The following is a 72,089-nucleotide window of genomic DNA, read 5'->3' on the forward strand; positions in this document are numbered from 1 at the left end:
ATGGTTTGGGTTATGGATGGAGAGAGAGAGTACGGTTTGGGTTATGGATGGAGAGAGAGAGAGAGTACGGTTTGGGTTATGGATGGAGAGAGAGAGAGAGTATGGTTTGGGTTATGGATGGAGAGAGAGAGAGTACGGTTTGGGTTATGGCCTAAGAGAGAGTATGGTTTGGGTTATGGATGGAGAGAGAGAGAGTATGGTTTGGGTTATGGATGGAGAGAGAGAGTACGGTTTGGGTTATGGATGGAGAGAGAGAGTACAGTTTGGGTTATGGATGGAGAGAGAGAGAGAGTACGGTTTGGGTTATGGATGAAGAGAGAGAGAGTATGGTTTGGGTTATGGATGGAGAGAGAGAGTACGGTTTGGGCTATGGATGGAGAGAGAGAGAGAGTATGGTTTGGGTTATGGATGGAGAGAGAGAGTACGGTTTGGTTATGGATGGAGAGAGAGAGAGTGCGGTTTGGGTTATGGATGGAGAGAGAGAGAGAGTATGGTTTGGGTTATGGATGGAGAGAGAGAGTACAGTTTGGGTTATGGATGGAGAGAGAGAGAGAGTATGGTTTGGGTTATGGATGGAGAGAGAGAGAGTATGGTTTGGGTTATGGATGGAGGAGAGAGTACGGTTTGGGTTATGGATGGAGAGAGAGAGTACGGTTTGGGTTATGGATGGAGAGAGAGAGAGAGTACGGTTTGGGTTATGGATGAAGAGAGAGAGAGTATGGTTTGGGTTATGGATGGAGAGAGAGAGTACGGTTTGGGCTATGGATGGAGAGAGAGAGAGAGTATGGTTTGGGTTATGGATGGAGAGAGAGAGTACGGTTTGGTTATGGATGGAGAGAGAGAGTGCGGTTTGGGTTATGGATGGAGAGAGAGAGAGAGTATGGTTTGGGTTATGGATGGAGAGAGAGAGTACAGTTTGGGTTATGGATGGAGAGAGAGAGAGAGTATGGTTTGGGTTATGGATGGAGAGAGAGAGAATACGGTTTGGGTTATGGATGGAGAGAGAGAGAGTATGGTTTGGGTTATGGATGGAGAGAGAGAGTACGGTTTGGGTTATGGATGGAGAGAGAGAGAGAGAGAGAGAGTACGGTTTGGGTTATGGACTGAGAGAGAGAGAGTATGGTTTGGGTTATGGATGGAGAAAAAGAGAGAGTATGGTTTGGGTTATGGATGGAGAGAGAGAGAGTACGGTTTGGGTTATGGATGGAGAGAGAGAGAGTACGGTTTGGGTTATGGATGGAGAGAGAGAGAGTACGGTTTGGGTTATGGATGGAGAGAGAGAGTGCGGTTTGGGTTATGGATGGAGAGAGAGAGAGTGTATGGTTTGGGTTATGGATGGAGAGAGAGAGTACAGTTTGGGTTATGGATGGAGAGAGAGAGAGAGTATGGTTTGGGTTATGGATGGAGAGAGAGAGAATACGGTTTGGGTTATGGATGGAGAGAGAGAGTATGGTTTGGGTTATGGATGGAGAGAGAGAGTACGGTTTGGGTTATGGATGGAGAGAGAGAGAGAGAGAGAGTACGGTTTGGGTTATGGACTGGAGAGAGAGAGTATGGTTTGGGTTATGGATGGAGAAAAAGAGAGAGTATGGTTTGGGTTATGGATGGAGAGAGAGAGAGTACGGTTTGGGTTATGGATGGAGAGAGAGAGTGCGGTTTGGGTTATGGACGGAGAGAGAGAGAGTGTATGGTTTGGGTTATGGATGGAGAGAGAGAGTTCGGTTTGGGTTATGGATAGAGAGAGAGTACGGTTTGGGTTATGGATGGAGAGAGAGAGAGAGTATGGTTTTGGTTATGGATGGAGAGAGAGAGAGAGAGAGTACAGTTTGGGTTAATGATGGAGAGAGAGAGAGAGTATGGTTTGGGTTATGGATGGAGAGAGAGAGTATGGTTTGGGTTATGGATGGAGAGAGAGAGTATGGTTTGGGTTATGGATGGAGAGAGAGAGTGAAAAACAATGAAAATGAAAACTTCTAGATCTGAATGGGCACCTTCACATGTTTAGTTACAACAGAATTTAGGAACTCAAAGAACTCTGACTGACAAAGACAGATATTGTAAACTTACCAAAAACAACCCCCTGTGAGTTCAGAGACACACACAAAAAGTTATGTGCTAGTACTATACAAATACACACACAATCACTCACTTCACACTGTATGCTCTCTCAAATACAGACTGACAGACAGACAAACAGACAGACAGACAGACAGACAGACAGACAGACAGACAGACAGACAGACAGACAGACAGACAGACAGACAGACAGACAGACAGACAGACAGACAGACAGACAGACAAACAGACAGACAGACAGAGAGAGATAGTCTGTAAACCCAATAGCCTCTTTAGCCCCAGGGGCTTAGAGTGCACAGGCAGTGCAGGAAGAGATAGACTGCATTATCCACATCAAAGCCCTGAGTTATCAGCCATAATCAATTCTTCCCCATTATCCCCCCACCCTCACATCCCTCACTGCCTCCCCCAACCAATCTCACACACAGTTGTCCACGCATCAGTCATTTGCAGAGCTACAGTAGGCCAGTAGGAAAGGATGGAGAGAGGGGAAGGGAAGTTCGTAGCAATGGAGAGAAAGAGAGAGAAATGAGGGAGGGAGAGGAGAAGGGAATGGAAGTTGGTAGCAATGGAGAGAAAGAGAGAGAAAGGAGGGAGAGAGGGGAATGGAAGTTGGTAGCAATGGAGAGAAAGAGAGAGAAAGGAGGGAGAGGGGGGAATGGAAGTTGGTAGCAATGGAGAGAAAGAGAGAGAAAGGAGGGAGAGAGGGGAAGGGAAGTTGGTAGCAATGGAGAGACAGAGAGAGAAAGGAGGGAGAGAGGGGAATGGAAGTTGGTAGCAATGGAGAGAAAGAGAGAGAAAGGAGGGAGAGGGGAGAATGGAAGTTGGTAGCAATGGAGAGAAAGAGAGAGAAAGGAGGGAGAGAGGGGAATGGAAGTTGGTAGCGATGGAGAGAAAGAGAGAGAAAGGAGGGAGAGAGGGGAAGGGAAGTTGGTAGCGATGGAGAGACAGAGAGAGAAAGGAGGGAGAGGGGAAGGGAAGTTGGTAGCGATGGAGAGAAAGAGAGAGAAAGGAGGGAGAGAGGGGAAGGGAAGTTGGTAGCGATGGAGAGACAGAGAGAGAAAGGAGGGAGAGGGGAAGGGAAGTTGGTAGCGATGGAGAGAAAGAGAGAGAAAGGAGGGAGAGGGGGGAAGGGAAGTTGGTAGCGATGGAGAGAAAGAGAGAAAGGAGGGGAGGGGAAGGGAAGTTGGTAGCAATGGAGAGAAAGAGAGAGAAAGGAGGGAGAGAGGGGAAGGGAAGTTGGTAGTGATGGAGAGAAAGAGAGAAAGGAGGGAGAGAGGGGAGGGGAAGTTGGTAGAATTGGAGAGAAAGAGAGAGAAAGGAGGGAGAGAGGGGAAGGGAAGTTGGTAGTGATGGAGAGAAAGAGAGAAAGGAGGGGAAGTTGGTAGCGATGGAGAGACAGAGAGAGAAAGGAGGGAGAGAGGGGAAGGGAAGTTGGTAGCAATGGAGAGACAGAGAGAGAAAGGAGGGAGAGAGGGGAAGGGAAGTTGGTAGTGATGGAGAGACAGAGAGAGAAAGGAGGGAGAGGGGAAGGGAAGTTGGTAGTGATGTAGAGACAGAGAGAGAAAGGAGGGAGAGAGGGGAAGGGAAGTTGGTAGTGATGGAGAGACAGAGAGAGAAAGGAGGGAGAGGGGGAGTTGGTAGTGATGGAGAGACAGAGAGAGAAAGGAGGGAGAGAGGGGAAGTTGGTAGCGATGGAGAGAAAGAGAGAAAGGAGGGAGAGAGGGGAGGGGAAGTTGGTAGCGATGGAGAGAAAGAGAGAAAGGAGGGAGAGAGGGGAAGGGAAGTTGGTAGTGATGGAGAGACAGAGAGAAAGGAGGGAGAGAGGGGAAGGGGAGTTGGTAGCGATGGAGAGACAGAGAGAGAAAGGAGGGAGAGGGGAAGGGAAGTTGGTAGCGATGGAGAGAAAGAGAGAGAAAGGAGGGAGAGAGGGGAAGGGGAGTTGGTAGCGATGGAGAGACAGAGAGAGAAAGGAGGGAGAGGGGAAGGGAAGTTGGTAGCGATGGAGAGAAAGAGAGAAAGGAGGGAGAGAGGGGAAGCTTCCCTCGCAATCTCATTCTCCTGAAGGGAGCAGTGGAGGACATACCAGAGACCAGCAGCACTCATCAGTAATTCATGAAGCATGCATAGAAGGGGATATGGATCAATTTAGTAAAGAAATGTGGGTCAAAATAATTAGAGAACATCAGAAGTGAATTTGATGAAGCGTCTCTCACAGTTTTATCTGACAATAGCCTAACTGTCACACCCTGACCATAGTTTGCTTTGTATGTTTCTATGTTTTGTTTGGTCAGGGTGTGATCTGAGTGGGCATTCTATGTTGTGTGTCTAGTTTGTCTGTTTCTGTGTTTGGCCTGATATGGTTCTCAATCAGAGGCAGGTGTTAGTCATTGTCTCTGATTGGGAACCATATTTAGGTAGCCTGTTTGGTGTTGGGGTTTGTGGGTGATTGTTCCTGTCTCTGTGTTTGCACCAGATAGGGCTGTTTTGGTTTTTCACATTTCTTGGTTTTGTTAGTCTATTCATGTATAGTTTCTTTATTAAAGAACCATGAATAATAACCACGCTGCGTTTTGGTCCACCTCTCCTTCGACACAAGAAAACCGTTACACTAACACAATAATTGTGAAACTAGCACTACAATTAATACTTATTTGACTGTTAATACTACTGATCGCATTGCAATGACTAACCACTAAACTACTAGGACCACTACTAGTGTACTACCATTACCAAGAATAGATAGATTTACTGATCATCACAAGGTATGTATGTATTGTCAGTCAGACCAGTGAATGGGACAGTCAAATGGTTGACATTCTGCCCGAACCAAGCCCTACAGAGATATCATGACATCATTCACTGAGGGCAGAGGAAGGCTGCTTCCTATCACTCCCTGTCACTGAGTCACAACTGGAGGCTGCTGGCCCCCGCAGAGAGGTACTGATGGATGAAGACAGAAATACAGAATTCAGAAAAAAAGAAACAGCAGAAAGGTGGACTGAGATTGAGAGAGAGAAAGAGTGAGGGAAAGTGAAGTGTGATGGAAAAGATGGGATTGTAAGTGACTATTTGAAAGAGATGGAGAGAATCAGAAAGAGAGAAATATGAATAAAGAGAAGGGAGGGGAGTTTAGAGCTAGAGATGGAGACAGTCCGTAATTACATCATATGGAGGAAAGATGAGCCTAGTCATCTCTTCCATGGGAGAACAGAGTGTGTGAAGGGGCGAGGACACTGCCTGCCAGAGGGAAACAGAGTGGAGGGGCGAGGGCTCTGCCTGCCAGAGGGAAACAGATTGGAGGGGCGAGGGCTCTTCCTGCCAGAGGGAAACAGAGTGGAGGGGCGAGGGCTCTTCCTGACAGAGGGAAACAGAGTGGAGGGGCGAGGGCTCTTCCTGCCAGAGGGTAACAGAGTGGAGGGGCGAGGACACTGCCTGCCAGAGGGAAACAGAGTGGAGGGGCGAGGGCTCTGCCTGCCAGAGGGAAACAGAGTGGAGGGGCGAGGGCTCTTCCTGCCAGAGGGTAACAGAGTGGAGGGGCGAGGGCTCTTCCTGCCAGAGGGAAACAGAGTGGAGGGGCGAGGGCTCTGCCTGCCAGAGGGAAACAGAGTGGAGGGGCGAGGGCTCTTCCTGCCAGAGGGTAACAGAGTGGAGGGGTGAGGGCTCTTCCTGCCAGAGGGAAACAGAGTGGAGGGGCGAGGGCTCTTCCTGCCAGAGGGTAACAGAGTGGAGGGGCGAGGGCTCTTCCTGCCAGAGGGAAACAGAGTGGAGGGGCGAGGGCTCTGCCTGCCAGAGGGAAACAGAGTGGAGGGGCGAGGGCTCTTCCTGCCAGAGGGAAACAGAGTGGAGGGGTGAGGGCTCTTCCTGCCAGAGGGAAACAGAATGGCGGGCGAGGGCTCTGCCTGACAGAGGGAAAAAGGGCAGGATGAGGGCAGGATGAATATGAAGCGAGGGCCAGCCAACGAGAGCATCCAGGTTGCAGTGGTGGGAAGTATATGGGGCTTTGGTGACAAAACGGATGGCACTGTGATAGACTGCATCCAATTTGCTGAGTAGAGTGTTGGAGGCTATTTTGTAAATGACATCGCCGAAGTCAAGGATCGGTAGAACAGTCAGTTTTACGAGGGTATGTTTGGCAGCATGAGTGAAGGATGATTTGCTGCGAAATAGGACGCCGATTCTAGATTTAACTTTGGATTGGAGATACTTAACGTGAGTCTGGAAGGAGAGTTTACAGTTTAACCAGACACCTAGTTATTTGTAGTTGTCCACAAATTCTAGTAGTGATGCTGGACGGGCGGGCAGGTGCGGGCAGCAATCGGTTGAAGAGCATGCATTTAGTTTTACTTGTATTTAAGAGCAGTTGGAGGCCACGGAAGGAGAGTTGTATGGCATTGAAGTTCGTTTGGAGGTTAGTTATCACAGTGTCCAAAGAAGGGGCAAAAGCATACAGAATGGTGTCATCTGCGTAGAGGTGGATCAGAATCACCAGCAGCAAGAGCGACATCATGGATGTATAGAGAGAAAAGATTCGGCCCGAGAATTGAACCCTGTGGCACCCCCTTAGAGACTGCCATAGGTCCAGACAACAGGCACTCCGATTTGACACACTAAACTCTGTCTGAGAAGTAGTTGGTGAACCAGCAAGGCAGTCATTTGAGAAACCAAGGCTCTTGAGTCTGCCGATAAGAATGTGGTGATTGACAGAGTCGAAAGCCTTGGCCAGGTCCATGAATACAGCTGCACAGTATTGTCTCTAATCGATGGTGGTTATGATATCTTTTAGGACCTTGAGCGTGGCTGAGGTGCACCCATGACCAGCTCGGAAACCAGATTGCATAGCGGAGAAGGTACGGTGTGATTCAAAATTGTCGGTGATCAGTTTGTTAACTTGGCTTTCAAAGACCTTAGAAAGGCAGGGTAGGATAGATATAGGTCTGTAGCAGTTTGGGTCTAGAGTGTCTCCCCCTTTTAAGAGGGGGGTGACCGCGGCAGAGTTCCAATCATTGGGGATCTCAGACGATACAAAAGAGAGGTTGAACAGGCTTGTATTAGGGGTTGCAACAATTTCAGCGGATAATTTTAGAAAGAGAGGGTCCAGATTGTCTAGCCTGAATGATTTGTAGGGGTCCAGATTTTGCAGCTCTTTCAAAACATCAGCAATTTGGATTTGGAGGAGAAATAGGAAAGGCTTGGGCAAGTTGCTGTGGGGGGGGCAGGAATGTTGACCGGGGTAGGGGTGGAAAGCATGGCCAGCTGTAGAAAAATGCTTATTAAAATTCTCAGTTAGAGTGGATTTATCAGTGGTCAAATCAAATCAAATCAAATCAAATGTATTTATATAGCCCTTCATACATCAGTTGATATCTCAAAGTGCTGTACAGAAACCCAGCCTAAAACCCACAACAGCAAGCAATGCAGGTGTAGACGCACGGTGGTTAGGAATAACTCCCTAGAAAGGCCAAAACCTAGGAAGAAACCTAGAGAGGAACCAGGCTATGTGGGGTGGCCAGTCCTCTTCTGGCTGTGCCGGGTGGAGATTATAACAGAACATGGCCAAGATGTTCAAATGTTCATAAATGACCAGCATGGTCAAATAATAATAATCACAGGCAGAACAGTTGAAACTGGAGCAGCAGCACGGCCAGGTGGACTGGGGAGAGCAAGGAGTCATCATGCCAGGTAGTCCTGAGGCATGGTCCTAGGGCTCAGGTCCTCCGAGAGAGAGAAAGAAAGAGAGAAAGAGAGAATTAGAGAGAGCATACTTAAATTCACACAGGACACCGGAAAGGACAGGAGAAGTACTCCAGATATAACAAACTGACCCTAGCCCCCCGACACAAACTACTACAGCATAAATACTGGAGGCTGAGACAGGAGGGGTCAGGAGACACTGTGGCCCCATCCGATGATACCCCCTGACAGGGCCAAACAGGAAGGCTATAACCCCACCCACTTTGCCAAAGCACAGCACCCACACCACTAGAGGGATATCTTCAACCACCAACTTACCATCCTGAGACAAGGCAGAGTATAGCCCACAAAGATCTCCGCCACGGCACAACCCAAGGGGGAAGCCAACCCAGACAGGAAGATCACATCAGTGACTCAAACCACTCAAGTGACGCACCCCTCCTAGGGAGGCATGAAAGAGCACCAGCAAGCCAATGGCTCAGCCCCTGTAATAGGGTTAGAGGCAGAGAATCCCAGTGGAAAGAGGGGAACCGGACAGGCAGAGACAGCAAGGGCGGTTCAATGCTCCAGAGCCTTTCCGTTCACCTTCACACTCCTGAGCCAGACTACACTCAATCATATGACCCAGTGAAGAGATGAGTCTTCAGTAAAGACTTAAAGGTTGAGACCGAGTTTGCGTCTCTCACATGGGTAGGCAGACCATTCCATTGAGCTCTATAGGAGAAAGCCCTGCCTCCAGCTGTTTGCTTAGAAATTCTAGGGACAATTAAGAGGCCTGCATCTTGTGACCGTAGCGTACGTGTAGGTATGTACGGCAGGACCAAATCAGAGAGATAGGTAGGAGCATGCCCATGTAATGCTTTGTAGGTTAGCAGTAGAACCTTGAAATTAGCCCTTGCCTTGACAGGAAGCCAGTGTAGGGAGGCAAGCACTGGAATAATATGATCACATTTTTTGGTTCTAGTCAGGATTCTAGCAGCCATATTTAGCACTAACTGAAGTTTATTTAGTGCTTTATCCGGGTAGCCGGAAAGTAGAGCATTGCAGTAGTCTAATCTAGAAGTAACAAAAGCATGGATTCATTTTTCTGCCAAATTTTTGGACAGAAAGTTTCAGATTTTTGCAATGTTAACTAGATGGAGAAAAAAAACTGTCCTTGAAACAGTCTTGATATGTTTGTCAAAAGAGAGATCAGGGTCCAGAGTAACGCCGAGGTCCTTCACAGTTTTATTTGAGACGACTGTACAACCATTAAGATTAATTGTCAGATTCAACAGAAGATCTCTTTGTTTCTTGGGACCTAGAACAAGCATCTCTGTTTTGTCCGAGTTTAAAAGTAGAAAGTTGGCAGCCATCCACTTCCTTATGTCTGAAACACAGGCTTCTAGCGAGGGCAATTTTGGGGCTTCACCATGTTTCATTAAAATGTACAGCTGTGTATCATCCGGGGTGGCAGGGTAGCCTAGTGGTTAGAGCGTTGGACTAGTAACCGGGAGGTTGCAAGTTCAAATCCCAGAGCTGACAAATCTGTCATTCTGCCCCTGAACAGGCAGTTAACCCACTGTTCCTAGGCCATCATTGAAAATAAGATTTTTTCTTAACTGACTTGCCTCGTTAAATAAAGGATAAAAAAAAAATTGCAGTGAGAGTTAACATTTTGTTTTCGAATGACATCCCCAAGAGGTAAAATATATAGTGAAAACAATAGTGCTCCTAAAACGGAACCTTGAGGAACACCGAAATTTACAGTTGATTTGTCAGAGGACAAACCATTCACAGAGACAAAATGATATCTTTCCGACAGATAAGATCTAAACCAAGCCAGAACTTGTCCATGTAGACCAATTTGGGTTTCCAATCTCTCCAAAAGAATGTGGTGATCGATGTTATCAAAAGCAGCACTAAGGTCTAGGAGCAAGAGGACAGATGCAGAGCCTCGGTCTGATGCCATTAAAAGGTCATTTACCACCTTCACAAGTGCAGTCTCAGTGCTATGATGGGGTCTAAAACCTGACTGAAGCATTTTGTATACATTGTTTGTCTTCAGGAAGGCAGTGAGTTCCTGCGCAACATTAACATTTTTAAGAGGAATGGATGATTCGATATAGGCCGATAGTTTTTATATTTTCTGGGTCCAGGTTTGACTTTTTCAAGAGAGGCTTTATTACTGCCAGTTTGGTACACATCCGGTGGATAGAGAGCCGTTTATTATGTTCAACATAGGAGGGCCAAGCACAGAAAGCAGCTCTTTCAGTAGTTTAGTTGGAATAGGGTCCAGTATGCATTACATTTACATTTAAGTCATTTAGCAGACGCTCTTATCCAGAGCGACTTACAAATTGGTGCATTCACCTTATGACCTCCAGTGGAACAGTAGTGCATCTAAATCTTTTCAGGGGGAGGGGGGGTGAGAGGGATTACTTTATCCTATCCTAGTTATTCCTTAAAGAGGTGGGGTTTCAGGTGTCTCCGGAAGGTGGTGATTGACTCCGCTGTCCTGGCGTCGTGAGGGAGTTTGTTCCACCATTGGGGGGCCAGAGCAGCGAACAGTTTTGACTGGGCTGAGCGGGAACTGTACTTCCTCAGTGGTAGGGAGGCGAGCAGGCCAGAGGTGGATGAACGCAGTGCCCTTGTTTGGGTGTAGGGCCTGATCAGAGCCTGGAGGTATTGAGGTGCCGTTCCCCTCACAGCTCCGTAGGCAAGCACCATGGTCTTGTAGCGGATGCGAGCTTCAACTGGAAGCCAGTGGAGGGAGCGGAGGAGCGGGGTGACGTGAGAGAACTTGGGAAGGTTGAACACCAGACGGGCTGCGGCGTTCTGGATGAGTTGTAGGGGTTTAATGGCACAGGCAGGGAGCCCAGCCAACAGCGAGTTGCAGTAATCCAGACGGGAGATGACAAGTGCCTGGATTAGGACCTGCGCCGCTTCCTGTGTGAGGCAGGGTCGTACTCTGCGGATGTTGTAGAGCATGAACCTACAGGAACGGGCCACCGCCTTGATGTTAGTTGAGAACGACAGGGTGTTGTCCAGGATCACGCCAAGGTTCTTAGCGCTCTGGGAGGAGGACACAATGGAGTTGTCAACCGTGATGGCGAGATCATGGAACGGGCAGTCCTTCCCCGGGAGGAAGAGCAGCTCCGTCTTGCCGAGGTTCAGCTTGAGGTGGTGATCCGTCATCCACACGGATATGTCTGCCAGACATGCAGAGATGCGATTCGCCACCTGGTCATCAGAAGGGGGAAAGGAGAAGATTAATTGTGTGTCGTCTGCATAGCAATGATAGGAGAGACCATGTGAGGTTATGACAGAGCCAAGTGACTTGGTGTATAGCGAGAATAGGAGAGGGCCTAGAACAGAGCCCTGGGGACACCAGTGGTGAGAGCACGTGGTGTGGAGACGGATTCTCGCCACGCCACCTGGTAGGAGCGACCTGTCAGGTAGGACGCAATCCAGCGTGGGCCGCGCCGGAGATGCCCAACTCGGAGAGGGTGGAGAGGAGGATCTGATGGTTCACAGTATCGAAGGCAGCCGATAGGTCTAGAAGGATGAGAGCAGAGGAGAGAGTTAGCTTTAGCAGTGCGGAGCGCCTCCGTGATACAGAGAAGAGCAGTCTCAGTTGAATGACTAGTCTTGAAACCTGACTGATTTGGATCAAGAAGGTCATTCTGAGAGAGATAGCGGGAGAGCTGGCCAAGGACGGCACGTTCAAGAGTTTTGGAGAGAAAAGAAAGAAGGGATACTGGTCTGTAGTTGTTGACATCGGAGGGATCGAGTGTAGGTTTTTTCAGAAGGGGTGCAACTCTCGCTCTCTTGAAGACGGAAGGGACGTAGCCAGCGGTCAGGGATGAGTTGATGAGCGAGGTGAGGTAAGGGAGAAGGTCTCCGGAAATGGTCTGGAGAAGAGAGGAGGGGATAGGGTCAAGCGGGCAGGTTGTTGGGCGGCCGGCCGTCACAAGACGCGAGATTTCATCTGGAGAGAGAGGGGAGAAAGAGGTCAGAGCACAGGGTAGGGCAGTGTGAGCAGAACCAGCGGTGTCGTTTGACTTAGCAAACGAGGATCGGATGTCGTCGACCTTCTTTTCAAAATGGTTGACGAAGTCATCTGCAGAGAGGGAGGAGGGGGGGGGGAGGAGGATTCAGGAGGGAGGAGAAGGTTGCAAAGAGCTTCCTAGGGTTAGAGGCAGATGCTTGGAATTTAGAGTGGTAGAAAGTGGCTTTAGCAGCAGAGAGAGAAGAGGAAAATGTAGAGAGGAGGGAGTGAAAGGATGTCAGGTCCGCAGGGAGGCGAGTTTTCCTCCATTTCCGCTCGGCTGCCCGGAGCCCTGTTCTGTGAGCTCGCAATGAGTCGTCGAGCCACGGAGCGGGAGGGGAGGACCGAGCCGGCCTGGAGGATAGGGGACATAGAGAGTCAAAGGATGCAGAAAGGGAGGAGAGGAGGGTTGAGGAGGCAGAATCAGGAGATAGGTTGGAGAAGGTTTGAGCAGAGGGAAGAGATGATAGGATGGAAGAGGAGAGAGTAGCGGGGAGAGAGAGCGAAGGTTGGGACGGCGCGATACCATCCGAGTAGGGGCAGTGTGGGAAGTGTTGGATGAGAGCGAGAGGGAAAAGGATACAAGGTAGTGGTCGGAGACTTGGAGGGGAGTTGCAACGAGGTTAGTGGAAGAACAGCATCTAGTAAAGATGAGGTCGAGCGTATTTCCTGCCTTGTGAGTAGGGGGGAAGGTGAGAGGGTGAGGTCAAAAGAGGAGAGGAGTGGAAAGAAGGAGGCAGAGAGGAATGAGTCAAAGGTAGGCGTGGGGAGGTTAAAGTCGCACAGAACTGTGAGAGGTGAGCCGTCCTCAGGAAAGGAGCTTATCAAGGCATCAAGCTCATTGATGAACTCTCCGAGGGAACCTGGAGGGCGATAAATGATAAGGATGTTAAGCTTGAAAGGGCTGGTAACTGTGACAGCATGGAATTCAAAGGAGGCGATAGACAGATGGGTAAGGGGAGAAAGAGAGAATGACCACTTGGGAGAGATGAGGATCCCGGTGCCACCACCCCGCTGACCAGAAGCTCTCGGGTGTGCGAGAACACGTGGGCAGACGAAGAGAGAGCAGTAGGAGTAGCAGTGTTGTCTGTGGTGATCCATGTTTCCGTCAGTGCCAAGAAGTCGAGGGACTGGAGGGAGACATAGGCGGAGATGAACTCTGCCTTGTTGGCCGCAGATCGGCAGTTCCAGAGGCTACCGGAGACCTGGAACTCCACGTGGGTCGTGCGCGCTGGGACCACCAGATTAGGGTGGCCGCGGCCACGCGGTGTGGAGCGTTTGTATGGTCTGTGCAGAGAGGAGAGAACAGGGATAGACAGACACATAGTTGACAGGCTACACAAGAGGCTACGCTAATGCAAAGGAGATTGGAATGACAAGTGGACTACACGTCACGAGTGTTCAGAAAGTTAAGCTTACGTAGCAAGAATCTTATTGACTAAAATGATTAAAATGATACAGTACTGCTGAAGTAGGCTAGCTGGCAGAGGCTGCGTTGTTGACTATGTAGGCTAGCTGGCATTGGCTGCGTTGTTGACACTACACTAATCAAGTCGTTCCGTTGAGTGTAATAGTTTCTACTGTGCTGCTATTCGGGGCTAGCTGGCTAGCTAGCAGTGTTGATTACGTTACGTTGCGTTAAAAGAACGACAATAGCTGGCTAGCTAACCTAGGAAATCGCTCTAGACTACACAATTATCTTTGATACAAAGACGGCTATGTAGCTAGCTATGTAGCTAGCTACGATCAAACAAATCAAGCCGTTGTACTGTAATGAAATGAAAAATGTGATACTACCTGTGGAGCGAAGCGAAATGCGACCGGAATGTTGAGTGCAGAAGTTCTGTTCGGTAGACGTTGGCTAGCTGTTGGCTAGCTAGCAGAGTCTCCTATGTTAAGGACGACATAAAACTACACACTCTAAACTACACAATTATCTTGGGTACGAAGACAGCAAAGACAACTATGTAGCTAGCTAACACTACACTAATCAAGTCGTTCAGTTGAGTGTAATAGTTGTGCTGCTAATCGGTAGACGGTGGACTAGCTAACGGTGGACGTTAGCTAGCTGGCTAGCTGCAGGGCAGTGTAGACTGCGTTAGGACGACGAAATACGATAATTACGCAATTATCTATGATACAAAGACGGCTATGTAGCTAGCTAAGAAGAAATTGCTAAGATTAGACAAATCAAACCGTTGTACTATAATGAAATGTAATGAAATGTAATACTACCTGCGGACCGAGTGCAGATGCGACCGCTCGCTCCAACCCGCAACTCATGAATGCAGCTTGAAGGTTTATTTTCATCATTGTGTCAAGAGATATAGTACTAAAACACTTGAGTGTCTCTCTTGATCCTATGTCCTGGCAGAGTTGTGCAGCCTCAGGACAACTGAGCTTTAAAGGAATACGCAGATTTAAAGAGGAGTCCGTAATTTGCTTTCTAATAATCATGATCTTTTCCTCAAAGAAGTTCATGAATTTATTACTGCTGAAGTGAAAGTTTCTTATGATACATGTTTTAGTTTTTAGGGGTGTAACTGCATCTAGGGTATTGAGCAAGGTTAAATTGAGTTCCTCAGTTAGGTGGTTAACTGATTTTGTCCTCTGACGTCCTTGGGTAGACAGATGGAGTCTGGAAGGACATCAAGGAATCTTTGTGTTGTCTGTGAATTTATAGCACGACTTTTGATGCTCCTTGGTTGGGGTCTGAGCAGATTATTTGTTGCAATTGCAAACGTAATAAAATGGTGGTCCGATAGTCCAGGATTATGAGGAAAAACATTAAGATCCACAAAATTTATTCCATGGGACAAAACTAGGTCCAGAGTATGACTGTGACACTGAGTCGATGATGGCTCCGAAAGCCTTTTGGAGTGGGTCTGTGGACTTTTCCATGTGAATATTAAAGTCACCAGAAATGTGAATATTATCTGCTATGACTACAAGGTCCGATAGGAATTCAGGAACTCAATGAGGAACGCTGCATATGGCCCAGGAGGCCTGTAAACAGTAGCTATAAAAAGTGATTGAGTAGGCTGCATAGATTTCATGACTAGAAGCTCAAAAGACGAAAATGTCTTATTTTTTTTGTAAGTTGAAATTTGCTATCGTAAATGTTAGCAACACCTCCACCTTTGCGGGATGCACGGGGGATATGGTCACTAGTGTAGCCAGGAGGCGAGGCCTCATTTAACACAGGAAATTCATCAGGCTTAAGCCATGTTTCAGTCAGGCCAATCACATCAAGATTATGATCAGTGATTAGTTCATTGACTATAATTGCCTTTGAAGTAAGGGATCTAACATTAAGTAGCCCTATTTTGAGATGTGAGGTATCACAATCTCTTTCAATAATGACAGGAATGGAGGAGGTCTTTATCCTAGTGAGATTGCTAAGGCGAACACCACCATGTTTAGTTTTGCCCAACCTAGGTTGAGGCACAGACACGGTCTTAATGGGGATAGCTGAGCTGACTACACTGACTGTGCTAGTGGCAGACTCCACTATGCTGGCAGGCTGGCTAACAGCCTGCTGCCTGGCCTGCACCCTATTTCATTGTGGAGCTAGAGGAGTTAGAGCCCTGTCTATGTTGGTAGATAATATGAGAGCACCCCTCAGCAGGTCAGGCTTGGTCCTGTTTGTGGGTGAGTCCCAAAAAGAGGGCCAATTATCTACAAATTGTATCTTTTTGGAGGGGCAGAAAACAGTTTTCAACCAGCGACTGAGTTGTGAGACTCTGCTGGAGAGCTCATCACTCCCCCTAACTGGGAGGGGGCCAGAGACAATTAATTGATGCCGACACATCTTTCTAGCTGATTTACACGCTGAAGCTATGTTGCGCTTGGTGATCTCTGACTGTTTCATCCTAACATCGTTGGTGCCGACGTGGATAACAATATCTCTATACTCTCTACACTCGCCAGTTTTAGCCTTAGCGAGCACCATCTTCAGATTAGCCTTAACGTCGGTAGCCCTGCCCCCTGGTAAACAGTGTATGATCGCTGGATGATTCGTTTTAAGTCGAATTCTGCGGGTAATGGAGTCGCCAATGACTAGAGTTTTCAATTTGTCAGAGCTAATGGTGGGAAGCTTCGGCGTCTCAGACCCCGTAACGGGAGGAGTAGAGACAAGAGAAGGCTCGGCCTCTGACTCCGACTCGTTGCTTAATGGGGAAAACCGGTTGAAAGTTTCTGTCGGCTGAATGAGCGACACCGGTTGAGCATTTCTACAGCATTTCCTTCCAGAAACCGTGAGAAAGTTGTCTGTCTGTGGGGACCGTGTGAGGGGATTTATACTAACATTATTATCTGCACTTACTGGTGGCACAGACGCTGTTTCATCCTTTCCTACACTGAAATTACCCTTGCCTAACGATTGCGTCTGAAGCTGGGTTTGTAGCAGAAGGCATCATGTTAATGTTACTACTTTGCTTCGGCTGTTGGAGGTCCTGACGAACCATGTCCAGATAAAGCGTCCGGAGTGAAAAAGTTGAGGGAGTGGTGACAGTGTTTCCTATCCTCAGTGCAGTGGGCATCTGGGAGAAGGTGCTCTTATTCTCCATGGACTTTACAGTGTCACAGAACTTTTTGGAGTTTGTGCTACAGGATGCAAATTTCTGTTTGAAAAATCTAGACTTAGCTTTCCTAACTGCCTGTGTATATTGGTTCCTAACTTCCCTGAAAAGTTGCATATCGTGGGGGCTATTCGATGCTAATGCAGTACGCCACAGGATGTTTTTGTGCTGGTCAAGGGCAGTCAGGTCTGGAGAGAACCAAGGGCTATATCTGTTCCTGGTTCTACATTTTTTGAATGGGGCATGCTTATTTAAGATGGTGAGGAAAGCACTTTTAAAGAATAACCAGGCATCCTCTACTGAAGGAATGAGGTCAATATCCTTCCAGGATACCCCAGCCAGGTCGATTAGAAATGCCTGCTCGTTGAAGTGTTTTAGGGAGCGCTTGACAGTGATGAGGGGTGGTCGTTTGACCGCAGACCCATTACGGACGCAGGCAATGAGGTAGTGATCACTGAGATCCTGGTTGAAGACAGCAGAGGTGTATTTGGAGGGCAGGTTGGTTAGGATGATATCTATGAGGGTGCCCGTGTTTACGGATTTGGGGTTGTACCTGGTAGGTTCATTGATAATTTGTGTGAGATTGAGTCCACATTAATTGGACATTACTTGGAAAGGCACACAACTGTCTATAAAAGGTCCCACAGTTGACAGTGCATGTCACTGAAACAAGCCATGAGGTCGAAGGAATTGTCCGTAGAGCTTCGAGACAGGATTGTGTTGAGCCACAGTTCTGGGGAAGGGTACCAAAAGAGTTTGGAACCACCAAGACTCTTCCTAGAGCTGGCCGCTCGGCCGAAATGAGCAGTCAGGGAAGAAGGGCCTTGGTCAGGGAGGTGACCAATAACCCGATGGTCACTCGTACAGAGCTCTAGAGTTCCTCTGTGGAAATGTGAGAACTTTCCAGAAGGACAACCATCTCTGCAGCACTCCACCAATCAGTCCTCTATGCTAGAGTGGCCACTCCTCAGTAAAAGGCACATGACAGCCCGCTTGGAGTTTGCCAAAAGGCACCTAGACTCCCAGACCATGAGAAACAAGATTCTCCGGTCTGATGAAACCAAGATTGAACTATTTGGCCTGAATGCCAAGCGTCACATCTGGAGCAAACCTGGCACTATCCCTACAGTGAAGCATGGTGGTGGCAGCAGCATGCTGTGGGTATGGTTTTCAGCAGCAGGGACTGGGAGACTAGTCAGTGTATTGGCGTGGCTCTGAGTGATGGTTTTCTTTGCAGTTGTGCTGGACAAGAGTGCATAGATGAACGGGAGCAAAGTACAGAGAGCTTCTTAATGAAAACCTGCTCCAGAGCAGGTTTTAGCTGTGCAGCAACGCTCCCCATCCAACCTGACAGAGCTTGAGGGGATCTGCAGAGAAGAATGGGAGAAACTCCCCAAATACTGGTGTGCCAAGCTTATAGCACCATACCCAAGAAGACTCAAGGCTGTAATCGCTGCTAATGGTGCTTCAACAAAGTACTGAATAAAGGGTCTGAATGCTTATGTAAATGGAGTCCAGGTGAGTGATGAAGCGCACGTGGCCGTAACGATGGTGACAGGGGTGCGCCATCACGAGCAGCTTGGTGACCTAGAGGCCGGAGAGGGAGCACACGTGACATACTGTAGGTGACCCCTTCACCTTGACAGGATCAATTTCATTGAGATACACAATGAGGTGTGCAGCGTTGCAGAATCCAATTAATGGCCTACGTCCTACCACATAATCTTCATTTTGATTGTGCATCAAATAGTTACTGTAATACAGTATATAGTGCTGTACCTGAACCCGCAGTTGTTTCACCAAGCCGTTGTGTCTCTCAAAAGGCACCAGTTAAAAGTGTTTCATACAGTAAATACCTGGTGCCTCTTCAAAAGGCGGCCGATTGTTGGTAGGCTGACACTGGCAAAGGTGTCATTGTTCTCCTCAATAGCCTGCTTCATTTCAGACAGCCGTATGTCATCCCTGGCCCTCACCATTTCCACAACCACTGGTTGGTCAGCACATGGCCACCACCATTGGGTCTTCTGTCAATTCTGAAGGTAGAACAGAGTATGCTGTCAATAGATCAAGAATACTGCAACATGTTTTGTGAATTTACATGCATTACAATATGTCATTTAATGTTAATGTAATGGTAAAGCATAGTCCATATCCTGCAGATTTACTGGTTTTCTTGGGGAAATGTTCTCATGGAAAAAATAAAAATAATAGAATTGACTGATCTTCTCAGATTAGGGGTGAACTAATCTGCCAGCCTCTGCCATGGTAAAGCCGGGACATCTGCCTCCCTCTGCTCTCTGATGCCCACCTCTTTTACAGGCTAGTTCCTACCTCTTTAATGGGGCCTGTCATGCCAAATAGTGTCCACCTCTACATTACAATGGGGTTCGATGACCTAAGGATTAGAATTTTGGAGATTACAGCCTAAATTACGTTATTTTCATCATCGTTCTTGCAAAGATGGCTGATTTCCGCAAAAATTTCGCTGTTTTATTTCAGTAATAAAATTAAAACATTACTTCAAACTACTTTTGGGTACCTTGTTAACATTACAAATCAAATCAAATTTTATTTGTCACATACACATGGTTAGCAGTTGTTAATGCGAGTGTAGCGAAAAGCTTGTGCTTCTAGTTCCGACAATGCAGTAATAACCAACGAGTAATCTAACCTAACAATTCCAAAACTACTACCTTATACACACAAGTGTAAAGGGATAAAAATATGTACATAAAGATATATGAATGAGTGATCCCCAAACGGCATAGGCAAGATGCAGTAGATGGTATCGAGTACAGTATATACATATGAGATGAGTAATGTAGGGTATGTAAACAAAGTGGCATAGTTTAAAGTGGCTAGTGATACATGTATTACATAAAGATGCAGTTGATGATATAGAGTACAGTATATATATATATATACATATGAGATGAGTAATGTAGGGTATGTAAACATTATATTAAGTAGCATTGTTTAAAGTGGCTAGTGATATATTTTTCCATCAATTTCCATTATTAAAGTGGCTGGAGTTGAGTCAGTGTGTTGGCAGCAGCCACTCAATGTTAGTGGTGGCTGTTTTTCAGTCTCTCGGTCCCTGCTTTAATGCACCTGTACTGACCTCGCCTTCTGGATGATAGCGGGGTGAACAGGCAGTGGCTCGGGTGGTTGTTGTCCTTGATGATCTTTATGGCCTTCCTGTGACATCGGGTGGTGTAGGTGTCCTGGAGGGCAGGTAGTTTGCCCCCGGTGATACGTTGTGCAGACCTCACTACCCTCTGGAGAGCCTTACGGTTTGGGCGGAGCAGTTGCCGTACCAGGCGGTGATACAGCCCAACAGGATGCTCTCGATTGTGCATCTGTAGAAGTTTGTGAGTGCTTGGGCCAGATGAGCAGGGACCCTGGGCATCTTTCTTTTGGTGTTTTTCAGAGTCAGTAGAAAGGCCTCTTTAGTGTCCTAAGTTTTCATAACCGGGACCTTAATTGCCTACCGTCTGTAAGCTGTTAGTGTCTTAACGACTGTTCTACAGGTGCCTGTTCATTAAGTGTTTATGGTTCATTGAACAAGCATGGGAAACAGTGTTTAAACCCTTTACAATGAAGATATGTTCATTTATTTGGATTTTTACAAATTATCTTTGAAAGACAGGGTCCTGAAAAAGGGATGTTTCTTTTTTTTGCTGAGTTTAAATCAGTGGAGGCTGCTTAGGCAAGGACGGCTCATAATACTGGCTGGAATGGAGTCAATTGAATGTATCAACTATGTTTGATACCATTCCATTTACTAAGTTTCAGACATTATGACAGCCCACCATGTCCACCTCTCTGACGGGCCCCTTGTCCACCTCTCTGACGGGCCCCTTGTCCACCTCTCTCGACGGGCCCCTTGTCCACCTCTCTGACGGTCCCCTTGTCCACCTCTCTGACGGGCCCCTTGTCCACGTCTCTGACGGGCCCCGTATCCACTTCTCTGACGGGCCCCTTGTCCACCTCTCTGACGGGCCCCTTGTCCACCTCTCTGACGGGCCCCATGTCCACATCTCTGACGGGCCCCATGTCCACCTCTCTGACGGGCCCCATGTCCACCTCTCTGACGGGCCCCTTGTCCACAAGCTCTTTGATTTCCTCCTCTCCCTTGCTGTCTATCCTGCTTCATGTTGAAAGAAATTGCAAGTGTTCACACACACCCTTTTATAAGGTGACCAACTGTGGTTACCACTATGTGAAATCAATTAGCAACAACGACTAGTCATTATGTATGGTTATCAGGTATCATACATGTCATTTAGATGTTTATACATTACAAACACACATTTTACTTCTGTAGTTCTCAAAATCCATATATAGTAGACAAACCCGTGTAAAATCTATATGTTTTCCAAATGGTTCAGTGATTACCCATCGAGCGTAGTTGGATTAAGTGATGGTCAAGTGTATTTAAACAAATGAGAAGAGAATCATATGAAAATGATTGTGAGCATTGCATTGTGAAAGGAAAATACTTTATTTAGGAAGGTATTTGTAGATGAAAGACTGATTAGGTTTGGAGAAAAAGTTACTGAATGATTTGTGTGTTGTACTTAGTCAATTGAAAATGTGCTTGAAGTTTTGAAAAAACAGCTTTATTGATGATCTGTTTTGAGTTTTGTACTAAGAGTTGTGAAATTTTAACACATACTTGTGAAAATAGTACCAAAACGATAAAAAACTGTAATACTACTGATAGCTGCAATGACTAACCAGTAAACTATTAGGTCCACTACTAGCGTACTACCATTACCAAGAATACAGTTGAAGTTGGACGTTTACATACACTTAGGTTGGAGTCATTAAAACTAGTTTTTCAACAACTCCACTAATTTCTGGTTAACAAACTATAGTTTTAGCAAGTCGGTTAGGACATCTACTTTGTGCATGACACAAGTTATTTTTCCAACAATTGTTTACAGACAGATTATTTCACTGTATCACAATTCCAGGTGGTAAGAAGTTTACATACACTAAGTTGACTGTGCCTTTAAACAGCTTCGAAAATTCCAGAAAATGATGTCATGGCTTTAGAAGCTTCTGAAAGGCTAATTTACATAATTTCAGTCAATTGGAGGTGTACCTGTGGATATAGTTCAAGGCCTACCTTCAAACTCAGTGCCTCTTTGCTTGACATAATGGGAAAATCAAAAGAAATCATGTGCGAGCATGGAGGCCTACAAACCTGACTCAGTTACACCAGCTCTGTCAAGAGGAATGGGCCAAAATTCACCCATCTTATTGTGGGATCCTTGTGGAAGGCTACCAGAAACGTTTGACCCAAGTTAAACAATTTAAAGGCAATTCTACCAAATACTAATTGAGTGTATGTAAACTTCTGACCCACTGGGAATGTGATGAAAGAAATGAAAGCTGAAATAACTAATTCTCTCTACTATTATTCTGACATTTCACATTCTTAAAATAAAGTGGTGATCCAAACTGACCTAAGACAAGGAATTTTACTTGGATTAAATGTCAGGAATTGTGAAAAACCGAGTTTAAATGTATTTGGCTAAGGTGTATGTAAACTTCCGACCTCAACTGTAGATAGAGTTACTGATCATCCATCGTCAGTCAGTCAGACCAGTGAATGGGACAGTGAAATGGTTGAAATTCTGCCTGAGCCAAGACCTACAGAGATACATTATATATACAAAAGTATGTGGACACCCCTTCAAATAAGCGGATTCTGCTTTTCCAGCCACACCGTTGCCGACAGGTGTATAAAACTGAGCACACAGCCTTGCAATCTCCATAGACAATCACTGGCAGTAGAATGGCCTAACTGAAGAGATCAGTGACTTTCAACGTGGCACCGTCATAGGATGCCACCTTTCCAACAAGTCAGTTTGTCAAATTTCTGCCCTGCTAGAGCTGCCCTGGTCAACTGTAAGTGCTGTTAGTGCTATTATTGTGAAGTGGAAATGTCTAGGAGCAACATCGGCTCAGCTGCGAAGAGGTAGGCCACTTAAGCTCACAGAATGGGAACACCGAGTGCTGAAGTGCAAAACGATTTCGTCAGGAGCTTCATGAAATGGGTTTCCATGGCCGAGCAGCTGCACACAAGCCTAAGATCACCATGCACAATGTCAAGCGTCAGCTGGAGTGGTGTGAAGCTTGCTGCTATTGGTCTCTTGAGCAGTGGAAACGCGTTCTCTGGAGTGATTAATCACACTTCCCCCTCTAGCAGTCCAACGGACTAATCTGGGTTTGACGGATGCCTGGAGAACACTACTTGCCTGAATGCATAGTGCCAACCGTAAAGTTTGGTGGAGGAGGAATAATTTCTGGGGCTGTTTTTTCATGGTTCAGACTAGGCCCCTTAGTTCCAATGAAGGGAAATCTTCATGCTACAGGATAGAGTGACATTCTAGACAATTCTGTGTTTCCAACTTTGTGGCAACAGTTTGAGGAAGGCCCTTTCCTGTTTCAGCATGACAATGCCCCCATGCACAAAGCGAGGTCCATACAGAAATGGTTTGTCAAGACCAGTGTGGAAGAACTTAACTGGCCTGGACAGAGCCCTGACCTCAACCCCATCGAACACCTTTGGGATGAATTGGAACGCCGACTGCGAGTCAGGCCTAATCGCCCAACATCATTGCCCAACCTCACTAATGCTTTTGTGGCTGAATGGAAGCGAGTTACTGCAGCAATGTTCCAACATTTAGTGGAAAGCCTTCCCAGAAGAGTGGAGGCTGTTATAGCATCAAAGGGGGGGCCAACTCCATATTAATGCTAAAAATGTTGAAATGAGATGTTCGACGAAGGCTCTTTCCTATCACTCACTCCCTGTCACTCTGAGGCACAACTGTAGGCTGCTGGCCCTCTCTGCTGGCGAGAGAAGGTAACTGCTCTCTGCAGATGGTGCCCTACTGGAGTAGGATATAGTTGCCCCTAGGCCTTATTATTGTGGTTTCACATGTCGGAAGAAAATACAAACAAAAACTGAAGACAAGTGCACCAGTGTTACATTCCAAAAAGCAGAGGGTTAATGCCTAAATGGAAAAGACCAGGATAATTTTACATGGGCGAGCACAGCCAAGAGATAACTTCAGGCAAGAGATAACTTCAGGGTCATTCTTGAATTATGGTGGCATTTGGGCAAGGCATTTAGGGAAAAAATTCTTTATTTTTCTAAAAATAATTATATTGAAATGTGTTTTGGTACATTCTAAATCAACAAATATGGTAGCTCAATGACATTAAATATTTGTTTACGATTCAGATAGCACTGTGCCACCAGTAGGAGTAGTAACACCAATGATGGTAACACCAATGAGACATTCTAGGTTAATTAGGATTTTCTGAAATGGAGGCCACAAATGCTCATATCTAAGGTCATCAATCCTTTATATATAATGTGATAAGATGAATCATTTTGCTCACAATGTTACATCCCTTCATTTAAATCGACTAACACCAAGTGATACTGGATTTAGACACACCAAATAAACAATGGAATCCTCAAATTTATGACATACTAAAAGGGTGTGATTAGCCAATAATTGTATTTAATATAAACCCCTCCCCTGATAACAGTTTGCCACCGGAGAGTTTGCTCAAGGTTCTTGTATATCAGTGATTTTCAAGGCGGTAACACCAATGACATAAAACTGAGGGACACACATTATACTAGTAAAAAAGAAATGATTTTAATAGCCTTCTTTGTTTTTATTGATCTATACAATAAATTAAATACTTTTGTTCACTGTCTAGAATTCAAAATACTAGATCGATCTCTAAATCCCCAAAACATGTCACTACACATAACCCTGGGAACAAGCCAGTTGTCTAGCCCCCAGTAGTTTGTACAATGCACACTAATAGATTTGTTGCATTATAAAGGACTTACATAAACTCAGCAAGAAAAGAAACGTCCTCTCACTGTCAAATGCTTTTATTTTCAGCAAACTTAACGTGTAAATATTTGTATGAATATAACAAGATTCAACAACTGAGACATAAACTGAACAAGTTCCACAGACATGTGACAAACGGAAATGGAATAATGTGTTCCTGAACAAAATGGGGGTCAAAATCAAAAGTAAAAGTCAGTATCTGGTGTGGCCACCAGCTGCATTAAGTACTGCAGTGCATCTCCTCATTGTGGACTGCACCAGATTTGCCCATTCTAGCTGTGAGATGTTACCCCACTCTTCCACCAAGGCACCTGCAAGTTCATAGACATTTCTGGGGGGAATGGCCCTAGCCCGCACTCTCCGATCCAACAGGTCCCAGATGCGCTCAATGGGATTGAGATCCGGGCTCTTCGCTGGCCATGGCAGAACACTGACATTCCTGTCTTGCAGGAAATCACGCACAGAATGAGCAGTATGGCTGGTGGCATTGTGATGCTGGAGGGTCATGTCCGTATGAGCCTGCAGGAAGGGTACCACATGAGGGAGGATGTCTTCTCTGTAACGCACAGCGTTGAGATTGCCAGCAATGACAACAAGCTCAATCCAATGATGCTGTGACACATTGCCCCAGACCATGATGGACCCTCCACCTCCAAATCGATCCCGCTCCAGAGTGCAGGCCTCGGTGTAACGCTCATTCCTCCGTTGATAAACACGAATCCGACCATCACCCCTGGTGAGACAAAACCGCGACTCGTCATGGAAGAGCACTTTTTGCCAGTCCTGTCTGGTCCAGTGACGGTGGGTTTGTGCCCATAGGCGATGTTGTTGCCAGTGATGTCTGGTGAGGACCTGCCTTATAACAGGCCTACAAGCCATCAGTCCAGCCTCTCTCAGCCTATTGCGGACAGTCTGAGCACTGATGGAGGGATTGTGCATTCCTGGTGTAACTCGGGCAGTTGTTGTTGCCATCCTGTACCTGTCCCGCAGGTGTGATGTTCAGATGTACCGATCATGTGCAGGTGTTGTTACACGTAGTCTGCCACTGTGAGGGCAATCAGCTGTCCTTCCTGTCTCCCTGTAGTGCTGTCTTAAGCGTCTCACAGTACGGACATTGCAATTTTTTGCCCTAGCCACATCTGCAGTCCTTATGCCTCCCTGAGCATGCCTAAGGCACGTTCACACAGATGAGCAGGGACCCTGGGAATCTTTCTTTTGGTGTTTTTCAGAGTCAGTAGAAAGGCCTCTTTAGTGTCCTAAGTTTTCATAACTGTGACCTTAGTTGCCTACCATCTGTAAGCTGTTTGTGTCTTAACGACCGTTCCACAGGTGCATGTTCATTCATTGTTTATGGTTCTTTGAACAAGCATTGGAAACAGTGTATAAACCCTTTACAATGAAGATCTGTGAAGTTATTTACATTTTTACGAATTATCTTTGAAAGACAGGGTCCTGAAAAATAGTAGTTTCTTTTTTTTTGCTGAGTTTATGTTTTCTAATAGTTACATAAAATGGAAAACGTTTTTGTCATTTGAAAGTGTTTTTATATAGTTTCAAAGGGACAGCATTTACCACCGCAATGAAATAATGACCCTTCAGCAGATAACAATCCAAAGGAAAAACATGCTACTTCATACATTGTTAATTTTACTTTTAAAATGTTCAGTTCATCCACCATTTTATATCATCCATAGAACCATGCCCCCAGGCCATGTCCAACCCAGTCACTGATATTCTAATACACCCCACTCCAACCCCCCTCCCCAACCCCAAGCGCAGCGTTCCATTCAATAACAACAACAAAACATACCCATGCACCTCTTAAGGTATAAACATGAAACAAAATGCAGCTGAAACATAACACAACTATGTACCTTGCCACAAAAGAAAAGCAAAAGACCAGAACAGAGGCAGAACAAAGCAAATTTGATCATACAGTCTCTTTAATTAGCACATAATTAAAGCATATTTAGCTTCCTTATTTATATGCATAGTAACCATACTATCACTGTAGCACATTTGGAGGAGATGTCCTAAAGACTAGCAGGGTAGTGGTGGCTCCACGGAGGACAGACACACTAGTGAGCTGCATACGAATAAGCCCCAGCCCCCTCTTCCTGTCCACTCTCAGCCCTCCTGGCTATAAGCATAAGCATTTTACATTTGAGTCATTTAGCAGACACTCTTATCCAGAGTGACTTACTGGAGAAATTAGGGTTAAGTGCCTTACTCAAGGGCACAGACAGAGTTTTCACCTAGTCGGCTCAGGGATTTCGAACCAGCAACCTTTTCGGTTACCGGCCTAACACTCTTAACCGCTAAGCTTCTACTATAACATATTTGGTTGTTGAGTATTTGATGCCCCCCATCCCAGCCAAAGTGAAGCCTCCTGTCCAAGCAAACCCCATTTGGTCAAAACCACCCATCCCATATATAGGGGTGCTGAACCCCTGCCACCACCACCCTGGGAGCCCCGAGGACGAGGGACGGGGAGAGGGAAGCATGCTGGGGGGGGGGGTCAAGGTCTTCTTGTCGTTCATTCCTCAGCCGAGCAGAGAGAAACAGTGTCTTTAAGGGGTTGTAATTTGTCCGAGAGAAGCAGTGTCTTTAAGGGCTTGTAATGATTTCCTGTTTCGAGATGAACAGAACATGGATACGATCGTTATGGCGTGAAGGGTTAATCCATCAGCTGTAATTACAAAAGATGTGTTTCTTGCTGTTTACCACTCACTGTTATCTGCCATAATACTCTTTCATTCAGCATTGGAAAGACAACAAGCTTGATCTCTTCCAGTCCTATGATTGACTTGATGTCATAAGAGTGCTGAGACTGACAGTGGATCAACTAGGGCTGCACGATATGGGCAAAAAATACAAATCTAAAAAGCATCGTTCTTGTTTGGAACACTATTTTGACTGCATCTGAAAGGAAAGGAAGAGCATACAAATGTATAGGGAATCTAACAGTGAGGAGGAAATGCTCTGCTGAGTGACAGGCGCATGGTGTGTGTGGGAAGGCCACAAAAGGAGAGACAGAGTAAACTATAAAAACAGACGTTACACCCAGTTAAGAAGTGTTTCAAAATATTGCATGCCATATGGATCTCTTGCGATATGGATATTGCACATGTCAATATTGTGATCTCTGTGAATTTGCTTAATTGTGCAGCCATACTCAAATCCCTGGAAACGTCTGTGCTGTCACCCTAAATCCATTCCAAACTTTCTCACAACCCCATGCATGACTCTCACAAACAACAAGGGTCTCTCCATGTCATCAGGTCCTGGTCCTGAGTCAACTTCCATCCATCATCCTCTCATCACAGGCTCTCCTCACATGACGGACCCTTGCCCAGCTTCTGACAGGGCCAAATAGTAACAGCCCAGTGAGGGTCCCGAGCTCTCCCTCCTGGGGCCCCATGGCAGTACACACATGGTTAATGCTATTTGGCCATGCCAGAATGGACAGATGAATAGCCCTTCCTAATCACTAATTATAATTTTCCTTTTAACCACTAACCCTAACCTTAATCATTACCCTAATGTTACCCCTCACTTCAAACTCTAAACTGAGAACAATAACTGATGTACTTACTCATCAGTATAGCTATACAGTAGTTTGTCCTTTCTAGCATGGCCATCAAGTTTCTACTTCCTCCCTGCTCTACTCTACCTGTTTGATCATCTCCCCCGTCCGGCTCTCGATTACGATGGTCTTGGTATCCTTGACAGGCGATGTGGAATTGTAGTCATCAGTTAGCAGGCCCAGGAGGGGGTACTGGTTCCTGTACCTACACATCAGTTATACACAGTAAGGACCGCATACTGGTTGGTTAAGTACCTACTGTACACTAGTACAAAATCCTGTTTTGGGAAATACCACACTAGGCATCCGAAATTACATTAACCCATTTTAGAGGAGCTACTGCCCCAAATATTCCACATAAAATAGGCTCATGGTATTGTTGGGCTGACCTTTTGGTGATAGTGGTCGTGGTGACGTTCTTGGAGCTGTCTCTCTTCTTCTCCTGCTGCAACCGCCGGATGTCCTGGAGGTTAAAGATCAGAGATGGGAGGTCAAAGGTGAATAGGGAGGGAGGAGGAGGAATGAGGCCTGTGCCGTGATATAGGTGTTAATGATGGAGCTAAAGGTGCACAACGTGTCAGGTAAATACATTCCTGAAGTGACATTAAAGGATCCTTTGGAGGTAAATTAACACAACAACTGTGAGATAATATAGTCAGACTGGCCTAAACAAAACCAATCACTTAATTATGGAAACAAGTTAGGCAACAAACCCAATAAGCGGGGTAAGAACAAACCCTAGAAGCAGGGTAAGAACAAATCTAGAAACAGGGTGAGGACAGACCCTAGAAGCAGGGTGAGGACAGACCCTAGAAGCAGGGTGAGGACAGACCCTAGAAGCAGGGTGAGGACAGACCCTAGAAACAGGGTGAGGACAGACCCTAGAAGCAGGGTGAGGACAGACCCTAGAAGCAGGGTGAGGACAGACCCTAGAAGCAGGCTGTTTTTCTAATCCAAAACTGTTGGGTTAGTTTGGTTCTAGATTTGTCCAATTAAAGGAGTAGACATTTCCAAGATCTGTATGTATCTAAGGGGCCGGGCTGACCAGTGACCAGTAGCTATGACCCCTGACCTCTTCCTGACGTTTGATGACAACCTCCCGCTGCTCCAGTGTTGTCAGCAGCTGTGTGATGCGGAGATGCAGGCTCTTGTCACCTGACCTCTCCGTGGTGTACTCTGTGGTGATCCGCGTCAGCTGGGACTGGACATACCGACAGATAGTCAGAGACACTCACAGTCAGTATAACCATTAGCTACCCATATTTCTTCTCACAAGCACAGTCAGTACTGCTACAGTACTTCCAACAGAGCAGGAAGGCCCCATCCCTGTATCCATGCATCCCTGTAGGCTTTTTACCCTGAGGCTCTGCAGTTCCTTGTCCTTCTCCTGGCGCAGGGCAGCTAGCTGCTCTGAGTACTGACGTGACAGCTCCTCTGTATTCATCTGAATGGTGCTATTGCTGCACTGGCCAGCCAACTGGATGAAGATGGATACAGAGGGAGACACAAGTTAGTTAACAAGTTCGATCTATGAGAATAATTCTACAGTCGGATACTACAGTCATCATGAGTAAAAGGAATTGCTAACATGAGTAAAAGGAATTTCTAAGAGCTTATTCTCTGAAGTGAGATGGGTTAGAGCCAGAGATGGAGGAGGGTAGCGTTAGAGTACCTTCTGTTTGAGCATCTCGTTCTCCTTCTCCAGGGCTCGGTAGCTGCCCTCCAGTTCTTTGATGCGGAAGTCCCTGTTTGAGTCTGTAGTGCGGCTGCTCAGGAGCTGAGTCTCCAGGGTCCGCTGGCTGGAGCTGGTCTCCTTCAGAGATATCTATATGGATGGATGGATGGATAGAGTTACCCACACACAGTCATACACCCATTGCACTAACATACAGGGCAGAGATACTCTCTTTCAAAAACACCTACAGAAGAGGTGTACACACAGGCAAACACACACAAGCAACACACAGTGGAAGAAACACACATACACACACTCTTACAAATTCTCACACACACACACCTACCTGTAGCTGTCTGTTGTTCTCTCGTATGGCCTCTAGGAGGCGGTCATACTGCTCAGCCTGGTCAGCCTTGAAGCTCAGGTCTCTCTCCAGGGACTCCTTCTCACTCTCCAGACGCTGGGAGAACAGAGACAGAGGCAGTAAGACTCTGTAAGACAGCCTGCCTGCATGTATATCTCAATGAGACATTTAAGAGCATAAGAGGGTCCTACAGTGACCCAGGGCCCAGATCTTACCCTCAGATCCTCTGACATGTGGATCAGCTCCTCCCTCAGGCTGCTGAAGGTAGTCAGAAGGAGACGCATGGTCTTGTCTGCTGTCATACGGGTCTGAGAAGGTGGGAGCGAGGGAGTGAGGGAGAGAGAGCGAGAGAGTTGAAAAATAAAGGAGAGATATTGATGAAAGAGAGGTTAGGTGAGGTTTAATGAGCCCGTTTCAGGCATAGTGGAGCAACCAAAGGAATATATTTTCCATAGGCGGATTGTCCGTCGAAATGAACAAAAATTATATAAATATTATATATTTTTTTATATAATGGACACGACTTTTAGCCCAGCTTTTAGCCCAGCTTGGTAGGGGGACACGACTATTTTTCATAGCAATCTATAGTATTTGGCTGACCAGTGTGCAACGGCCGGTCCCCCTACCAAGCTGGGCTGGCCCGGTGGCGCAAATTCACAAGTCAAACGCACATCATCAGAGAGTGAGACCCACCCCGAATCTGTCAGTCACTCAGTCAAAACAGAAAAACGGAAAGGTGGTGCCAAAAAAGGGCTCGAGGCCGACGCATTTTCTAAAAGTTGTGGTTCTGTTGGTCCGAGTGTTGTGTCTGTGAGAAATGACAGATCAGCTGCAGTGGTGCAGGAAAGGAAGGAAGAAAACAGAGAAATACACACTCCTGCACACTGACACAGATCATGATGCCTACTGCTGCCAGTTAGACTTAATATTTTGGCTGTATATTGTACTATGAAATATATTTAATGTTGACTATAGTAGGTGTCACGTTCTGACCTTTATTTCCTTTGTTTTGTATTTATTTAGTATGGTCAGGGCGTGAGTTGGGTGGGCAGTCTATGTTTGTTTTTCTAGGTTTTGTCTATTATTTCTATGTTTGGCCTGATATGGTTCTCAATCAGAGGCAGGTGTTAGTCATTGTCTCTGATTGGGACCATATTTAGGTAGCCTGTTTTGTGTTGGGTTTTGTGGGTGATTGTTCCTGTCTCTTGTGTTTGCACCAGATAGGACTGTTTAGGTTTTCACACATTTATTGTTTTGTTAGTTTATTCATGTATTGAGTCTTTATTAAAGAAACATGAATAACCACCACACCGCATTTTGGTCCGCCTCTCTTTCACCAGAAGAAAACCCTTACAGTAGGCTAATTAGGGAAGGGAGATTTTGGGCAGCATTTAGACACTTGTCTATTTGCAATATACCTGAACAAGTTGTTAGATTGGCTTTTATAACACATAGTGAAGGCAATAGGTATCTACTAGACATGTACTCTGCATATACCTCTTTTAACTAAACACAAGCCAAATGAAGGTACATTTGGGGACTGTGTATTTTAATTGATTTATCAAAGATTATTCACTTCTGCATCTCAGTCTCTTCAGCCCAGCGAGTGAGTTATTGAGCTGTAGTAACAAGTGACTAACAAGTGTCAGATAACATTACATAGCCACCGCACTTAAGGCTGGAAAGTCCCGCCAATCTCTAGCATATTTAATTTGTTGAAAGGCCAGTCACTTCTTGGCAGAAAAATATGCATATGCACGCAGCACTGTCAAATGAAGCACAATGCTGGAAATCAATCTGCATCCATATACAGTATTCCCAGCATCATTCTTGACAAACATAGAATGTCATATATTGAATTCAATAGAAGAAAACAGAGAGGAGAGAGAGAGACTGCCAGTTCCTTAATATAGTCATTGGCTGTATTATACAGACAAAACATTAAGGAACTGGCAGACTTTATCTCTACTGCTCTCTCTCTATAGTCTTCTATTGAATTATATGTAGCCTAATATCTAAGGGGGGGGGGGGGCACTTGACATGCACTAATTTGAAATATGTATACTGAACAGAAATATAAACGCAACATTCAACAAACAGATTTTACTGAGTAACAGTTCATATAAGTAAATCAGTCAATTGAAAAACATTCATTAGGCCCTAATCTATGGATTTCCCATGACATGACAGAGGTGCAGCCTGGGTGGGCCTGAGATGGCATAGACCCACCCACCTGGCTGCCAGGCTGACCCAGTGGGGAGCCAGGCCCAGCCAATCAGAATGAGTTTTTCCCCACAAAAGGTCTTTATTACAAACAGAAATACTCCTTAGCATACACCTTGTTCAGTGTAGTTATGCTGTTATAATGTATAATATAAGCCAATGGTCATCTATAAGGCATTTGTTCAGTGATTTTCTTCTTTCTATAATATATGTGTTTATTCATTCACAACTAGAATGGGTAACACTTTATTTGCAGGGTCAGTAATAAATCATTTATAAGGCATTTATAAATTCTGTGTTCACCATTTTTTTATCATCACTCCCACATTAGTAATCTATTTACTAATCATGATTAAGTATTTTTGCAGACCCTAATCTAAAGTGAGGGCTATTTATAAATATTATGAGTGAACAGTGTAATACGGGGTGTTGTAGTAGCTGACAGCCCCACCGGTTTGTGTCAAGTACTGTTGGGTTTTTCACACTCAACAGGTTTCCGTGTGTATCAAGAATGGTCCACCACCCAAAGGACATTCAGCCAACTTGACACAACTGTGGGAAGCATTGGAGTCAACATGGGCTAGCATTCCTGTGAAATGCTTTCAACACCTTGCAGAGTCCATGCCCTGATGAATTGAGGCTGTTGTGAGGGCAAAGGGGAATATTAGGAAGGTGTGTAAATAACTAGCGTACTAACATTTACAAATGTGGGCGTAATGATCAATAAATGGTGAGCAAAAGATTTGCTCATAATGCCTTATAAATGGTTTATTATGGACCCTTAAAATAAAGTGTTACCCTGGGATGTTGCTGGGCCCAGTACAGGCAGTGTGGTCCCCTGGTCTTTGGGTCCCAGTGATGCTAGTCTTATAAGCACAGACATCTAGCTGCTGCTGCAGCAGTCAAGTGTAGTGGTTGTAGGGAGAAAACAGTGGTTGTAGGGAGAAAACAGTGGATATAGAGAGAAAACAGTGGTTGTAGGGAGAAAACAGTGGATGGAGGGAGAAAACAGTGGATGGAGGGAGAAAACAGTGGATGGAGGGAGAAAACAGTGGATGGAGGGAGAAAACAGTGGATGGAGGGAGAAAACAGTGGATGGTTGGAGAAAACAGTGGATGGATGGAGAAAACAGTCGTAGGGAGAAAACAGTGGATGTAGGGAGAAAACAGTGGATGTAGGGAGAAAACAGTGGATGGAGGGAGAAAACAGTGGTTCTGGGGAGAAAACAGTGGATGGAGGGAGAAAACAGTGGATGGAGGGAGAAAACAGTGGATGGAGGGAGAAAACAGTGGATGGAGGGAGAAAACAGTGGTTGTAGGGAGAAAACAGTGGATGTAGGGAGAAAACAGTGGTTGTAGGGAGAAAACAGTGGATATAGGGAGAAAACAGTGGTTGTAGGGAGAAAGCAGTGGTTGTAGGGAGAAAGCAGTGGTTGTAGGGAGAAAGCAGTGGTTGTAGGGAGAAAACAGTGGATGTAGGGAGAAAAGTGGTTGTAGGGAGAAAACAGTGGTTGTAGGGAGAAAACAGTGGTTGTAGGGAGAAAACAGTGGATGTAGGGAGAAAACAGTGGATGTAGGGAGAAAACAGTGGATGGAGGGAGAAAACAGTGGATGTAGGGAGAAAACAGAAAGAGACACACAAACTGACACGTGTACTGCCAGTTTATTGATATTTTGCCTCTATATTATGTGGACGGACCACTAGAGGGCAGGCTGGGCTCATGGATAGTTGCCCAACAGAGCCTGGGAGACAAGGTAACCAGAGTCAATTAAGCACAGCTGACGGTACTAATGAGATACTCTCCTTCCCCTATAAAAGAGAGTTTTCCCCCCTCTCTTCTGGTTCCATTCTATCTCTGGAAGATGGCCACCGAGAGAGAGAAGCTGTGCTGAAAGAACCACTAAGACGGTGACAAAACCGTGATTTATGTTTGTTGTAGTTTAAAGATTATCCTATTGTGTTCTTGTTTCATCTGGAGAAGAAGATGTGTGTTTTTCCTTGGAAGATTTTTCATTGATTATGTTTGAATGTTTTTGTTGACAAAATACTCTCAATAGAGAACCGTGTTCAATCAGAAAAACCTTTTTCCTGACTCGTTTATTCCACCTTCCCGCTTTAGAGTGACGCCTAATTACTTGGTACGCTCACATTGGTGGAGGATGCAGGCATTAGGTGGACGAGTGACACAAGGATAAGTGAGTAAATCAAGATTCTTCCAATAGACCCGGAGGAACCATTCAAGAACGATGGATAATGCCCTACTACAACAATTGTTCACAGCACAGCAGACAACCATAGAACTCCTGCAACAACAGCTGAGCCGACTAGAAGAACCTAGAGTTAAGCCAAGAGCGGCTGCTCACGCCATCTTACCTCGTCTCTCCAAGGAGGATGGTATTGAGGCCTTCCTCATGACCTTCGAAAGGACGGCCACCTTGGAAGAGTGGCCGCCCACAGAATGGGCGAGCGCATTAGCCCCTCTTTTGACCGGGTGGCTCAGGAAGCCTATTTTGACCTGGATTCCCCGAAGCTGCGGACTATGGGCGACTAAAAACCGAGATCCTGTCCCGGTACCAGCTGACTGCCAGAGATAGGGCTGTAAAGTTCCATCAATGGACCTATACAGCTGATCAACCCGTCCGTGCCCAGATCTTCGCCTTAATACGACTGACGAAACAGTGGCTAGAACCTGGAAAGGGAGTAGGACATGTGATAGAGACTCTCGTAGTGGACAAGATATTGAGAGAATTACCCAGTGACTTAAAAAGGGTTGTGGGGCAAGCCAACCCGTTGTCAGCCGACGACATAGCCCAGGCGGTGGAAACATATCGGTCTACAGGGGAGTTGTTAAAAAGTGACAAGGAGGAACGGAAGGAGTCTTGCAATCCCGTACCACGACTCACCCGGCGCGCTCGCCACCGAAACGTCCAAGCCCCTCCCGGAGGTGGGAGAAGTCAGCCACCACACAGCAGGGTCGGTGTTATAAAGGTCAGTCTCCCAACCATTATGCCCCACAATGTCCTAGCAAGGATGAGCCCATGGTCACGGAGTCATCACTGCCTACCCCCACACATCCCGTTTTGAGGGGGCAGGATCAACACTGTTGGTTAGCAGAGATAGCCCCAGCCTCAGAGATTCCGGTGCAAGTCGAAGGACAAGATGTGGTAGCTATTCTCGACTCGGGAAGTATGGTTACGTTAGTAGAGGAGCGGATGGTGACCTCCGCAACACTGCTACCAGACAAAGTAGCCGTATCCTGTATCCATGGAGACACCCACTATTACCCCACTGTGAATCTGCCTATTCTCACTCCAAAAGGAAGGTGTACAGTCAGGGCCGGGAAAGTGCCGCAGCTGAAGGTGCCATTATTGATCGGGAGAGACTGTCCCTTATATAAGGAGCTTCGGCAGATGACGTTATGCACGGGAAGAAGGGGGACAGGAAAGAAGAGAAAATCCAAGCCCGAGGTAGTAGTCCTACAAGGAGACGTAGCCGCGTCCTCGTCCTCTGCAGCAGAGGAAGAAATAGCGACCCAACGTTTACGACAGATATTCCAAGAAACCACCGATGAAGACACATGTGGAGGGCTATACACAACGCAGGAAGGAAGGAGCAACCAGGCGCTAAGGGATATATTTGAAGCTCCATCCGAGGAGGGAACCTGGAAGGGATTCTCCTCGGTCACCCCTGATGGGGATGTGGAACAACCTCCACATCCCTCTACCGAGGTCGACCTGTCCCAGGAATTAAAGGGACAGTTCGGCACCTCGCAGCATAGAGACCCAGACCTAAGGGAGGCCATGAGGAAGGTGAAGGTGATCGACGGGAGGAACGTCGACGGTTCAGGTGAGCCCCCTCTTCCTTACTATGCAATCAGGCGGGGTCTCTTATACTGGGTCGTACGACGAAGGGGGGGGAAAACCAGGAATTACTAATGGTGCCTAGGCCATACAGAGATACAGTTCTACAGTTAGCCCATTCCCACATCCTAGGAGGACACCTGGCACGAGACAAGACTATTGACAGAATCATGCAGAGATTCTATTGGCCCCGGGTCACCCGGGATGTGGCCAGGTATTGTAGGACGTGTGATCAATGTCAACGTACAGCCCCACGGCCACACCTACGTAACCCTTTGATTCCTCTCCCCATCATAGAGACTCCCTTTGAACGCATAGCTATGGACCTCGTAGGACCCCTCCCAAAATCCGCCAGAGGACACGAGTACATCCTAGTGGTTATAGATTACGCTACCAAGTTCCCGGAGGCCATACCCCTGCGTAACATGTCGTCAAAGGGAATTGCCAAGGAGTTATTCCTGATGTTCTCTCGTGTGGGCCTCCCCAAGACTATCTTGACTGATCAAGGAACCCCGTTCATGTCCCGGTTGATGAAGGACTTGTGTCGGTTATATCAGGTTCAACAGATACGTACAAGCATATTCCACCCTCAAACAGACGGGTTGTGTGAACGCTTGAACAAAACGATAAAAAGCATGTTGAGAAGGGTGGTGTCCCGAGACGGGAAAAACTGGGACATGCTTCTCCCACACTTAATGTTTGCCCTGCGAGAAGTACCCCAGGCATCCACTGGATTCTCTCCGTTTGAATTGCTCTATGGCAGACCCTGTCGAGGAATCCTCGACTTAGCCAAGGAGACCTGGGAGACCCAACCATGCCCCTTTCGATCCACAATAGAACACGTTACCCTGATGAGAGACCGCCTGTCAGCAGTGTGGCCCATAGTCAAGGAGCATATGGAGAAGGCCCAAAGGACCCAAGGCCGGGCCTATGATAAGTCTGCGACCCCGTGAGTTCACCGTGGGAGAGAAAGTGATGGTGCTTGTGCCCACGGCCGAACATCGCTTGCTGGCGCAGTGGAGGGGGCCCTACGAGGTAATGAAAAGGGTCTCACCGGTCAATTACCTCATCAAGCAACCTGACAGGAGGAAGAAGGTCCAAATCTATCACATAAACCTGCTGAAGACATACCATGGACGAGAGGAGGAGGTGGCTTTGATGGCCCTGGAGGGCAAAGGAAAAGAGGAGGCTCTACCACAGGTGCGCCGTGGCCAAACTCTCCTACCGGAGCAGTCAAGACAGCTAGACAAGCTGATTATGAACTTCGGTCGAATATTCTCTCCATTCCCAGGACAAACAGATGTCCTGTTCCACCATATCCACACTGAACCCGGCAAGAAGGTGCATATTCGCCCTTACAGGATTCCTGAGGCTCGCAGAGTCATCGCTAAGAAAGAGGTGAGGGAGATGTTGAGGATGGGCGTGATCGAGCCCTCGACGAGTGAGTGGTCCAGTCCCATAGTCCTGGTCCCCAAATCCGATGGTAGTATGAGACTCTGCAACGACTTTAGGGGCGTGAATGCCATCTCTACATTCGATGCGTATCCCATGCCCCGCGTGGATGAACTCTTGGAGCGCTTAGGAAAGGCCAAGTTCATCACTACCCTGGATTTGACGAAGGGATATTGGCAAGTGCCGGTGGCTCCGGAGGATCGCCCAAAGACTGCCTTCGCCACTCCAGAGGGCTTTTCCAGTATGTGAGGATGCCCTTCGGACTGCACGGTGCCGCTGCAACCTTCCAACGCCTCATGGATGCCATTCTACGGCCCCATCAAGAGTATGCAGCGGCGTACATAGACGATGTGGTCATCCACAGCGAGGACTGGGATAGTCACCTCCTGCGATTACGGGCGGTGCTCGTGAGTTTGGAAGCCACAGGGTTGACAGCCAATCCAAATAAATGCTGCCTGGGTTTGTCCGAAGCGGAATACCTGGGGTACACCGTGGGGAATGGGAAAATACGCCCACAGGCAGAGAAGACCATGGCAATTCGTGACTGGCCTCGACCCCGGACCAAGCGAGACGTTCGGGCCTTCTTAGGGATAACAGGATATTATCGCCGTTTTATCCCGGGATATGCAACCATTGCCAACCCCCTCACAAACCTTATCAGGAAAAACCTGCCAAACCAGGTAGAGTGGAAAGACGAGATGGAAGAGGCCTTTCAATTGTTAAAAGATGGCCTGTGTTCTGATCCCGTTCTACAGGCTCCGGACTTCTCACAAGAGTTCATTGTGCAGGTCGACGCCTCGGATACAGGGCTCGGGGCCGTACTAGCTCAGGGTAAAGGTGAAGCAGAGAAGCCGATTCTCTTCATTAGTAGGAAACTCAGCGATCGGGAACAGAGGTATGCGACCGTAGAGAAAGAGGCCTTAGCCATCAAGTGGGCCCTCGATTATCTCCGGTACTACCTACTGGGTCGGAGGTTTGCATTAGTTACTGACCATGCGCCCCTCACGTGGATGGCTGGTAAGAGAAACAATAACAACAGAATAGCCAGATGGTTTTTGTCTTTACAACCATTCTCTTTCCATGTCATCCACAGGGCCGGATCGAGGAACGGGAATGCAGACGCGCTGTCCCGACGCGACCAAGACTGTGCGTCTGGCGCCCGACCCTCCCGGTTCGGTCCTGGGGGGGAAGGTATGTGGACGGACCACTAGAGGGCAGGCTGGGCTCATGGATAGTTGCCCAACAGAGCCTGGGAGACAAGGTAACCAGAGTCAATTAAGCACAGCTGACGGTACTAATGAGATACTCTCCTTCCCCTATAAAAGAGAGTTTTCCCCCCTCTCTTCTGGTTCCATTCTATCTCTGGAAGATGGCCACCGAGAGAGAGAAGCTGTGCTGAAAGAACCACTAAGACGGTGACAAAACCGTGATTTATGTTTGTTGTAGTTTAAAGATTATCCTATTGTGTTCTTGTTTCATCTGGAGAAGAAGATGTGTGTTTTTCCTTGGAAGATTTTTCATTGATTATGTTTGAATGTTTTTGTTGACAAAATACTCTCAATAGAGAACCGTGTTCAATCAGAAAAACCTTTTTCCTGACTCGTTTATTCCACCTTCCCGCTTTAGAGTGACGCCTAATTACTTGGTACGCTCACATTATATATGTAAGAGTAATTAACCTTTAGGATTGGGGGGACATGTATTGCAATGTAAGTAGTTAGCCTTTCATAAGGTATTATGAGCCAATGGTCATCTATTAGGCATTTATTCAGTAATCTTTCTTCCTTCTGCAGAGAGACAGCACAACAGGGAGGCAACAGAGGCACAGTTAAAGTGGTGAGCTGTATCTCCAGTGGTGATTTACATGTTATATGTGTCTTAAACATGAGCTGGTTAAAAAGGAGGAGGACCATGTTTCGAGGGTCACTGATACAGTAAATGGTGAGAAACGCTGTACTATAGTTGCCTATGTTATGTGTCAGTAGCATTACTGCCTGTGTGTGTAAGTAGCAGGTGCGGTGATGTGGGCTGGTGTGGCTGAAATGCCAGGGCTGAATTTTTGTCCCAGTCCGACCTTGGTGTTACCTGCAGCAGGTAGCGGAGCTGCTGTTTGGTCAGCTCAGATGCTCCTTTGGGGATCAGGGCCTCAATGTCCTCTCTCTTTACCTGCATACACACAAAGTATTTCATACTTTCACTTCCAGCATATATAAATAGCTACTGTACAGCAATTTAAACAATACAAGACTAATATGATGTTATGTAAAACCATCGGTCGCTCCTCCCTGCTGTACCTTGTAGTCATTACTGGGATCTAAGAGGTGTTTCCTGGGAAAGAGATGGAAAGGTAAACACATTACAGGGCATGACAAACACACAATTAGACTAAATAACCCATCTTTGTCTCCAGTCTACACATGTTATGATGGAGTTAGCAGCAGGGATGTGTTTATTCAGTGAATCACAGTTAGTATGAGTAAACAGAGAGTCTAGAGAAATGAGAGAAGTCAGGTCTGACTGACGGTTGTAATGTCTAGTGACTAATTACAGGATTTACGGTGATGGATGACACTGCAGGTGTATTTAGGATGTGTATTTAACCTGTGAGATTATATTACTGAGTTTTACATGAAATTCCTGTGAATTTTACATTATTACATTGTGCACCTTATATATATATGAATACAGTGCCTTCAGAAAGTATTCATACCCCTTGACTTATTCCACATTTTGTTGTGTTACACGCAAGACATTTCAGCTTTTCTTTTTTATTTAATTTGTAAAAAATTCTAAAAACATAATTGCACTTTCACACTATGGGGTATTGTGTGACAAATCATCTCAATTTAATCCATTTTAAATTCATGCTGTAAAACAACATGTGGAAAAAGTCAAGGGGTGTGAATACTTTCTGAAGGCACTGCATGTATTATATTCAGTTATAGAGCCTCTCAGTTAGAATACTAGCCCACAGCCTGCCTCACACCTTGACGGTATTTTATGGCCCAACCTGGCAAGTTAAGAGAGGTATAGGGACTGTGCCAAAGTCACAGAATGGCACTTGATCCAGACAGAGACAGCCAGGTATGCATTAATGAATCAATAATACTATCATTCAATCAATTTGTTTTTACCAATCTAACTACATAACAACATAATAGTAATCATTAATTTAAATGGTAAATCTCTATTGATAAACTGGGTAAATCAAGATGTAAGCTAGGCCTATACCCAATACGGTTGAATGCATATTCAATAGGAGTGTGTGCATCTACAGTATTGAGTTATTGAGATGGTTTTGGCTGATGTCATTGGGCTACAGAGGATTAACAATCTGTCTCCTTTCCATTTGGAACTGATTTTATTGTGCTGATCAACAACATATGTATAGAAAAAGCAATCGGTTATTTGATAAAAGTGTGCCCTGTCTCTAAGACCTAATGACGTCATTCACACACACAGTGAGAGAGAGGAGAGACGTGACTGAGGCGAAGCAGACTAAGTTCATTAATAAAGTTCTTGGCAATGACTGTATGATTTTTGGTGACAGCTTTGAAATCCTCATATTTTGTGTTATGGTTCTAGGGTAGTGAATTGATGGTAGTACTAGGGTAGTAAATTGATGGTAGTACTAGGGTAGTAAATTGATGGTAGTACTAGGGTAGTAAATTGATGTTAGCTTCAGCTGTAAACTAGTAAGGAAAGTTAGCTTACAAAACTGGAAGCTACTGGTATCTTCTTGCCTAGACATTGTTTTGCGAACAGCAATGAACAGTTGCAACATTTCTACATGCCGTGTTGCGTTATTCAAGCGTGTTAGCTTCTGTGTAGCGTGAGTGGGGAGCTAACATGATGCAGCCTAGCTACAGATTGTACCGGAAATAATGTGATATAACCTAAGATTTTTGGTGTCCATTACTGGGCGTTACAGGAAGGCCCCATACAAACTGCCGCCATAGATCATTCAACTGACCTGTTCTTGGCTATACTTCTTTGTTATCAATTCAGAGAAAAAAGTATTTTAGAAATGTCAGTTTCCAGTTGCAGGTGTTTTTTTTGCCAATGGGCAGAGTGAAAAATGGGGAGTTTTATCTCTAATCTCGTGCTATTTCACACATTTTGCCATGAGGTTGAAAGAAAATATTGATGTTTTAGAGGTCAAGTATTCTTGAAAGACCGAAAAATCAACAACAACAAAAAATCCACAAATATTTGTCCTAATATTAACAAAATTTGAAATATATATTTTGATAGACCAAAGTATCAGCTATCACACCATGTTAAGGAACAACTTCGTTTTTTTCATAAATCATTTTTACAATTATTGTAATTATTATAATTATTGTAAATTATTTAAACAAGTGTTTGAAGTCCATGATTGAGTCCTATTAAGGATCGGACCCTTTTTTCAATTTCCACCCAAAATGACATACCCAAATCTAACTGCCTGTAGCTCAGGACCTGAATGGATATTCTTGATACCATTTGAAAGGAAAACTTAGTTAAATGTACACTGAACAAAAACACAACATGCCAATTTCAAAGATTTTCCTGAGTTACAGTTCATATCAGGAAATCAGTCAATTGAAATAATTCACTAGGCCCTAATCTATGGATTTCACATGACTGGGAATACAGATATGCATCTGTTGATCACAGATACTTTAAAAAGAAGGTATGGACATGGATCAGAAAACCAGTCAGTATCTGCTGTGACCATAATTTGCCATCGTCCAGCACGACACATCTCCTTTGTATAGAGTTGATCAGGCTCTTGATTGTAGCCTGTGGAATGTTGTCCCACCCCTCTACAATGGCTGTGTGAAGTTGCTGGATATTGGTGGGAACTGGATCATGCTGTCGTACAGTACACATTGATCCATAGCATGCCCAAACATGCGAAATGGGTGACATGTCTGGTGAGTATGAGAATTGTGTACAGATCCTTGCGACATGGGGCCATGCAGTATCATGCTGAAACATGTGGTGATAAGTGTGGATGAATGGCATGACAATTGGCCTCAGGATCTCATCACGGTATCTCTGACCATTCAAATTGCCATTGATAAAATCCAATGGTGCTTGTTGTCTGTAGCTTATGCCAGCCCGTACCATAACCCCACCGACCACCATAGGGCACAACGTTGACATCAGCCAACCGCTCGCCCACACGACACCATCTATCTGCCCGGTACAGTTGAAACTGGGATTCATCAAAGAAGAGCACACATCCCCAAAATGCCATTGGCTGTGAACGGTGAGCATTTGCCCACTGAAGTCGCTTACAACACCGAACTGCAGTCAGGTCAAAACCCTGGTAAGGATAACGAGCACACAGATTAGCTTCCCTGGGATGGTTTCGGGCAGTTTGTGCAGAAATTCTTTGGTTGTGCAAACCCACAGTTTCATCAGCTGTCTGGGTAGCTGGTCTCAGATAATCGCAGGTGAAGAATCTGGATGGGGAGGTCCTGGGCTGGCGCGGTTACAGGTCTGCGGTTGTGAGACCAGTTGGACACACTGGCAAATTCTCTATAACGACATTGCTTATGGTAGAGAAATTAACATTAAATTCTCTGGCATCAGCTCTGGTGGACATTCTTGCAGTCAGCATGCCAATTGCACGCTCCCTTAAAAACTTGAGACATCTGTGGCATTGTGTTGTGCACACAGGTACATATTGTCCCCAGCACAAGGTGTACCTGTGTAGTGATCATGCTCTTTAATCAGCTTCTTGATATGCCAAACCTGTCAGGTGGACGGATTATTTTGGCAAAGGAGAAATGCTCACTAACAGGGATGTAAACAAATTTGTGCACAAAATTAGAGAGAATGAGGTGATAAGCTTTCAGTGCGTGTGGAAAATTTCTGGTATCTTTTATTTCACCTCATGAAACTTAGGACCAACACTTTTCTACATGTAATGAGGACATGAATAAGGGGTCCTTATGGTATAGCTCACCCTGCTCATTCCAAGTTAATCTGAGTTGACCAAATCTCTGGACACATCTTTTAGGAATCACAGTTTTGAGAGAAATATTATTTCAATTCACAGAGGGGTATTGCAAGAAACTACATAAGATCATGTTTCAGTTAATATCCATTATTGCATTTAAATAAAAATGTTAACACTTTTTTAGAGTTTGAAATTTGTTCCAGACAAGGGCATTTCCAGGCATAGAGCCAACATGGAAATGTATAATATTTAAAGTATTTAGAAAATTCTAAAAACAAATATTTTCCATATAAAATTCCCATAAATGTAAATTTGAAACTAAAATAATGCAACAAAATTCAACTAAAAAAAAAAGTTCCCCTGCAGGACAAGGATTGTCCTGACTTTTAAGATTCCCTGAGCTAATTTCCTGCTATTCAAAAATTTATAATCCATGAGGCTGAGAGAAAATGTTGCAATTTTAAAGCACATTTCCTGTATATATATTATTGCTTAGGACTTCTTAATATACTATCTGGGGTGGCCAACCTCTGGGGGGCCCCCAAAGCTCGTGGGCCCTCGGGCCTTGCGAGGGCTGAGGGAGTGTGTGCCACGCCACTGTATTTCATACTGTAGCCTAGTCTGGACAGTTCAGTAGGATCTAGATTTGCCCTCTCCCTTGGGTTTCTGTCTTGTTTCTTTCTTATTGATTCTGTTACGTGTTGTGCTGGGGGGGGAAAGCTATACATATATATATAAATATGGCTATATGTTGAGAAAATCAAAACACACCTTCCACGTATCTTGGCCACGTGTTCTGAGATGCAGGTGTGGATGTCACAGTTCTTCCTGTAAACCTCCGCCAGCAGCTCTCCGAAGAAACGTGTGTCCATCTTCACCACGGGCACTACCTCCCTCACCTCACTCTTTATCCCCACCTGAGACACGCTCTTTATCACCCTCTTCACCACATTCTCCTTAACGATGTTCACCAGCTCCTCTTTAACCTCCTCCACCTCCTGGGGAAAAAGAGAGGGAACGAGTTGAATCTTAGACATCAATCTGTCACAAGCAAAAGAGAGAGACATACCCACCATCATCATGGCATGAAAGAGCAATATGGCATCTATACTTATTGAATTAATCACCCTACAGTGGGTTTACTATAATACAAGACATGCAACTGTTCTAGGTCATGTCAATCATATATGACTGTCAACAGTCATGGTTGCCAGGATGTAGGAATGGGTCAAATGACTGACAATGACTCTGGCTCTATATTGCTCTTGAACAATCAGACGGAGACCAATAAATCTTGTCAGATCCATGGCCTCCAGGACCAGGATTGATTATTTGTTACAATTTTAAGATGTTCTGTTGTTTTTCAGCAGTATTTCAAAATTGTGACGGGTTGGCAGTTCTCAGAATTGATACAGGTTCCAGATGTTTTGCTGGCGGAGGGGGACAGAGAATCTGTTGGGAAGTTGTCTCAACTCAACTTAAATCAAATTGTATTTGTCACATGAATACAACAGTGAAATGCTTACTTACAAGCCCTTAACAGTGAAATGCTTACTTGCAAGCCCTTAACAGTGAAATGCTTACTTACAAGCCCTTAACAGTGAAATGCTTACTTACAAGCCCTTAACAGTGAAATGCTTAGTTGCAAGCCCTTAACAGTGAAATGCTTACTTACAAGCCCTTAACAGTGAAATGCTTAGTTGCAAGCCCTTAACAGTGAAATGCTTAGTTGCAAGCCCTTAACAGTGAAATGCTTAGTTGCAAGCCCTTAACAGTGAAATGCTTAGTTGCAAGCCCTTAACAGTGAAATGCTTAGTTGCAAGCCCTTAACAGTGAAATGCTTAGTTGCAAGCCCTTAACAGTGAAATGCTTAGTTGCAAGCCCTTAACAGTGAAATGCTTAGTTGCAAGCCCTTAACAGTGAAATGCTTAGTTGCAAGCCCTTGACCAACAATGCAGTTTTAAGAAGAAGAAAAAAAGAATAGAAATATAACAAATAATTAAGGAGCAACAATAAAATAACAGTAGCGAGGCTACATACAGGGCATACTGGTACAGAGTCAATGTGCTGGTGCACTGGTAATTGAGATAATATGTACATGTAGGTATAGGTAAAGTGACTATGCATGGATAATAAACAGAGAGTAGCAGCAGCGTAAAAATGAGGGGGGGGACAATGCAAATAGTCCGGGTAGCCATTTGATCAACTGTTCAAGAGTCTTTTGGCTTGGGGTAGAAGCTGTTAAGAAGCCTTTTTGACCAAGACTTGGCACTTCTGTACCACTTGCCATGCGGTAGTAGAGAGAACAGTCTATGACTAGGTGGCTGGAGTCCTTGGCAATCTTTTGGGCCATCCTCTGACACCACCTGGTAGAGGTCCTGGATGTCAGGAAGCTTGGCCCAGTGATGTACTGAGTCGTACGCACTACCCTGTGTAGTACCTTACGGTCGGAGGCAGAGCAGTTGCCAGGAAGCTCTCGATGGTGCAGCTGTAGAACCTTTTGAGGATCTGAGGACCCATGCCAAATCTTTTCAGTCTCCTGAGGGGGAATAGGCGTTGTCGTGCCCTCTTCACGACACCAAGGATCTTGATGCTCTCAATCTGCTGCACTACAGCCCCGTCGATGAGGGGGCGTGCTCAGTCCTCCTTTTTCTGTAGTCCACAATCATCTCCTTTGTCTTGATCACTTTGAGGGAGAGGTTGTTATCCAGGCACCACTCACCACACTCACCAATGACTTATGTTTGTATTATCTAATTGCTAAAACTGCACCTGTAGCTAGTTGGTTTGAATTGGTTCAAAGGGTATTTTGCCACTGAAGATTTCATCCATCCTGAATAGCTTTCACAAAGTCAACAGACCAACCACGTGGCCTTGACTTTCTGCACATGGCCATGTCGTGTCTACATTCCAAGTCATAAAGTTAACCAACCCTTGTGTAACCCTTATGCAATATTAAGACAAGCAACTCTTGTGCGTGTTCTTCACATGGATTGTTCCTTGTCGCTCTAGAAACACCTAGAAACACCACTCATATGCATTGCTTACCAAAACATGGAGGGGGTTTGGGGGAGTTGTATTATCAAACCACTGCCAAGTCACTCTGACTATAGTCTCTATGGTTTCCTAACAACAATAAAATATGTATGGGTCAAAACACTACAGTCTAAATATTAAGAGGTAGACAGAGAGAGAGAGTGATAGTGTTCCCTGTCGGATCTATCAAAGTGGAGGAGCCACACAACAGCCAGTCAGGCCAGAGTCCTGCAAATGCCCTCTGACACCATTAAATCATGGATGGAGCATCTTCCTCTTGACAACCAGATCTCATGTCAGGGACATGACGCTGCATTTTTTTGGGGATCAACGATCAATACCTTGAGTCTGCCCCCCGTCTCAACCCAAAAACTGAATGCATGTACTAAAGACATTTATACAGATGTTGGTGTTTAACATGTTTTTCGATATTGCTTTTTTCTCTTATTCACAAGTTATGTTGCTGGGTATTTAGAATGTTATTTTATCATTCACATGTTGAGGTGGTGGATAATTTACTGCTTTGCCTTTGTCGAGTTTGTTGTATTGTATCTCTTATTTCCCCTTGACACAACATTCCTAAAGCACCTTTTGTTTGGCACAATGGTCTTCTTATTTGCACCCTGTGTTTTACATTGCACAATTTTCCTCTGTTATATATTTTTCATTTAAATAAATACATTTCTAGCAAAAGGTCTGCAAATGTCTTTGTCTGGTTATTTATAATTGTGTCCGAAAATGTCTGTACTCTGAAACAGTCACTCAGTAAGCTTGTAGTGGTTTGTAAACTGTCCTCTCACTGTCAACTGCGTTTATTTTCAGCAAACTTAACATGTGTAAATACTTGAATGAACATAACAAGATAAAACTAGTCCCACAGACAGGTGACAAACAGAAATGGAATAATGTGTCCCTGAACAAAGGGGGGGGGGTCAAAATCAAACGTAACAGTCAGTATCTGGTGTGGCCAAAAGCTGCATTAAGTACTGCAGTGCATCTCCTCATCGTGGACTGCACCAGATTTGCCAGATCTTGCTATGAGATGTTACCCCACTCTTCCACCAAGGCACCTGCAAGTTCCAGGATATTTGGGGGGGAATTGGCCCTAGCCCTCACCCTCCGATCCAACAGGTCCCAGACGTGCTCAATGGGATTGAGATCCGGGGTCTTCGCTGGCCATGGCAGAACACTGACATTCCTGTCTTGCAGGAAATTATGCACAGAATGAGCAGTTTGGCTGGTGGCATTGTCATGCTGGAGGGTTATGTCAGGATGAGCCTGCAGGAAGGGAGGATGTCTTCTCTGTAATGCACAGCGTTGAGATTGCCTGCAATGACGACAAGCTCAGTCCAATGATGCTATAACACACTGCCCCAGAACATGACGGACCCTCCACCTCCAAATTGATCCCGCTCCAGAGTGCAGGCCTCGGTGTAACACTCATTCCTTCGACGATAAGCGCAAATCCGACCATCACCCCTGGTGAGACATAACCGCGACTCGTCAGTGAAAAGCACTTTTTGCCAGTCCTGTCTGGTCCAGCGGCAGTGGGTTTATGCCCATAGGCGACGTTGTTGCCGGTGATGTCTGGTGAGGACCTGCCTTACAACAGGCCTACAAGACCTCAGTCCAGCCTCTCTCAGCCTATTGCGGACAGTCTGAGCACTGATGGAGGGATTGTGCGTTCCTGGTGTGACTCGTGCAGTTGTTGTTGCCATCCTGTACCTGTCCCGCAGGTGTGATGTTCAGATGTACCAATCCTGTGCAGGAGTTGTTACACGTAGTCTGCCACTGCGAGGATGATCAACTGTCCGTCCTGTCTCCCTGTAGCGCTGTCTTAGGCATCTCACAGTACAGACATTGCAATTTATTGCCCTGGCCACATCTGCAGTCCTCATGCCTCCTTGCTGCATGCCTAAGGCACGTTCACACAGATTAGCAGGGACCCTGGGCATCTTTCTTTTGGTGTTTTTCAGAGTCAGTAGAAAGGTGACAATGCCACCAGCCAAACTGCTCGTTCATAACTGTGACCTTAATTGCCTACCGTCTGGCAGCTGTTAATGTCTTAATGACTGTTCCACAGGTGCATGTTCATTCATTGTTTATGGTTCATTGAACAAACATGGGAAACAGTGTTTAAACCCTTTACAATGAAGATCTGTGAAGTTTATTTGGATTTTTACTAACTATCTTTGAAAGACAGGGTCCTGAAAAAGGGACGTTTCTTTTTTTGCTGAGTTTATGTAGATAGGGTATGTTCTTACTGTCTACAGCTAGACAGACATTCTCACCCAAGTGCCATAGCAGGAAGGTCCTCATTGAAATGGTTTAAAGGCCACTTACACGTAGCACAAGGTCGTACATGGCCATTTAGATGAGGGTAATGTCTTGGGGGGGGTCAAGCCTTAATGTTGGACAGTCATTCTGTTGTTACATGATACAGAACCATGCTAAGCCCTGTAGTCTGTACTAGCCTTCAAAAAATATGACAAACAAAACCAACATGAGAATGAAGTGTCTGTCTTTATTGTGATTTAAAAAGTGTGAATAAGAAAACCAGCAAAACCCAAACAACAAAAATAACACGTATACAAAAACTGTGTAGCTCACAACACAAGCTACTTTTGAAAGGGGATCCTACTATGACACAGTCATCACCCAGAGGAAGAAAACATACAGTGCATTCGGAAAGTATTCAGACCCGTTGACTTTTTCCACATTTTGTAACGTTATAGGCTTGTTCTAAAATTGATTAAATAAACAACGTTCCTCACCAATCTACACACAATATCCAATAATAACCAAGCAAAAACTGGGTTTTTAGAAATTATTGCAGGAATAACTTATTTACATAAGTATTCAGACCCTTTGATATGAGACTGGAAATTGAGCTCAGGTGCATCCTGTTCCAATTGATCATCCTTGAGATGTTTTTCAACTTGATTAGAGTCCACCTGTGGTAAATCAAATGATTGGACATGATTTGGAAAGGTCCATACCTTGTTAGATGCATGTGTGACATAACTCCACCAGTCTTATTTATGATATAATTTATGAAGAATATAGATCTTTTTTTTTAAATAAAAATATTTATGTTTTTTTTAATACATTTGAATATTATTTGATATTTGAGTTTAACCACAATATTTGTTGTATTATTTGTTCTGTCTTTTCTGGTGGATTAAATTAAAAAATGCACCCAACTTTCTATGGCTTGTTTTAAAAATAGTGATATTTGGGAGATGATTTCCTTTTCAAATAAGTAAAAATGAGAGGTAATCTGAATAAAAGGAAACAGGTCATTCTTGAACATGGGGTGAGACATTCTTACAAATTTGCTAGAGAACCAGTTTGGATTTAAGTATAACTTTTGTATGACTGAAGCCTTTAATGAGAGGTCTAATGCTTTAATATTTAATAATTTCTGCCCTCAGAATTCATATTTATTAAATACATAGGCCCGTTTAATTCTGTCTGGCTTGCCCTTCCAAATAAATATATATTTTTCTCAAATAATTAAAAAAAACTGTTCGCTAGGTGTAGGCAAGACCATAAGCAAATAGGTAAACTGGGATATGACTAAAGAGTTAATCAGGGTGATTTTTCTAGAAATATACATGTATTTACCTTTCCATGTTAGCAGGATCTTGTTTATTTTGCTAACTTTCTATTAAAAATGTATTGGAGTGAGATCATTGATACCATACACGATTTTAACGCATTTTATAAGAGATTCTCCAAAATTGAAATGTTCCAGGCATTTAGATATATGAACTCCAGTCGTACATATCAAAAGCCTATTCAAAGTCAGCTATGAAAAACACCACTGGTTTTCCAGATGTTTCATAGTGATTAGAATGAATAATGTCCGACAATACCCTTTTAATTCTATGCGTTATACATTTTGCTGGCCTTCTAGGCAGAGTTGCTAAGAAAAAGCCATATCTCAGACTGGCCAATAAAATATAAGATTAAGATGGGCAAAAGAACACAGACACTGGACAGAGGAACTCTATGTTAGGGGTAGGGTTAGGTTTAGGGTTTGGGAAAATAGTATGGTCAAACATTTTTACTTCCCAAAAAGTCCTGAAATGTCATGAAAATGTGCATGTGTGTAGGTTTGGTCTAACCGGGGATGTCTTTTTAGCCACTGCCTAGAAGGCCAGCATCCTGGAGTCGCCTTTTCACTGTTGACGTTGAGACTGGTGTTTTGTGGGTACTATTTAATGAAGCTACCAGTTGAGGACTTGTGAGGTGTCTGTTTCTCAAACTAGACACTAATGTACTTGTCCTCTTGCTCAGTTGTGCAGCGGGGCCTCCCACTCCTCTTTCTATTCTGGTTAGAGTCCGTTTGCGCTGTTCTGTGAAGGGAGTAGTACACCGCATTGTACAAGATTTTCAGTATCTTGGCAATTTCTTGCATCAGCCGTTTCCAGCTACAATAGTCATTTACAACATTAACAATGTCTACACTGTATTTCTGATCAATTTGATGTTATTTTAATGGACAAAAATGTGTTTTTCTTTCAAAAACAAGACATTTCTAAGTGACCCCAAACTTTTGAAAGGTATTGTATATGTTGTTGTTTTTACTGACAAATAAAATAAAATCAATCAATCCAAACTGTGCAGCAGCCATTTTATGAATGGAAAGAATCTGATATAAACACCAAGTTTGTGTAATGACATTCGGAGATTGTCAAGCCTTCTACAAGGTTAGGGAGGGATGTATTTTCTGTTTGGCGAAACCGGCAGTCTATTTATTGTGGTGTTGAAAATGCAAACCATGATATTGAAGCACACAAAGTCGGTATGCTTTGTTTATTGGTTGTGTGGTGCATTGGCACAGAAACCTGTGGGTGGAAAATGTATGGAAATAGCATGTACAGTTGAAGTCAGAAGTTTTTTATACACTTAGGTTGGAGTCATGAAAACACATTTTTCAACCATTCTACAAATTTCTTGTTAACAAACTATAGTTTTGGCAAGTCGGTTAGGACATCTACTTTGTGCATGACACAGGTAATTTAATCACAATTCCGGTGGGTCATACACTGAGTTGACTGTGCCTTTAAACAGCTTGAAAAATTCCAGAAAATGATGTCATGGCTTCAGATAGGCTAATTGACATAATTTGAGTCAATTGGAGGTGTACCTGTGGATGTCTTTCAAGGCCTACCTTCAAACTCACTGCCTCTTTGCTTGACATCATGGGAAAATCAAAAGAAATCAGTCAAGGCCTCAGAAAAAAAATTGTGATCCAATGCCTGAAGGTACCACGTTCATCTGTTCAAACAATAGTGTGCAAGTATAAACACCATGAGACCACAAAGCCGTCATACCGCTCAGGAAGGAGACTCGTTCTGTCTCCTAGAGATGAACGTATTTTGGTGCGAAAAGTGCAAATCAATCGCAGAACAACAGCAAAGGACCTTGTGAAGATGCTGGAGGAAACAGGTACAAAAGTATCTATATCCACAGTAAAACGAGTCCTCTATCGACATGAAAGGCTGAAAGGCTGCTCAGCAAGAAGTAAGCCACTGCTCCAAAACCGCCATAAAATAGCCAGACTACGGTTTGCAACTGCACATGAAGACAAAGATCATACTTTTTGGAGAAATGCCCTCTGGTCCGATGAAACAAAAATATAACTTTTTGGCCATAATGACCATCGTTATGTTTGGAGGAAAAAGGAGGAGGCTTGCAAGCCGAAGAACACCATCCCAACCGTGAAGCAAGGGGGTGGCAGTGGGGGTGCTTTGCTGCAGGAGGGACTGGTGCACTTCACAAAATAGATGGCTTCATGAGAAATCAAAATTATGTGGATATATTGAAGCAACATCTCAAGACATCAGTCAGGAAGCTAAAGCTTGGTCGCAAATGGGTCTTCCAAATGGACAATCACCCCATACTTCCAAAGTTGTGGCAAAATGGCTTAAGGACAACAAAGTTAAGGTATTGGAGTGGCCATCACAAAGCCCTGACCTCAATCCTATAGAACATTTGTGGGCAGAACTGAAAAAGCGGGTGCGAGCAAGGAGGCCTACAAACCTGACTCAGTTACACCAGCTCTGTCAGGAGGAATGGGCCACAATTCCCCCAATTTATTGTGAGAAGCTTGTGGAAGGCTACCCGAAACGTTTGACCCAAGTTAAGCAATTTATAGGCAATGTTATCAAATACTAATTGAGTGTATGTATGTAAACTTCTGACCCACGGAGAATGTGATGAAAGAAATAAAAGCTGAAATAAATAATTCTCTCTACTGTTATTGTGACATTTCACATTCTTAAAATAAAGTGGTGATCCAAACTGACTTAAGACAGGTATTTTTACTAGGATTAAATGTCAGTAATTGTGAAAAACGGAGTTTAAATGTATTTGGCTAAGGTGTATGTAAACTTCCGACTTAAACTGTATATAATGCATGTATATAATGTTTTGTATACTCAGTGTATTTTATATCATTATAAATATAGCATAAAAATGTTGAAAATCTGATTTCCCCCTCGTTGATCACTGTCTGCAGCTGGCTCTGATCGTAGTGTAGGCCTAATGAAATATGCAGGGAGAGTGAGCTCGTCCGTGGCGGTCTGTTGACCCTCAATCTGAGTGGCATCGACTGTACCACAAAAGCATGCTGAAGTGGCAAAGTCGATATCCACATTAAAAAAAAATACAAGGTCACTAGAGTTCTTGTTATTTGTGGTCATAAACATGATTTTGAGTTCATTCTAGGAGTCGGGATGGTTGTGCACAAAACGTTACAGTACAAGGGGAGGGTCATGTGAACTTAGTTTTTCCTTGGGGGGGTACATCTATTTTTTTATGATGACATCTTGAGTTGGGCTGGGTCCAAGCTGGGTGTGTCTGACATAGAACCATTCCAGTGATTTCTCCAGTAAAAGGAAGGTGGTAGATAGAGGCTGTGGTGACAGGCCTGGATTAACTGGCCCTGATGCTGGGTGCAATTTAACCGGTTTGGAGAGCAGAGCAACACCTGAGGCTAAAAGGAACAGACTCTGTAAACATTTACTGCTGCTGCCCATGCAGAGCAGTCAAACCTATCTCTCCTCACCTACTTAAACCTACAATATATAGTTACAACTGAACTGAACAAACATAACTAGGCAGTAAGGTCAAGTGCAGTGGCGTGGATGGCTATACCCCAAATGAAACTTTTCTGTCTCTATAAAAATACACATACAGTGGGGCAAAAAAGTATTTAGTCAGCCACCAATTGTGCAAGTTTTCCCACTTAAAAAGATGAGAGAGGCCTGTAATTTTCATCATAGGTACACCAACTATGACAGACAAAACGAGGGAAAAAAATCCAGAAAATCACATTGTAGGATTTTTAATGAATTTATTTGCAAATTAGGGTGGAAAATAAGTATTTGGTCACCTACAAACAAGCAAGATTTCTGGCTCTCACAGACCTGTAACTTATTATTTAAGAGGCTCCTCTGTCCTCCACTCGTTACCTGTATTAATGGCACCTGTTTGAACTTGTTATCAGTATAAAAGACACCTGTCCACAACCTCAAACAGTCACACTCCAAACTCCACTATGGCCAAGACCAAAGAGCTGTCAAAGGACACCAGAAACAAAATTATAGACCTGCACCAGGCTGGGAAGACTGAATCTGCAATAGGTAAGCAGCGTGGTTTGAAGAAATCCACTGTGGGAGCAATTATTAGGAAATGGAAGACATACAAGACCACTGATAATCTCCCTCGATCTGGGGCTCCACTCTAGATCTCACCCCGTGGGGTCAAAATGATCACAAGAACGGTGAGCAAAAATCCCAGAACCACACGGGGGGACCTAGTGAATGACCTGCAGAGAGCTGGGACCAAAGTAACAAAGCATACCATCAGTAACACACTACGCCCCCAGGGACTCAAATCCTGCAGTGCCAGACGTGTCCCCCTGCTTAAGCCAGTACATGTCCAGGCCCGTCTGAAGTTTGCTAGAGAGCATTTGGATGATCCAGAAGAAGATTGGGAGAATGTAATATGGTCAGATGAAACCAAAATATAACTTTTTGGTAAAAACTCAACTCTTCATGTTTGGAGGACAAAGAATGCTGAGTTGCATCCAAAGAACACCATACCTACTGTGAAGCATGGGGGTGGAAACATCATGCTTTGGGGCTGTTTTTCTGCAAAGGGGACCAGGACGACTGATCCCTGTAAAGGAAAGAATGAATGGGGCTATGTATCATGAGATTTTGAGTGAAAACCTCCTACCATCAGCAAGGGCATTGAAGATGAAACGTGGCTAGGTCTTTCAGCATGACAATGATCCCAAACACACCGCCCGGGCAACGAAGAAGTGGCTTCGTAAGAAGCATTTCAAGGTCCTGGAGTGGCCTAGCCAGTCTCCAGATCTCAACCCCATAGAAAATCTTTGGAGGGAGTTGAAAGTCCGTGTTGCCCAGCAACAGCCCCAAAACATCACTGCTCTAGAGGAGATCTGCATGGAGGAATGGGCCAAAATACCAGCAACAGTGTGTGAAAACCTTGTGAAGACTTACAGAAAACGTTTGACCTCTGTCATTGCCAACAAAGGGTATATAACAAAGTATTGAGATAAACTTTTGTTATTGACCAAATACTTGTTTTCCACCATAATTTGCAAATAAATTCATTAAAAATCCTACAATGTGATTTTCTGGATTTTTTTTCCTCATTTTGTCTGTCATAGTTGAAGTGTACCTATGATGAAAATTACAGGCCTCTCTCATTTTTTAAGTGGGAGAACTTGCACAATTGGTGGCTGACTAAATACTTATTTGCCCCACTGTAAGTTACCAGACCATAAGGTCATGGTTATAAAAGATACTGCATATACCCTTTCAGTCAAACCTATCTGTCTCCATATAGTTCAACCTGTATCTGTCTCCATATAGTTCAACCTGTATCTGTCTCCATATAGTTCAACCTGTATCTGTCTCCATATAGTTCAACCTGTATCTGTCTCCATATAGTTCAACCTGTATCTGTCTCCATATAGTTCAACCTGTATCTGTCTCCATATAGTTCAACCTGTATCTGTCTCCATATAGTTCAACCTGTATCTGTCTCCAAGTGAAGCAGGGCACAAGTGCAGGGTTATGACGTCAGGCTGCAGAGTGTGTGGGAGGAGAGTTCAACTATTATGTAATGCTATAGGAGAGTGAGAGTGATACTAAAGCAGGAGAAACAGTGGGAGAGCAGGGAGAAGCAGATAAGACAGAGAAAAAGAAAGGCAGAGTGTTATCTGTGCTATAGAACAATGCAGAAACAAACTTATATTTTGCATTATGGTCTTAACTGTGTTTGATTGCATGCACATGGGCTATATTATATGCATGAGCTGAAGGATTGCTGTTAGGAGACTGCCCAACTCAGTCAAAGTATCTTAAACCCCACAACACACCCATCTATATCAATGGCACTGCGTATGCACTACATATTATTTACTATATAGACTGTAGTTGAAAATTACTAAACGCAGACTACTTTGATCCTATAGTCATTGATCAGGCCTAAGTAAAACACAACACTCTCACAACACTCCCTTACAAACCCAGACAAATCAAATCAAAGTTTATTTGTCACATGCGCCGAATTCAACAAGTGTAGATCTTACAGTGAAAGGCTAGCCTACACCAAATAACGGTGCAATTTTTAAGTTAAAGAAAAGGTATTAGGTGAACAATAGATAAGTAAAGAAATAAAAAAACTGTAAAAAATACAGTGAAAAATAACAGTAGCGAGGCTATACAGTAGCGAGGCTATAACAGTAGAGAGGCTATAACAGTAGAGAGGCTATAACAGTAGAGAGGCTATACAGTAGAGAGACTAACAGTAGAGAGGCTAAACAGTAGAGAGGCTATAACAGTAGCGATGCTATAACAGTAGAGAGGCTATAACAGTAGCGAGGCTATAACAGTAGCGAGGCTATAACAGTAGCGAGGCTATAACAGTAGAGGCTATATACAGGCATCGGTTAGTCGGGCTGATTGAGGTAGTATGTACATGTAGGTATGGTTAAAGTGACTATGCATGTATGATAAACAGAGAGTAGCAGCAGCATAAAAGAGGGGTTGGGGGGGCACACAATGCAAATAGTCTGGGTAGCAATTTCTATTACCTGTTCAGGAGTGTTATGGCTTGGGGGTAAAAACTCTTGAGAAGCATTTTGGTCCTAGACTTGGTGCACCAGTACCGCTTGCCGTGCGGTAGTAGAGAGAACAGTCTATGACTGGGGTGGCTGGGGTCTTTGACAATTTGTAGGTCCTTCCTCTGACACCGCCTGGTGTAGAGGTCCTGGATGGCAGACAGATTAGCCCCTGTGATGTACTGGGCCGTATGCACTACCCTCTGTAGTGCCTTGCGGTTGGAGGCAGAGCAGTTGCCATACCAGGCGGTGATGCAACCAGTCAGGATGCTCTCGATGTTGCAGGTGTAGAACCTTTTGAGGATCTGAGGACCAATGCCAAATCTTTTTACTTTCCTGAGGGGGAATAGGCTTTGTTGTGTCCTCTTCATGACTGTCTTGGTGTGTTTGGACCATTCTAGTTTGTTGGTGATGTGGACATCAAGGAACTTGACGTTCTCAACCTGCTCCACTACAGCCCCGTCGATGAGAATGGGGGCGTGCTCGGTCCTCCTTTTCCTGTAGTCCACAATCATATCCTTAGTCTTGGTTACGTTGAGGGATAGGTTGTTATTCTGGCACCACCCGGCCAGGTCTCGGACCTCCTCCCTATAGGCTGTCCCGTCGTTGTCGGTGATCAGGCCTACAGTACCTTGCAAAAGTATTCACCCCCCTTGGTGATTTTCCTATTTTGTTGCATTACAACCTGTAATTTAAGTAATGGACATACACAAAATAGTCCAAATTGGTGAAGTGAAATGAAAAAAATTACTTGTTTCAAAAAATGTAAATAAACTGTGTACGGAAAAGTGGTGCGAGCATATGTATTCACCCCCTTTGCTATGAAGCTCCTAAATAAGATCTGGTGCAAACAATTACCTCCAGAAGTCAAATAATTAGTTAAATAAAGTCCACCTGTGTGCAATCTAAGTTTCACATGATCTGTCACATGATCTCAGCATATATACACCTGTTCTGAAAGTGAAAGTGTCTGCAACACCACCAAGCAAGCGGCACCATGAAGAGCTCTCCAAACAGGTCAGGGACAAAGTTGTGGAGAACTACAGGTCAGGGTTGGGTTATAGAAAAATATCAGAAACTTTGAACATCCCACGGAGCACCATTAAATCCATTATTAAAAAATGGAAAGAATATGGCACAACAACAAACCTGCCAAGAGAGGGCCGCCCACCAAAACTCACAGACCAGGCAAGGAGGGTATTAATCAACAAAGAGACCAAAGATAAGCCTGAAGGAGCTGCAAAGCTCCACAGCAGAGATTGAGGTATCTGTCCATAGAACCACTTTAAGCCGTACACTCCACAGAGCTGAGCTTTACGGAAGAGTGGCCAGAAAGAGCCATTGCTCAAAGAAAAAAATAAGAAAACACGTTTGGTGTTCGCCAAACGGCATGTGGGAGACTCCCCAAACATATGGAAGAAGGTACTCTGGTCAGATGAGACTAAAGTTGAGCTTTTTGGCCATCAAGGAAAATGCTATGTCTGGCACAAAACATATGGAAGAAGGTACTCTGGTCAGATGAGACTAAAGTTGAGCTTTTTGGCCATCAAGGAAAATGCTATGTCTGGCACAAACCCAACACCTCTCATCACCCCGAGAATAACATCCCCATGGTGGTGGCAGCATCATGCTGTGGGGATATTTTTAATCTGCAGGGACTAGGAAACTGGTCAGAATTCCAGAATGGTGGATGGCGCTAAATACCGGGAATTTCTTGAGGGAATCCTGTTTCAGTCTTCCAGAGATTTGAAACTTGGATGTAGGTTCACCTTCCATCAGGACAATGACCCTAAGCATACTGCTAAAGCAACACTCAAGAGGTTTAAGGGGAAACATTTAAATGTTTCAAAGCCCAGACCTCAATCCAATTGAGAATCTGTGGTATGACTTAAAGATTGCTGTACACCAGCAGGAACCCATCCAACTTGAAGGAGCTGGAGCAGTTTTGCCTTGAAGAATGGGCAAAAATCCCAGTGGCTAGATGTGCCAAGCTTATAGAGACATATCCCAAGAGGCTTGCAGCTGTAATTGCTGCAAAAGATGGCTGTGCAAAAGATGGATCTACAAAGTATTGACTTTGGGCGGGTGAATAGTTATGCACACTCAAGTTTTCCGTTTTTTTTGTCTCGTTTCTTGTTTGTTTCACAATAAAAATATATTTTGCATCTTCAAAGTGGTAGGCATTTTGTGTAAATGAAATGATACAACCCCCCCCAAAATATAATTTATTCCAGGTTGGAAAAATGCCAAGGGGTGTGAATACTTTCGCAAGGCACTGTACCACTGTTGTGTCATCGGCAAACTTAATGATGGTGTTGGAGTCGTGCCTGGCAACACAGTTGTGGGTGAACAGGGAGTACAGGAAGGGACTGAGCATGCATGCTTGAGGGGCTCCAGTGTTGAGGATCAGTGTGGCAGATGTGTTGCTACCTATCCTCACCACCTGGGGGAGGCCCTTCAGGAAGTCCAGGATCCAGTTGCAGAGGGAGGTGTTTAGTCCCAGGATCCTTAGCTTAGTGATGAGCTTTGAGGGTACTATGGTGTTGAACGCTGAGCTGTAGTCAATGAATAGCATTCTCACATAGGTATTATTTTTGTCCAGGTGGGAAAGGGCAGTGTCGAGTGCAATAGATATTGTACCATCTGTGGATCTGTTTGGGTGGTATGCAAATTGGAGTGGGTCTAGGGTTTCTGGGATAATGGTGTTGATGTGAGCCATTACCAGCCTTTCAAAGCACTTCATGGCTACGGACATGAGTGCTACGGTTCTGTAGTCATTTAAGCAGGCTGCCTTAGTGTTATTGGGCACAGGGTCTATAGTGGTCTGCTTGAAACATGTTGGTATTACAGACTCAATCAGGGACATGTTGAAAATGTCAGTGAAGACACCTGCCAGGTGGTCAGCACATGCCCAGAGCACACATCCTGGTAATCCTTCTGTCCACGCAGCCTTGTGAATGTTGACCTGTTCAAAGTTCTTACTCATGTCGGCTACGGAGAGTGTGATTATACAGTCGTCCGGGACAGCTGATGCTCTCATGCATGCCTCAGTGTTGCTTGCCTCGAAGCGAGCATAGAAGTTATTTAGCTCGTCTGGTAGGCTCGTGTCATTGGACAGCTCGCGACTGTGCTTCCCTTTGTAGTCTGTAATAGTTTGCAAGCTCTGCCACATCCGACGAGCATTGGAGCCGGTGTAGAATGATTCAATCTTAGCCCTGTATTGACGCTTTGCCTGTTTGATGGTTTGTCGGAGGGCATAGCGTGATTTCTTATAAGCTTCCGGGTTAGAGTACCGCACCTTGAAAGCGGCAGCTCTACCCTTTAGCTTAGTGCGAATGTTGCCTGTAATTCATGGCTGCTGGTTGGGGTATGTACGTACAGTCACTGTGGGGACGACGTCCTTGGTGCACTTAGTGATAAAGCCGGTGACTGATGTGGTGTACTCCTCAATGCCATCGGAAGAATCCCGGAACATGTTCCAGCCTGTGATAGCAAAACAGTCCTGTAGTTTAGCATCTGCTTCATGTGACCACTTATAGACCGAATCACTGGTGCTTCCTACTTTAATTTTTGCTTGTAAGCAGGAATCAGGAGGATAGAGTTGTGGTCGGATTTACCCAATGGAGGGTGAGGAAGGGCTTTGTACGCGTATCTGTGTGTGGAGAACAGGTGATTTAGAATTATTTTCCCTCTGGTTGCACATTTAACATGTTGATGGAAATTTGGTAGTACTGATTTAAGTTTCCCTGCATTAAAGTCTCCGGCCACTAGGAGCGCCGCTCCTGGGCGAGTGGTTTCCTGTTTGCTTAATTCCTTATACAGCTGACTGAGTGCGGTCTAAGTGCCAGCATCTGTCTGTGGTGGTAAATTAACAGCCACAAAATGTATAGATGGAAACTCTCTTAGCAAATAGTGTGGTCTGCAGTTTATCATAAGATACCTTCCTTCAGGCGAGCAGAATCTAGAGACTTCCCTAGATTTTGTGCACCAGCTGTTGTTTACAAATATGCACAGACCCCCTTGTCTTACCGGAGTGTGCTGTTCTATCTAGCCGGTGCAGCGTGTATCCCGCTAGCTGAATATCCATGTCATCATTCAGCCACGATTCCATGAAACATACGATTTTACAGTTTTTGATGTCCCGTTGGTAGGATATTCGTGAACGTACCTCAACTGTTCATCTCGTGAAAATCTCCCTTGTATCTGGTTTTTATCACATACAATTTGATCCGCATAAATACCCCTTCGAACAAATCAATCTTGTTATAGAATCTGAGACAGTGTTCCCGTTTAACCATCAATCCATCTGCAATCTAATACGTACAGGCAATGCATTACCATGGCAACACATGGAAGTGTGTCAGGTCCTTTTAGACTTCAGTGTCTTATCTAAAACGGCCCTGTGTGTCCATGTGAACACTGATGTAAGTCAAGTGTGTCAACCAGGGCCTAGGGCATCTGTAATAATAGAGCCATGGTATTGTTAACCTGCCTGTGTAGTGGGAGGAAGGAGTGTCAGCTTTCTGCCCTTGTGACACTCACAGGAATGAAGAATTTGAGGGGACAAGGTAAACAGGACACGGATAAATGCAAATAAAAAATATTTATATAAAAAATATATTATGAGCCCAGTTTTGTCCTACACACACACACCTCTAAACAGTTCTCGAGCGATCAACTGAAATTACAGCCCCCCTCTAGGTTATAGTCCCATCTTCATCATCAAGGGCAGCAGAGGGACAATAAAATGCCATTCTCATGGCTGGGCTGGCTGCAGATGAATGGCAGTTAGTCTAGCGTGGGAACACACGCCAGAGACTGAAAGAAGCTGTCTAGATCCAAATGACAATTACACTGGCTGCTGCCAATATGCAAAACCCAAGTTTGACGTAGAAACATTCTTCAGGCAATATCAGCATGCTACTACAAAGGCTGCTTAGCTAAGTGATTTGATGTTACACTGATGTTACCTCAGGCAGGTTGCCTAAAGACAAATAGTGATCAAATTTGAAGGCATTCCAGATTGTGTTTTTATAAAAGAGTAGACTACATGTTTGTACCTGACAAGACATGTTTAGTAACTATCTGCCAGGTATTCAGATCCAACTCTGCTGTTAGCAAAAACAGAAACAGATCTATCGAACCAGATAACTAACTACTGAAATGCTCCATCTAACTCAGCAAAAAAATACTCATTTGTCTAACATAGTTAATAGCTAAAAAAGTATTTAGTCAGCCACCAATTGTGCAAGTTCTCCCACTTAAAAATATGAGAGAGGCCTGTAATTTTCATCATAGGTACACTTCAACTATGACAGACAAAATGAGAAAAATAATCCAGCAACTGTTGGGACAGGGGGTGCAGGGGAAATATGTTTTTAAAGCCTCATATAGATATATTTCTGCTTATAATTACAGACATTTGGTAGGCTATTTGTCCACTTGTTGCTCTAGAACAGAGGTTTTCAAACTGGTGTCCGTGGACCCCTAAAGGTACTGCAGGGGTTCCGCAAATGTTTGTTTTTTTCTTGGGGGGAGGTGGGTGATATATTACGCAATTTCTTTAAGTGAAAAAATATTTATTTTATGAATATCACTAGCTGCAACAAAATACCATCGTGGATACCATTTGTTTGTCTCTGCATCCAGTATGAAGGAAGCCAGAGGTAGTTTCATGAGCAAATGCTAACTAGCGCAATGACTGAAAGTACAAAGGAACAGTTGGCATGCTATTCGTACTCATCAGACTTGCCAAAATCTCGAACTATCCTTTTAATGTGGAGGAAATTGGAAATTGGTCATTGGAGCTAACTACAGGTTTGTTTCTGATATAAATGCTTAAAAGACTGTTTCAGTGTCAACTTAAATGACCAAAACTAGATAGGAAATATATACACTACCATTCAAAAGTTTGGGGTCACTTAGAAGCGTCCTTGTTTTTGAAAGAAAAGCACATTTTTTGTCCATTAAAATAACATTAAATTGATCAGAAATACAGTGTAGTCATTGTTGATGTTGTAAATGACTATTGTAGCTGGACACGGCAGATTTTTTTATGGAATATCTACATAGACGTACAGTGCCTTGCAAAAGTATTCATCCCCTTCGCGTTTTTCCTATTTTGTTGCATTACAACCTGTAATGTAAATGGATTTTTATTTGGATTTCATGTAATGGACATACACAAAATAGTCAAAATTGTTAAAGTGAAATGTAAAAAGTTGGAAAAATGGAAATGTATTCACCCCCTTTGCTATGAAGCCCCTAAATAAGATCTGGTGCAACCAATTACCTTCAGAAGTCACATAATTAGTTAAATAAAGTCCACCTGTATGCAATCTAAGTGTCACATGATCTGTCACATGATCTCAGTACATATACAGCTGTTCTGAAAGGCACCACCAAGCAAGCAGCACCATTAAGACCAAGGAGCTGTCCAAACAGGTCAGGGACAAAGTTGTGGAGAAGTACAGATAAGGGTTGGCTTATAGAAAAATATCCGAAACTTTGAACATCCCACGGAGCACCATTAAATCCATTATTAAAAAATGGAAAGAATATGGCACCACAAACAAACCTGCCAAGAGAGGGCCGCCCACCAGGTAAGGAGGGCATTAATCAGAGAGTCAACAAAGAGACCAAAGATAAGCCTGAAGGAGCTGCAAAGCTCCACAGAAGAGATTGGAGTATCTGTCCATAGGACCACTTTAAGCCATACACTCCACAGAGCTGGGCTTTACGGAAGAGGGGCCAGAAAGAGCCATTGCTTAAAGAAAAAAATAAGAAAACACGTTTGTTGTTCGCCAAAAGGCATGTGAGAGACTCCCCAGACTAAAATGTTGCTTTTTGGCCATCAAGGAAAAGGCTATGTCTAGCACAAACCCAACACCTCTCATCACCCCGAGAACACCATCCAGTGAAGCATGGTGGTGGCAGCAGCATGCTGTGGGGATGTTTTTCATCGGCAGGGACTGGGAAATTCTTGAGGGAAACCTGTATCAGTCTTCCAGAGATTTGAGACTGGAACAGATGTTCACCTTCCAGCAGAACAAGTGGATCACACTCGAGTGGTTTAAGGGGAAACAATTACATTTCTTGGAATGGCCTAGTCAAAGCCCAGACCTCAATCCAATTGAGAATCTGTGGTATGACTTAAAGATTGCTGTACACCAGTGGAACCCATCCAACTTGAAAGAGCTGGAGAAGTTTGCCTTGAAGAATGGGCAAAAATCCCTGTGGCTAAACGTGCCAAGCTTATAGAGACATACCCCAAGAGACTTGCAACTGTAATTAAGGCAAAAGGTGGCTCTACAAAGTATTTACTTTGGGGGGGGGTGAATAGTTATGCATGCTCAAGTTTTCAGTTTTTTTGTCTTATTTCTTGTTTGTTTCACAATAAAAAAAAGGTTAGCATCTTCAAAGTGGTAGGCATGTTGTGTTAATCAAATGATACAAACCCCCCCAAAATCTATTTTAATTCCAGGTTGTAGGCAATAAAATAGAAAAAAATACCAAGGGGGGTGGATACTTTCGCAACCCACTGTACAGAGGCCCATTGTCAGCAACCATCACTCCTGTGTTCCAATGGCACATTGTGTTAGCTAATCCAAGTTTATAATTTTAAAAGGCTAATTGATCATTAGAAAACCCTTTTGCAATTATGTTAGCACAGCTGAAAACTGTGGTTCTGATTAAAGAAGCAATAAAACTGGCCTTCTTTAGACTAGTTGAGTATCTGGAGCATCAGCACTTGTGGGTTCGATTACAGGCTCAAAATGGCTAGAAACAAATAACTTTCTTCTGAAAGTCATCAGTCTACTCTTGTTCTGAGAAATGAAGGCTATTCCATGCAAGAAATTGCCAAGAGACTGAAAATCTTGTACAACGCAGTGTACTACTCCCTTCACAGAACAGAGCAAACTGGCACTAATCAGAATAGAAAGAGGAGTGGGAGGCCCCGCTGCACAACTGAGCAAGAGGACAAGTACATTAGTGTCTAGTTTGAGAAACAGACACCTCACACAAGTCTTCAACTGGCAGCTTCATTAAATAGTACCCACAAAACACCAGTCTCAACGTCAACAGTGAAAAGGCGACTCCAGGATGCTGGCCTTCTAGGCAGTGGCTAAAAAGACATCCCCGGTTAGACCAAACCTACACATATGCACATTTTCATGACATTTCAGGACTTTTTGGGAAGTAAAAATGTTTGACCATACTATTTTCCCTAACCCTAAACCTAACCCTATCCCTAACATAACCCTAACCCCAAAACCCATAAACCTAACCCCAAAACCCATAAACCTAACCCATAAGCTTAAAATAGCACTTGAACAAATTCAAGACATGAAAAAAGTCCTGGCTTTTAAAAAAAAGTTTTTGTTATCTGATATTCAGGTGAATTGTTAGGACATTGGGGTCCTGAAAAGGTAGGAAGACAAGTACACACACACACACACACACACACACACTTTGACTTGACCCAAGTATGCTGTGATGATTATTTAACAACAACAATACTGAACAGCAATGAAAGGCAGTCAATGTTTCCAACAGCAAGCTAACATCAACAACTATAATCATCATGACATCTCTGGCCCAATCAAAGAGAGCTGCTGCCTTCCAACCACAATAAAGGCTGCTGGATAACAGGGTGGTGTGAGGCACACTAACCTCTCCCAAAGCTTAGCGTTGCATATGACCAGGGACAGCGCAGGTGAACAAAGTTCAATTGCAATATACTGTACTATACTTTATTCTACTCTATAATTTATGTTATACCCCTGATGTTACCTCAGGCAGGTTGTATTAAGAGAGATTAACATAAAACCAAATTAATGTTGAAGGCTAAGTTTTAGCTATAGGGTCTGGTCTGTGGGTGTGTCTCAGAGGAAGCCTTAGTATAAATCTAATCATATGGATCTGAAATGTGCTCCAAGCCACCACTAGGTTAGCTAGGCCAAGCTTAAGTGCAATATAAAACAGCTGTAATTACAATATGTAAGTGTGTTTGTTCATGTGTAATTAGATTCTTGCATGTGCACTACATAACTGTGCATGTACGCAGGTGCATGTGTGTGTGACTGTGTGAGATCGTGATACACAAGTAAATGCCATGTACAGGTGTGAAAGTCTCTCTCCCCCCTCCTCCTCCTCTTCAACACTAGGCTCAGGGCTCTTGATGGAGCTAGACATCTGGCTGAATACAGAAGGGGTTTTCCCATTGACGTTCTGAAGGAGGCAAAACAAAAACAGGCAAAATGTCATTACAGTAAATATATTTACATAGCACTAGAGGTAGTACTTACTATGTAATAAGTGGTGTGCCCAGAGGGTGCCCAGGTCACCTCTGAATATAGTGATACATTTGACAAAGACGCACACTGACAGGAAGACTCATCAATCTCACCGGAGAAAGCATCAGAGTGAGCAAAACAGCACCCTCTGACTTAGCTTTGACCAATAAACTTTCATTTGATTTGTATGTGTAGCACATGTTTCTGATGCCATCTGGCCAAAAAAAAGAGTATGACATGTCATGTTATCTGTAGCCCATGTAGCTGATGCTAAGACAGAAGAGCACTGTTTCCCTCGCTCGGATGCTTTCTCTGGTTAAATAGTTGCAGCCTCTTGCGAATTGAAGGAAAATTATGAATGGAAATTATGAAACACGGGTAGACAAGAATGAGATAATTGTATAGGTTTGTTTATTTTTTAATTGGGGGGGGGGGCTGGCATCCCTTGGCAGCCATGAATGAATACACGCCACCTGATAGGCTGAATGTCATTACACGTATTGTGTTTGTAATAGATGTCCCGTTCCATTCAAATGGTGGGTGCACAATGCACTGTACACATGCTGGACTTATTCTGGAGTAGACAAATGTGCGCAAGTAACCTACTTAACCTACTTTTTGAAGTGATTCGTTTGACAATCAGATGAAAACATCCTGACTGTTTGTGTTCCTGACTGTAACGGTTTTCCTCCTCTTGGATCGGACCAATATGTTCAGCGTGGAAAGTGTTCGTCATTTTATTAAACTGAACTGAACACTAAAATACAAAGTAACAAAAAGAATAACCGAAACAGTTCCGTCTGGTAACTAAAACAAAGACAGAAAACAACTACCCACAAATCATAGTGGGAAAACAGGCTGCCTAAGTATAGTTCTCAATCAGAGACAACGATAAACAGCTGCCTCTGATTGGGAACCATACCAGCCCAAACACAGAAATACAAAAACATAGAACAACACCTAGAATGCCCACCCCAATTCACACCCTGAACAAACTAAAATAGAGACATAAAAAAGGAACTAAGGTCAGGACGTGACACTGACACATTAAAAGCTAATACAGTTAAATGACATGCCTTTACTATAAAGCCCATAAAAAATTCCCATGCACACAAACATACACTGGTTCCTCAATTAAAAGTTTCAAGCTTATGCTGCTGTAACAGTATAACTTTAGACCGTCCCCTCGCGAACCAGGGACCCTCTGCACACATCAACAACAGTCACCCACGAAGCATCGTTACCCATCGCTCCACAAAAGCCGCGGCCCTTGCAGAGCAAGGGGAACTACTACTTCAAGGTCTAAGAGCAAGTGACGTCACCGATTGAAACACTATTTAGCGCGCACCACCACTAACTAAGCTAGCCGTTTCACATCCGTTACACTCACCCCCCTTTTGACCTCCTCCTTTTCCGCAGCAACCAGTGATCCAGGTCAACAGCATCAATGTAACAGTATTACTTTAGACCGTCCCCTCGCCCATACCCGGGCGCGAACCAGGGACCCTTTGCACACATCAACAACAGTCACCCACGAAACATCGTTACCCATCGCTCCACAAAAGCCGCGGCCCTTGCAGAGCAATATGTCAATAATGTCAATATGCCTTGTCCATTGCTGTTCTGGTTAGTGTTTATTGGCTTATTTCACTGTAGAGCCTCTAGCCCTGCTCATTTTACCTTAACCAACCTTTCAGTTCCACTACCCACACATGCGATGACATCACCAGGTTTCAATGATGTTTCTAGAGACAATATCTCTTTCATCACTCAATACCTAGGTTTACCTCCACTGTATTCACATCCTACCATACCTTTGTCTGTACATTATACCTTGAAGCTATTTTATCGCCCCCAGAAACCTCCTTTTACTCTCTGTTCCGGACGTTCTAAACGACCAATTCTCATAGCTTTTAGCCGTACCCTTATCCTACTCCTCCTCTGTTCCTCTGGTGATATAGAGGTGAATCCAGGCCCTGCAGTGCCTAGCTCCACTCCAATTGCCCAGGTGCTCTCTTTTGATGACTTCTGTAACCGTAATAGCATTGGTTTCATGCATATTGACATTAGAAGCCGCCTCCCTAAGCTTGTTTTATTCACTGCTTTAGCACACTCTGCCAACCCGGATGTTCTAGCCGTGTCTGAATCCTGGCTTAGGAAGACCACCAAAAATTCAGAACTACAACATTTTCAGACAAGATAGAACGGCCAAAGGGGGCGGTGTTGCAATCTACTGCAGAGATAGCCTGCAGAGTTCTGTCCTACTATCCAGATCTGTACCCAAACAATTTGAACTTCTACTTTTAAAAATCCACCTCTCTAAAAACAAGTCTCTCACTGTTGCCACCTGCTATAGACCACCCTCTGCCCCCAGCTGTGCTCTGGCCACCATATGTGAACTGATTGCCCCCCATCTATCTTCAGAGCTCGTGCTGCTAGGCGACCTAAACTGGAACATGCTTAACACCCCAGCCATCCTACAATCTAAGCTTGATGCCCTCAATCTCACACAAATTATCAATGAACCTACCAGGTACCACCCCAAAGCCGTAAACATGGGCACCCTCATAGATATCATCCTAACCAACTTGCCCTCTAAATACACCTCTGCTGTTTTCAACCAAGATCTCAGCGGTCACTGCCTCATTGCCTGCATCCGTAATGGGTCAGCGGTTAAACAACCTCCACTCATCACTGTCAAACGCTCCCTGAAACACTTCAGCAAGCAGTCCTTTCTAATCGACTTGGCCAGGGTATCCTGGAAGGACATTGACCTCAACCCGTCAGTAGAGGATGCCTGGTTATTTTTTTTAAATGCCTTCCTCACCATCTTAAATAAGCATGCCCCCTTCAAGAAATGTAGAACCAGGAACAGGTATAGCCCCTGGTTCTCTCCAGACCTGACTGCCCTTAACCAACACAAAAACATCCTATGGCGTTCTGCATTAGCATCAAACAGCCCCCGTGATATGCAACTTTTCAGGGAAGCTAGAAACCAATACACACAGGCAGTTAGAAAAGCCAAGGCTAGCTTTTTCAAGCAGAAATTTGCTTCCTGCAACACAAACTCAAAAAGTTTGTGACACTGTAAAGTCCTTGGAGAATAAGAACACCTCCTCCCAGCTGCCCACTGCACTGAGGATAGGAAACACTGTCACTACCGATAAATACACTATAATTGAGAATTTCAATGAGCATTTTTCTACGGCTGGCCATGCTTTCTACCTGGCTACCCCTACCCCGGTCAACAGCACTGCACCCCCCACAGCAACTCGCCCAAGCCTTCCCCATTTCTCCTTTTCCCAAATCCAGTCAGCTGATGTTCTGAAAGAGCTGCAAAATCTGGACCCCTACAAATCAGCCCGGGCTAGACAATCTGGACCCTTTCTTTCTAAAAATTATCTGCCGAAATTGTTGCAACCCCTATTACTAGCTTGTTCAACCTCTCTTTCGTGTCGTCTGACATTCCCAAAGATTGGAAAGCAGCTGCGGTCATCCCCCTCTTCAAAGGGGGGGACACTCTTGACCCAAACTGCTACAGACCTACAGTATATCTATCCTACCCTGCCTTTCTAAGGTCTTCTAAAGCCAAGTCAACAAACAGATTACAGACCATTTCGAATCCCACCATACCTTCTCCGCTATGCAATCTGGTTTCAGACGAGCTTCAATGCCTTACAACACTCCTTCCGTGGCCTCCAATTGCTCTTAAATACAAGTAAAACTAAATGCATGCTCTTCAACCGATCGCTGCCTGCACCTACCCGCCCGTCCAACATCACTACTCTGGACGGTTCTGTCTTAGAATATGTGGACAACTACAAATACCTAGGTGTCTGGTTAGACTGTAAACTCTTCTTCCAGACTCACATAAAACATCTCCAATCCAAAGTTAAATCTAGAATTGGCTTCCTATTTTGCAACAAAGCCTCCTTCACTCATGCTGCCAAACATACCCTTGTAAAACTGACCATCCTACCGATCCTCGACTTCGGCGACATCATTTACAAAATAGCCTCAAATACCCTACTCAATAAATTGGATGCAGTCTATCACAGTGCAATCCGTTTTGTCCCCAAAGCCCCATATACTACCCACCACTGCGACCTGTAAGCTCTCGTTGGCTGGCCCTCGCTTCATACTCGTCGCCAAACCCACTGGCTCCAGGTCATCTACAAGACCCTGCTAGGTAAAGTCCCCCCTTATCTCACCCCGCTGGTCACCATAGCAGCACCCACTTGTAGCACGCGCTCCAGCAGGTATATCTCTCTGGTCACCCCCAAAACCAATTCTTACTTTGGCCGCCTCGCCAGGCCAGGTCGCAATTGTAAATGAGAACTTGTTCTCAACTTGCCTACCTGGTTAAATAAAGGTGAAATAAATAAATAAATAAAACTTTTTATGAATTAAAAACAACGATTGAAAACCTTTTGCTCCTGAATGTCATGTTTAAGACTGCCGGGATTTAAAATCTTGCAATATTCAAATACTATTTAGTGCAATTGTACATAATGGAGTATATGGAAAATGAACATCAAAGAAAGAATAAAGAAAATTAATATGCAGGTGAGTTAAAAAGAGGGACTTTACATCAAATCTCCTTATAGTGTGGATATTCATTTATTAATTGCGACATGTACAACACCATTTCCCCCCATGTTTTATTTAAATCATTTAAAAAATAAACTAGACTTTTAAGTATTACTTTTTTATGTCAGCAATTAGACATGGTTCTTAGCTAGTAACCCCCTACCACCCTATTCTTTCACAATAGCTGACCTTATGTTATCCGCAGTTTTGAGTTGCTCTGTCCAACTCCGTGGTGGATAACACCCACTCTTCGTTCATGTAATGGGCTGTAAGGCACAAGTATCCTGTCAAGTGTAATTGGGCCATTGTATTTACCCAAGTTCGGAACCACCCGCCTGCTGATTTCTTTGCCCAATGCAGGACTAGTGCGAGAGAGAGAGCCTCGGACAGAAATATTCACAACCCCATTCATTTACAAAAGGATAGTTTAATAGCTTGGTTAGGTGTGAAAAATCCCAAAATGTGTGCCAGTTTAGACTACCCATAGACGCTGCGGTCTGCCAGAGTTGATTCCTATCAGACATTTAAGACATTACATTTAAGTAATTTAGCAGACGCTCTTATCCAGAGCGACTTACAAATTGGTGCATTCACCTTATGACATCCAGTGGAACAGCCACTTTACAATAGTGCATCTAAATATTTTAAGGGGGAGGGGGGTGAGAAGGATTACTTTATCCTATCCTAGGTATTCCTTAAAGAGGTGGGGTTTCAGGTGTCTCCGGAAGGTGGTGATTGACTCCGCTGTCCTGGCGTCGTGAGGGAGTTTGTTCCACCATTGGGGGGCCAGAGCAGCGAACAGTTTTGACTGGGCTGAGCGGGAACTGTACTTCCTCAGTGGTAGGGAGGCGAGCAGGCCAGAGGTGGATGAACGCAGTGCCCTTGTTTGGGTGTAGGGCCAGATCAGAGCCTGGAGGTACTGAGGTGCCGTTCCCCTCACAGCTCCGTAGGCAAGCACCATGGTCTTGTAGCGGATGCGAGCTTCAACTGGAAGCAAGTGGAGAGAGCGGAGAAGCGGGGTGACGTGAGAGAACTTGGGAAGGTTGAACACCAGACGGGCTGCGGCGTTCTGGATGAGTTGTAGGGGTTTAATGGCACAGGCAGGGAGCCCAGCCAACAGCGAGTTGCAGTAATCCAGACGGGAGATGACAAGTGCCTGGATTAGGACCTGCGCCGCTTCCTGTGTGAGGCAGGGTCGTACTCTGCGGATGTTGTAGAGCATGAACCTACAGGAACGGGCCACCGCCTTGATGTTAGTTGAGAACGACAGGGTGTTGTCCAGGATCACGCCAAGGTTCTTAGCGCTCTGGGAGGAGGACACAATGGAGTTGTCAACCGTGATGGTGAGATCATGGAACAGGCAGTCCTTCCCCGGGAGGAAGAGCAGCTCCGTCTTGCCGAGGTTCAGCTTGAGGTGGTGATCCGTCATCCACACTGATATGTCTGCCAGACATGCAGAGATGCGATTCGCCACCTGGTCATCAGAAGGGGAAAGGAGAAGATTAATTGTGTGTCGTCTGCATAGCAATGATAGGAGAGACCATGTGAGGTTATGACAGAGCCAAGTGACTTGGTGTATAGCGAGAATAGGAGAGGGCCTAGAACAGAGCCCTG

At 44.6% G+C, this 72,089-nt stretch overlaps 1 protein-coding gene across 1 annotated transcript; it reads right to left on the reverse strand.

Annotated features, from left to right (window-relative positions):
* Positions 1 to 23,577: 23,577 nt before the first annotated feature.
* LOC115135842 (protein POF1B-like) lies at positions 23,578 to 60,064 on the reverse strand. Its single transcript, XM_065023368.1, has 14 exons — positions 59,969 to 60,064; positions 59,572 to 59,752; positions 45,831 to 45,994; positions 44,157 to 44,383; positions 39,727 to 39,760; positions 39,518 to 39,598; positions 30,113 to 30,205; positions 29,880 to 29,993; positions 29,531 to 29,683; positions 29,216 to 29,335; positions 28,931 to 29,059; positions 28,248 to 28,321; positions 27,946 to 28,063; positions 23,578 to 26,900 (listed from the first exon to the last, which is right to left on the reverse strand). The coding sequence occupies exons 1-14, from the start codon at positions 60,062 to 60,064 to the stop codon at positions 26,880 to 26,882; spliced, it is 1,605 nt and encodes a 534-aa protein (XP_064879440.1). The 3' UTR covers positions 23,578 to 26,879.
* Between the last annotated feature and the right edge of the window lie 12,025 nt (positions 60,065 to 72,089).

Source organism: Oncorhynchus nerka, linkage group LG10, assembly GCF_034236695.1.
Source record: "Oncorhynchus nerka isolate Pitt River linkage group LG10, Oner_Uvic_2.0, whole genome shotgun sequence".
In the NCBI taxonomy this organism is placed as follows: domain Eukaryota; kingdom Metazoa; phylum Chordata; class Actinopteri; order Salmoniformes; family Salmonidae; genus Oncorhynchus; species Oncorhynchus nerka.

What these genes read in the sequence shown, in the direction of transcription:
- LOC115135842 (XM_065023368.1), bottom strand. Translation starts at nt 60,064, where the DNA reads ATGTTCCGGGATTCTTCCGATGGCATTGAGGAGTACACCACATCAGTC. An exon ending in ATCCCAGTAATGACTACAAG is followed by an intron (nt 39,599 to 39,726) that starts GTACAGCAGGGA and finishes GTGTGTATGCAG; the next exon opens with GTAAAGAGAGAGGACATTGA. An exon ending in TCATCAAACGTCAGGAAGAG is followed by an intron (nt 28,322 to 28,930) that starts GTCAGGGGTCAT and finishes TTTAACCTCCAG; the next exon opens with GACATCCGGCGGTTGCAGCA.